Below are 72,089 nucleotides of genomic sequence, written 5' to 3'. Positions count from 1 at the left end.
GTGTGCAGCCCTGGCCATGCCTCCTTGCAGCCTGGGGCAGGGGCTCCAGGTCCTTTCTGGCCCTGGGCTGGCATCCACGGCAGGGGTGACATTGCCACAAGTTCTTTTCATGGTCCTGGTGCTCAGTGGTGGTCCTGGGCTCCTCCTCACTTGGCTCATAGCCCTACTCCATGTGGTGCCTCTGGGAGTGGATTGGGGACCCTAGGCTTGACCGTTGGGAGCATCAGGCTCAGCAGTCACCCTGATATGGGGCAGACCCTGGTGACATTGCCCCATGCAGTGCCTCCTCCCAAGGCGCAGGAACCCAGCATCATCGGCGGGGTGGGTGTCCCTGACTTGTTTTACTTACCTGTGTCTATAGTGTACATATAGGACAAATGAAACCTAATTTACAAATCCAGTGCTTGTAGATGTTAAAGAGATTGCCAGTGTATGTCCAAAGTAGTTAGTAAACTAATATATTTTGTACATTTGGTTTTAAAAGTCCTAGGAAAGATTGTCTTCTGAAAATGTGAGCATTCTTGCTCACTGGGTTGATGAAGATAGGAAGGGTTCTAGACCAGAATGTTCATATTTGGAAGACTTTCAAATTATAACTGTTGTTACATGTTTGCAGTTTATTCAAGACTGCTGTGTGGAGTGGACGAATTAACTCCTTACTTGAAACATCTAGTCTGTCTAGATGTTTAGAGGTGCCCAATGTATGTTAAATGTAGAGGCAGTAAAATACCACTTTGTAAATATATTTTTGCTAAAATTCATAGGAAATGTTGTCTTTTGGAAACTGAATTGTGAAGCCACCTTTGTGAGCAGTATAGTACTGTCTATACTTGTTCAATGGTTCAGAGGAGGTGGTAGAGAAGAAATTGCCAAAAGTAATATGCTAGTGTGTTCATAATTGGACATTTTCAGACACCATTTTTCTGTATGTTTCATGCATTTTGTTTTGCTCTGTATATAGTGTATATAATGGACAAATGAGTCCTAATTTTGTGACATTTAGTCTCTAGATGTTAAAGAGGTTGCCAGCGTATGACAGAGTACTTAGTAAAATTAGCATATTTAGTAAAAAAAAAAAATAAAAACCTTGGGTATGGTGGCTCATGGCTTTAATCTTGACACTTCACAAGGCTGAGGCAGGAAGATTGCTTGAGCCCACAATTTGAGACCAACCTGGGCAACAAAGTGATATCCCATCACTACAAAAAATTTAAAAATTAGTTGGGTGTGGTGGTGCACACCTGTGGTCCCAGCTACACGGGAGGCTGAGTCAGGAGGATCACTGGAGCCCAGGAGGCTGAGTCTGCAATGAGCCATCTTTGTGTCACTGTACCCCAGCCTGAATGACAGAATGAGATCCTGTCTCAAAAAAAAAAAAGGAAAAACAAAACAAAACCTTGCTTCAATATAGCTCCATTTTTTTCCATTACTTCATACTGTTATTGTTACATTTATTACATCTCTGTATGTTATGAATTGAACCATACAATGTTATAATTCTTTTTAGAATAAAAATCACATATTTTGTCAAGGAATTTAAACAAAGAAATGAGGAAAATATATTAATAATCTTTCATGTTAACTGATATACTTACCATATTCAATGCACTTCATTTCTTCTTATGGATTTAAGTTATTGTTTTGTGTCATTTTCTATCAGGATGAAGAACTTTAGAATGTCTGGTAAGGCAGGTTTCTAGCAATAACTTTTCTGTGTTTGTTTCTTGGGAATGTCTTTATCTTGCCTCCATTTTTGAGATAGTTTTGCTGAGTATAGAATCCTCAGTTGACAATTTTTTCTTTTCTTCAGCATATGGACTATTCCCCTGTTTTTGGCTCCCATTGTTTCAGATGAGAAGTCAGCTCATATTAATGGTCCCTTGTACACGATGAATTATTTTTGTCTTTCTCTTTAAATGAATTATTTTTCTCTCTTTTTGGCTCTCAATGATTTGAGTATGATGAGATAGGTTTAGGCATCTAAATTTATCCTACTTGAGATTGGTTTAGATCCTCAGATGTGTAGATACATTTCTTAAAAAAAAAATTTCCCACAAAATTTCTAAAAATATTTTTCTGCCCCTTTCTCTTTCTCTCCTTTCTTCCTGAGATTCCCATTAAATGTATGCTGATATACTTGATATTGTCCCACAGGTGTTGAAAGCTCTATTCATTTTTCTTTAATCTTTTTTTCTCTGCTCTTCAGATTAGATAATTTCTATTGATTTATTTTCAGTCACTAACATACCATTGAGCTATTCTAGTCAGTTTTTTATTTCAGTTGTTATTCTTTTCAACTGCTAAATTTTCATTTAGTTCTTGAAAAATTACGTCTCTTTATTGAGATTTTCTACTTATTGTTTTATTTTTAAACAATAGGTAGTTTAATTTCTTTATAACAGTCATCACTCACTAAAAATATCTTACTGAATTAGTTATCTCTTTCCTTCTCTACTGTCTGTACCCCCCACCCCACCCCCATTTCAATAGAATGAAAGCTAGGTATCTTATTTGTCCTGTACATCCCTCTTTCCCTAGCACCTACGTAATGCCTGGACCATAGTAGGTGCCCATAAGATAGTTATTAAATGAACATATGAGAACTTCACAAGGTAGAGATTTTTAAAAACCCTGTGTTATACATGAGAAAATTCAGAGAGGTTAGGAAACTTGCTCAAAGTCTCATAGCAAATAAATGGAAAAAACTGGTAATTTGCCCACAGAGTGCCTTTGCCAAAACCATTTGCAAGGCTGCTGCTGGAAAGGAAGGCAAGTCACACTGAAGCTAACAGGTGTGCTACATAAAAAGTTTGCTATTTGTACTAGTATTTACTGATACTGTACTGATATAAGATGCAATGAGATACGTAAAACAAGCAAAGAAGCCAATTTCTGGTCTCACTGCAAAAGGAAAAGCAAAGCAAAACAAAATAAAACAGAAGCAAAGGAACCAATCTCTGGTCTTACTGCAATTGTCCTGGGTAAATTATAGCATACCCAGGAAACTTACCTCTGTCAGTCAGATACTGCCAACTGCATGGAAAGTCAGAAGACCTGTAGAATTCTTATATATATATAGACCTTAGTGTGTGTGAACACAAAAAAGTTTAATTCCTTAAATATGCTTCCTTTCATTTATTTAACATATTTATAATAGCTGCTTTGCTGTCTTTGTCCACTAAATCCAACATCTGGAGATATTCAGAGACAGTTTCTATTGATTACTTTTTTCCCTCAGTATAGGTTGCACTTGGCCATATCATTGTATGTCTCATAATTTTCTGTTGAAAACTGGACATTTTAGGTAATATGTGGTAACAATTATAAATTCTGATTTTCTGCTCTCTCATGTCCCCTAAAGTTGTGTTGCTGTTGGTTTAATAATTGCCTGGGATTTGAAAAACTTGTCTCCCCCACTGTGTGTAGCCACTGATGTTTTTGTTCATTTTTTTTAAGTTCTCATTTTTATTTTTAAGCATGGCTTCCTAGGGGTCGTGTGTGTCTCTATGCATAGCTTAGTGGCTAGCCACTGATAGAACGGAATTTATACTAAGACTGTGACCCGAGACACTGAGTAACAACCACGTGAAGACACGTACAAGCCAAGGAGAGAGGCCTCAGAAGAAACCACTCTTGCTGACACCTTCATCTCAGACTTCTAGCCTCCAGAGCTGTAAGAAAATAAATGTCTATTTTTAAAGAAAAAAAGCCTTCTGTCATCTGCTGGAGTGAGTGTGTGTGTGCGTGTGTGTGTGTATGTGTGCATATTAGAGCACGATCAAAGTTAAGGCTGTTTTCAAATCTGCCTTGCTTTTACTTTCTGCTGGGTCATTTTGTATCTCCTTGCTGCATACATACAGTGTCAGGATTGACCAGGAATGTGTTGCTAGCTTGGGCTGTCTTTGGTCAGTGCTCACAGGTACACAGCTTCAGCCAAGAGTAGGTTTGTCCTGATGACAACTGCAACTTTAGCCAGTGGAACCATTGGCCCTTCCAGATGGCCTACTGCCAACACTGTCACTTTCACTGCCACCGCCACTAGATGTAGACCTCTCTCACCACTCCTCTTTGATGATGCTGCGTGTCCTCACAGCCAGCCCCACCTAGACAGAAATTCCTCGCTGATCTAGTTGTAATGAGGATGGGAGCAGCTTTCTGGCTTCAGGGTTTTGCTTAAAGGACTGTAGATTTACATATATCTTTAAGAGGGGGGAAAATAAATTTGTCTTTGTGGTAGGGTTACCAGATTTAACAAATAAAAATAAAGTTAAATTTAAATTTTAGATTAACAGTAATTTTTTGATATAAGTATGTCCCAAGTATTGCATAGAAAAATCAGATAAAAATTGTTTTTTAAAAATTTGAAATGTAAGTTTTCTGAGTGTCCTGTGTTTTGTCTGGCAGTCCTACTTTGAGGAGTTCCAAGGTTTATTACAGAGAAAGTAATATTTCAGCTGAGTCTTAACAAATGTGCAGGTGGTGACCAGGGATGGGTCACCTTGCTGTTTTGGAAAGGCCAGGTCTGGTCCAATGCACTGGAGAGACCCATTTCATTTTATGGCATATAGCTGGTTGGGGACTGGGAGCTATAAAACTTTAGGCTTTTTTCTCTCCCAAAAGGCACAGTACAAGTAATGTAGCAATTATAGACTTACAGGCACATCATTTTACAAGGAGGCTAAGAAGAATTATATTGAGAGTTGGGAAAAAACAGACTCCTTTGGAAAGTTTGGTGTCTTGTCTGAGTTCACTGAATTATTTTCTAGGTTCCTGGGACAGGAAAGTCAGAAATGACTATTCTCATTTGAAGTATCAGGATTAAATGTATTACCATGTGTCTCAGGGCCAAGTAAAGGACCTGGATAAGAATGTACATGTTCGTGGATTAATAATGAATGTGTAAAGGAATGAATGAGTTTCTCCTGTGGAATAACTGATTTCCAGTGGATATTTTCTCTCAATCCCATTAAAGATTCTTAACTAGAGTCTAGAATTCCTTAGGAATCCATAGGTGGGTTTCACAGAGCCTGAGCCCCCCAAAATTATATTTGAAATTTTCTGTGTGTGGATATATGTGAAATTTGTCTGGTTAGAGCTGTGCTATCCAATATAGTATCCATTAGCTATGTGTGTTACATATACACACATATGTGTATATATGTGTGTGTGTGTGTGTGTGTGTGTGTATGTATAGGGAGAGAGAGAGAGAGAGAGAGAAAGGGAGAGCGACAGGATCTTGCTCTGGCACCCAGGCTGGAGTGCAGTGGTGCTATCATAGCTCACTGCAGCCTCAATTGCCCAGTCTCAAGTGATCCTCCTGCCTCACCCTGCCATAGTGTTGGGATTACAGGCATGAGCCACTGCACCTGGCCTATGTATGCTATTGAGCACTTGAAATGTATCTAATGTGAATGCAATAGACACCAGATGTCAAAGATTCACTACAAAAAGGGAATAAAATATCTCCTTAATAATATTTTATACTGATTACATGTTGAAATAACTTAGGTATATACAATATAGTATTAATATTAATTTAGCTTTTTAAATGTGGCTTCTTGAAAATTTACCATGATATACAACCCACGTTATATTTTTATTGTATAGCACTGCTGTTTTAGTCTGCTCTGCTATAACAAAATACCTGTGACTGGGTAATTTACATGTAATGGAAACTTATTTATCACAGTTCTAGAGGCTGGAAGTCTAAGATCAAGGTGCTGGCAGTTTCAGTGTCTGGGACGGCCTCACATCTTATTACTATCATACTGGCGATTAAGTTTCAACATGAATTTTGGAGGAGACGCAAACATTCAAACATAGCAACTATATTAGAAGGTTTATCTCTTTCCTAAGTCTCAAAGGAATCTGTGACCAGATATGATTAAGAGTCATTCTAGGTGGTTTACATCTGACTTAGGATCAAGCCACATCACTAGATGTTCATATAACAGGATCACATTATCTTATCCACTGGAATTACTTCACCATGGGAAACGATTGCATTTGTCATAATAATATTGCTTAAACTATTGTCCGTTTATCCATTCATTCGATAAACTTGCAGATACTGGTATAGGCCCTGGGATATAGTAGTGAACAAAACAGAGGAAAATTCTGGTCTGGGGGAACCTACATTGTAGCTGGTGGTAAGCCAATAAACAAAATAAATATGTGGTATGTTAAAATGATGGTAGATGCTACGCAGAAAAATAAACCAGAAAAAAGGGGCCGGGAGTGCAGGGATGAGAATGGAGTTTAGCAATTTTAAGTGGGATTGTTGGGAAAGGTCCCATTGAAACAAGGACGTTTGAGCTAAGACTTGAGGCAGTGAGGGAGTGAGTTGTGTGAATTACAGGGAACAGAACATTCCAGGCAACAGAACAGTAGCTACAAATGTCGGAGGCAGGAGCAGTCCAGACATATTCGTGTAACATCAGGACAAGGCATCCCCTTTGTAAAACCACACGTAAAATTTTTTTGAATACCAGTGCTAACTTAGAACTTGTTTTTTCTGTGGAACTGCGATGTTGTATCCTCTCTGGTAACACACATGCATGTGTTGCTGAATAAAGTTTTCTCTTTCTTTTGACTCTCAGGAAACTTGGAAGAAACTCGATGGGTCCTTATGGACTGAATCCAATGTATCTGTATTTTTGTCTTCGCCTTGCTTTATCTTTCTGCTTTAGTTTGTATTTCCCTTGAATTTCATGCTTTGCCCTCGTTTATAGTTTACCATGAATTTTGGTGTATGCATCATAGGAAGCCATTCCAACTGCTTGAAAGAGAGAGGCAGTGAACATTTTGGGAAGCAAAACCCTGTCAGTGGCAAGATCCATAATTTATCACTGTTAATTCACCCATTCATTCCATAAATTTAGCAAATGCCAGTTAGGTGTTACTGACTGTGGAGTGAAAGAAGCTGCCACATGTAAAAACAAATCCACTTTTTGATCATTGTGACTTTAAAAATGTTCAGTTGCTGGCTGGCTCACTCACACATTTGTGGCTTTATATTGTAATGCTATTGTGGGTCTGTTGAAGGTTGAAATCTGATTGTAAATCCCCATGTGAAAAAGCTTGGTAAAGTCAGTTTTCTCTCTTGATGTGTTCTCTGATGGCTGCCTGTAGAGCTTCCATAGGTTGCATTGAGCCCTGGGGTTTGGGGCCAGCCATCCTTTCAAATGACCGTCAAATTAATACAATCCACGTTTCTCTCTCCAAAGATGTTTGTACATCTTTCATGGAGACACTAGGGACTCCCTATCACATGCTAACACTTCTTAGCATTTTTGAATTTGGTGGCTTTTCTTTGGTAAGTGTAGCAGATGGATTGCTAAGGAGTAAGGCATATTTGTCACAGTGGGTGGATATTTTCTGTGTGGACATTCTGCATTTGAGATTAGTTTGTTTCTTTTACTGTTGTCATCCATGCATTCCCTTCTCCTCTTCCTCAGTAACTTGGGCATATTTTTGCAGATGAAAAGAGAAAAAATGATGACAGTTTTGGGTTTGCAGAATCTCTGAGGTCATTTGTACCCAAAGAGATAAAAAAGTTTATTGAGTGTGCACCTGCTGAGGTACTAAAGGGAAGCAGAAAGTGCTTGTCCTTCATCTTTATTCATGAAGCCCTTGAGGGTGATGGGAAAGGAGACTGGCGATTAGGAGGCCAAGCACACTTGTAGACAGTCAGACTGTGCAGACACATTTGGGTTGGCGAGTCCTGGCTGCTTCTGTTCATGTGCATTCAGTGCTGTGCCAAGCCGTCTACCTTGGTGTGTTCTGCATTATTAATCTTTCATAAGGGCACTTATTTGTATGCTGCAGAGGAGGCCAGGTTGGCACAGTCTCATCTCCACTGAACCCTGCCTATTCACTGCTGTGACACCAGGGCTCCCAGAATGATACAGAATTGAGCAAGCACAGCTGGAAGACAGCAGATTGTCTGAAAGTAGGAAAAACATGCGTTTAGTCAATTTTAAATTAAGAGGCTTTGTTTACGTTTTCTCAGCTCCTTTTACAGAGTTAGTCAAAGTTTAGATTCCCTCCAAAATTAAACAAGTGTCAGGAACAGATGGTGGGTTTATTTTACTTCATTCAACCTGCTCAAAGAGTGTGAACTCAGGGACAAATCAGTGTGACACAGCTTTTCATGTTAAATTGTCAAAAGAAAGCTTGATGTATGACTCCCTCAAAGAGAATAATTTATATGCATGTGAGGTGATAGCCTACGGGTTAGATTGGTCCTGACCAGACCTGGCATTATCCTCTTGTCCTGAGAAGACAGGCTGCTGCCAAAGTCTACTAAATAGGAAGGTAGAAAGTCAGGTCTGGGCTTGTATTAATAGTTCTAGCTTATATTCTATCAGCTTTCACGTTGGGGAAAAGATTTAGTAAATCTCTATATTATGGCTAAAATGAAATGCTTTGATGGTGTCAGTGATCTCTGAATTAATGATTCCAAGTTTACTTCCCCTTTCAAGCCAATTTCTGGTGGTCTTTTGGAGTTAACTTTTGTGTATCTTTTACAACTGCTATGATCTCATTGGCGGGAGCAAGGGAGGGAAAGCCAGTCTACTAGAATTTCAAGCATATTGAAAATCTTGTTTTATTGCTTCTTATTTGAGTTTGCATTTGAATTTGGGCAAGGCTGCCACTGTGGGAAAACATAAATAATTTGGACAAAGTTTCACTTGTGATTCTATAGACATAGTTCCTCTCTTTTTATAGATATGAGTAATTGTTTTTCAATTACATAATCACATAATCACGTTGGAATATTTTCTTTGTTTTGGGGATTCTTGTCATCTAAATGAGGCATTCCATTTGGAAACTAATAGTGGTTAAAATAGAGGTAATGATTTTTAAATGGGTAATTTGAGTCTCCATTCTGTACTTCCCACCCTTTCCCCTTGATAGCATATCATGAGATTTTTAATTATCCAGATAATTACTTCAGTGCTCCACTTAATATTGCATTTGCAGAAACAGCATATTACATCAGGTTTTTAGGTAAATGTCTGAATACTCCAAATCTTCCCCGCTTGTTTTACTCTGTCACTAATGTAAAATGACTGTGGAAGTCAGTTTCTAATTAAAAACAGAAAAACAGCCAGATCAATAGATGCTCAGTTGCTTGGTGTTTAGTTCAGACTTTTCCCAAACTTTCCCATTTCTCATGGAACCTAATTAGCTGATGTTCTTTAGCTATGCAGCAAGCCTTCAGTAATAATTTAACTTAATAAATTGCCAGATAATTCTTATGTGAGGTGAGTGACTGGTCAGATGTTCAACGCTTTTCTTAATCTTGTTGTTAGTGTCGATAAGCCTGTACAAGCCTCAAAAATGTAAAGTTGGGATGGGCACAGTGGCTCATGCCTGTAATCCCATCACTTTGGGAGGCCAAGGCGGGTGGATCACCTGAAGTCAGGAGCTCAAGACCAGCCTGGCCAACAGGGTGAAACCTTATCTTTACTGAAAATACAAAAATTAGGTGGGTGTGGTGGCATGCGCCTGTAATCCCAGCAACTTGGGAGGCTGAGGCAGAAGAATCGCTTGAACCTGGGTGGTGGAGGTTGCAGTGAGCTGGATCGTTGCACTGTACTCCAGCCTGGGAAACAGAGTGATACTCTGTCTTAAAAAAAAAAAAAAAAAAGCAAAGTCGATATTAAAGAAATATCTTCATTAATAATAATAAAAAGAAAATATTTACTGATGTTTTAAAGCATGTATCCAGAGAAATATTATCATCATGGATTTGCTGGGCAATGTATGCATTTTTAGTACTTTGTAGCATGCTAAAGTAAAAAGATGTAAGATAAATGGCTAGTGGAGGATATTCCTCTATGGAAAAGACTCACCTGAACATATTAATAAAGTAATTTATCATGGAATGATTATGTGTATTTCTAATTACAACCAGTTGTGTATGGCCTGTCCTCAGTTTGATATTTGTTAAGAGTAAAAGAAAATGAATTTCTTAATTCTTTTAAAAAGAAAAAAATAAAGAGCATCAAAAATAATTAGCTGGCTTGTACTTAACTTTGAGGTGAGCCCAAGACATGATATACAAAAGAAGTAGGTGTTTCCTAATTACAGTGGTCCCCCTTATTGGAAGGAAATATGGTCCAAGACCCCCAGTGGATGCCTGGAACTGTGTATACTACTAAATCCTGTATATACAGTATGGACTATGTATTTTCAATCTGATAGCTGGCATGGCTACTAAGTGGCCAATGGGCAGGTAGCATACACAGTGTGGATAGGTTGGGCAAAGGATAATTCATGCCTGGTGGAGGGTGGGGTGGAAGACAGAACAGGATGGTGAGAGATTTTATTATGCTACTCAGAACAGCACAATTTTAAGCATGCAAATTGTTTACATCTGGAATTTTCCATTTATTATTTTAGGACTGCAGTTGAACATGGGTAATTGAAACCTTAGAAAGTAAAACGCTGGATAAAGGGGGATTACTGCATTTGCTTGCCTAATTATGAATCTGGAATCCATCATGATTAAACAAAACTTGATGTTCAATTCATGGATGTAAATATACTACATTGTGTGTGTTCATAATTGACATTTCATGTATTTTAAGCATTTACCCTAAACAAAAGTTAGTAATAATTGCTATTTTCTGAGTTGCTTACTCTGTACAAGATACTGTCTTACGTGTCCATTGAATCCTCATGGTGGCTGTAGAGACTGTCATTTTATAGGTGAGGAAATCAAGGCTCAGAGCAGCAAAGACACTTGTCCCAAGTCACACTGCTAGTCAGCACATTGAACTCAGTCTGTCTGGTTGTATTATGCTGCCTCATTGGGAGTATAATCCATGATAGAAAACTTACTTTAAATTTGTTTACATAGTAATATAGAGTTTTACTTTTCTTATGGTTAGAAATAGATAGGATATTATTATTGAGTTCTGCTTGTCCCCATTTAAGTTTTTCTGAAGGTGTCAGCCTATTTTGTCAAAGCTGCTAAGGCATCCAGTAACTTTTCTCAGCTGGTGGAGAAGAGTCAAGGGAGAAGCTAAAACTTCTAACAGGATACTGAAAAATCTAATTAATTATCACAAATACCTAAAAATCCTTAGAAAAAATGGTAAACTAGAATTAAAAAGTGGAAAAACAATAGATGTTGGTGTGGACGTGGCAGAAGGGAACACTTACACTGCTGGTGGGAATGTAAATTAGTACAACCTCTATGGAGAACAGTATGTAGATTCCTTAAAGAACTAAAAGTAGATCTACCATTTGATCCAGCAATCTCACTATTGGGTATCTACCCAAAGGAAAATAAGTCAGTATATGAAAAAGACACAGATACATGCACATGTAAGTCTATAACAGCACAATTCACATTTGCAAATATATGGAAGCAACCTAAGTGCCCACTGGCCATCAAGTGGATAAAGAAAATGTGATATATATAGACCATGGAATACTACTCAGCCATAAAAAAGAATGAAATGTCTTAGACACATAGAGTAATATAAAGGACTTTGGGAACTCAGGATTGGGCGAGGTTGGGAGGCTGTGAGTGACAACAGACTACATATTGGGTACAGTGTACACTGCTCAGGTAATGGGTACACTAGAAGTTCAGAATTCACCACTATAGAATTCATCGATGTAACCATAAACTACGTGTACCCCAAAAGCTATTGAAATTTTTTAAAAAATTGGCAAACTGAGTTATAAATTTAAAAAATCCAGTAAATTTAAGTTAAGTAAAAGGAATTAAATAATATTTAATTAAAACAGAATTCTTTTTAGACAGTTTTCAGTTTAAAGATGATTTCCCCTAGCAAATGAAATCTCAAGCATTTTAAAGGGGTTTTAAAATGGCGACTTATAAAAATTACTCCACATACTTAAAAATCTCAGTTTCCTTCTGCAGTTGAGCAGTCCTCATACGACAATTTGCAAATGGGCTCAGATTTTTCCCTATGGATCTTGCTATACAGTTGTAGCAGGTTTGTTAGGGAAAGAACAGGATAGAATATTATACAGGCAGATAACTTTTCACATTATTCTCATGTAGACATTTTTTTAAACTACTTTAAACTTATTTGATGTTTTGGAAATGTGAAAGATAAGTAGACAAATTAAGCGTGGATATTCAGAACTTTGGAGGAAGTTTAGTGATGACAATGATGACAATGTTAAAATTATGTATGTTCTCATCGATAAGATTCAAGATAGAGAGAAGATTGCTTTCGGCATTGTAGAGGTAGCCATGAGGAAAGGAATGATGATTTAGGCAAAATAAAAATGTATCAACAAATTTAAGAAAAATTTGGGCAGTTCTTTCACCAGAGATTAACACAAGGAAGGACGTGGTCATGTACAATTGGCTCCGGATTGCAGCAAGCCCTGGAGGTCAGATTGAATCCCATTTTGACTCTGGAAAGTGATTTATTGAACATCTACCATGTGAGTCTGTTTTATTTTAGCAGATACTGAGATAAAACAGTAAGGAAAATGTGGAAGTTATGCCCTCAAGGATATTTTAACCCAAAAGCATATGTCAGGATAAATGTTGAGAAACTGGTATATACATATACTTCCTTCATATGCATGGAAAGGAAGAACAGAAATATGTGGAAGTTCACACATATAGACAAAAAGAAAGAGGAAGAACCAAAATGACGTATCTAGACACTAGGCTTCTGTGGGGACAGAAGCTCTGTCTGGAGTTTTCAGCTCTGGTTGGAGCTTTTAGCTCTGTCTGGAGATAAGCTCAGCTGAAGAAAACTGCCTCCCTCAAAATCATGTTTACTCAGTTACTGACCTCTGTCCGGTAGCTGAGTAACACTTGAGTATAAAGACCTGGCTCCCTTGCTCCAACTTAGGACAACTTAGAAAAGCCATCCCAGCTCCAGAACTACTTGAGGGGTAGGTAGAAGCCTTTGTTGGTCCTGCATTGAAGCTTAACTTCTCTCTCTGCCCAAATCCGCCTCCTTTCCTATGTTTCTACAAGTGTTAATCCCAAGAGCTCTTTTTAGTAAACATACAGGTTGCCGGTCCCCATCTCACCATCTTCTTTGTGAGAAACCCAACCTGTGATAACTTCTTGGGTCTATTAGTGACCCTGCCCTTCTTTTCAGCTCCTCTGCTTCTCTGTGACTCTCTTTCATTTGCCGTTCTCTTTGTTTATTTGTCTTTCCCTTGTCTAGTCACTCTTCTCTTTTTCTCGTGCTCCTGTCTTTCACCAAAATATATGCCTAAAATGTTTGTTTTAATTATGTAGTAGTGTTTATTGTACTGTATTTTTTTAAATAATTGTTTCCTATTTATTTCTTTCATAGTACACTCTCCTTTCATTCCTTCTAGTTTCTCTTCAAAACAATCTACAATCCAACACAGTCTTCATAAAAAATAAACAAAAAATTTGCCCAAATAAACGACTGAATCTCATTTTTGAAATTACCTATCTGGCCCTTAACTAGGGTGACAACATGAGTATATGCTGTTGTCTCAGTACTGTATATTTATTAATAGCACTCCTCTTCACCCGCAAAAGTGTCCTGTTTTAGATGAAAAACTGCTTAGATATTTTATTTACTTTTAATGTAGTTTTGTAGGTTTTTGCTGATTTGCAATTGGAAAAATGCTCCCCTCTTCTAGTTTAGGTGGCACATTTATTTAATAAAATCTTAAGAATGAAGTCAAGGTTTATGTGTCATTATCTCAACCCCCTCCCCCCTCCACCCCAGTACCTTTGAACTGATTCAGAAATAAGCCCTTTTGGAATTAAACACTTTAAATGTCGTGTAAAAATTTTGATTTAAAACAGTGACTCAAGAAAGGATGCCAACAGTCTTTTTATTAGTTTGGTACTTTCTCTGAAGATTCATTCCTGTTAACTGTACCCACAGATAGGTTCATTGAAGAACTGCTTCACACATTAAGTCCAAGAACAAAATTCATTCATTCAGAAAAAATCCATTGAGTGAGAACGATGGCCAGGTCCTGCTCTTTAGGCATATAGTGGTGCCCTTGCTCAAGCAAATAAATGCATGAGAGCATTTCAGATTATGAACAAAACTATTCATGGGATAGTGAACAGTTGGGATCCCATGGATGGGATGGATGTTAAGGGAGGGACTCGTGGAGGAGGGGGCATTTCAATTGTAACCTAAATGTCAAAGATCTAAATGTAGAGTGTTCCCAGGAGAGGGAAGAGTGGATACAAAGACCCAGAGGTGGAAATGAATGTTTGATTGGAAGACAGTGAATAGATGGCATAGTGCAACCAGTGGGCCTGGTAATGTGGAGCCCTTCTTGGATTTTATTTTGAGTAGTTTAGAAAGCCATTGGGATGCTTTAACCAGAGTGTGGCATAATGTACTTTACATGTTTAGAAGATCACTCTGGCCACTGGGTGGTAGATGGACTGTAGTGGGGCAAGAGTGAAAGCTGAGGGACCAGTTGGGCTCTTGCAGGAATCTCAGTGATGACGGTGGCTTGGATCTAGGTTGGCAATGGAGGACATGGAGCCAACATGACTTGCTGCTGGGTTGAAAGTAGGGAAGAAGAAAAACAGGCTGTGTTCTAGACTTCTGGTTCGAGCAGCTGGTAGGTTGGATAGTGTCATCATAATGAGTTGAGAAAGATTGGAAGAAAGACTAGGTTTTCTTTTCTTTTTTTTTTTTTTACAAGAGGGGATCTGGTGGAAAAAAAAAAAAAAGAACTATCTTTGGGCTGTTTAAAATGTTAGATGTTTCTAACCAGATTTTAAATGAGATTTGTCCTGTTGTTTTGGGATTTTTAACTGAAGCCCGAAGCTGAGGACAGTAGGTGACCATTGCCCCCATTTTAAAAAGAGATGTTATACCCACCCTCACATGGCATGTTAAAAGGTGGCTGAAACTAGGCCTGAGCTTGCCTCTAGTATCTGACAGAGAGAAGGATTCTTTAAAGGTGGTTCATGGAAGTAAGATGCCATTCTCTTTTATGCGTGTTTTTACCCCACAAGCTGAGAAAGGGACTTCAAGACCCCCTCAGAGAGACTGGAGATGTTTGCCAGAAGGAGAGCACTAGCTTGCTCTTTGACCATCAATAAATCAACATTGCAAGTACTGTATTCCTTCATCTGTACAAGTATTCTAGGCTGCAGAGTGAGAGGAAACTGGGGACTTGTGCTTGTTGTATGTTATGTTTATTATCCTACACTTACATATACCTGCATTGTAAGATATAGCTTTTACTGACCCTAACAGAAATTTCAGATTGAGTAGGTAAGACAGAAATGCAAATGGTAGGTATTCTTATGTAAAATCAATGGTGGAATCTTAGCATTGATAATTAAAACCAATGTCTCGTCTGTTAAATAAGATAACTGAGGGCTTCAAATGCGAATTGACATGTCCTAGGTTTCAGTCCGTTAAAAATGCAGCCAGGACCAGAACCCAGATATCCTGACTCTCGGTGATGGTTCTTGCATTAACTCTTTGTTAAAGTGGAAACAAAACAAATTTTCACTCTTTTGCGGGGGACTATTTAAATCAATTCTTTTAGAAGTAGGCCAGTAATGTGGGTAAGAACAAGTCTTTTATTTATTTATTTATTTATTTATTTTTATTTTTATTTTTGGTCTTTTGCCTTTTACTCATTGCTGAGAGACGCTTCTGCTTCTTTCAAATCTTTAAGTTCAGAAATTCTCTGAGATTTTGGTTTAAGTAGGAAAAAATAGTTAAAACACTACTGATTCCCCTTGCTCCTCATATCTCTCTATGTCCTCTCCCTTACATCCTCTTTTTTTTTTCTTTTGTTTTGCTGGCAAGCTGCAGAACCTCACTGTGTTAAATACCTTCTTCCTAAATTATGCCTTAGCTGCCCCTTTCATGGAGAAGAGAAGGAAATAGCATGTGTGTTTCACCATCACAGTGACATATTTCCCTTGGCATTGTATTTAATTAGATTATAGTGAGTGTCATGCTGTGTGGTGCTGTGTTTTATTAAGGCCAAAACGTGGTTCCATGATAGAACATGCTGTAAGTCCTGCAGTGCAGTACAACATGAAATTTGTAAAACACCTGTGTCTGCTACATCATAGAGGGTAAATACAGGCCAAAATGTCTATGTAAGGGAGGAAAAAGCCAGAGAAGGTGCTATTATCCACATAAAAAACATTCTCAGCTTGAAGCATAAAATCTAAGTTTATGATAGAAAATTTCAAACTTTATAATAGTATCGGAATGGAGCATTTCATTTTAAGCATGATCGTCTAGTGCAGGCAGTGCCGGAAGACTGAGGTCACTGAAGGATTCGAGTATTCATTTGTTCACTTGTCCATTTGTTCAATACCTATTTGTTGATCATCTGCCTTTTACATAGCACTGAGGTGATACAAAGCTTGTTTCCTTCCTCAATGAGCTTGCCCTGCGGATCCACTTGTGAGCCTTATTTTCCTTATCATTGAATTGAACCCTGGCTACAACGATACAGCTTTCAAAAAAGGCTCCATTGCAACAAATGTTTGTTGAACACTGGCTGGCTATATGGAAAGAATTAGGCTGGATTCTATCTATGTTCTAGTCAGAGCCTTAGCTGTTTCTTAAAATGGATATTTGCTCCTCCCCCTCTGCTTATTTTCACATTTTCTTCTTTTGCCAAATATAGGAACTTCTCTGTGTGTGCCATGGTTCAAACTAAAGAATATGTGGACATTTTAAATCTGAGGTTACTTTATCCATTGCCTCTGCTTTATCTCCTTCCTCCAGGCCTAATTTGGTACTCATATGGAAATATGCCAAGAGATAATAAAATGGCATAGGAATAAGCCACTTGTTGGAAATGTATTACGCCCTTCATCCAAGAACATCATACCGATTGCTGGTGTCTATGGAGCATACTCTGATTTTATGTAGCTCCTGTTCAGTCCTGGGCTGAGCCTGCCATTCACAAGCCAGATTTGTTTTGCATCTGATGCTATTAAGAAGTCAGGGTGAATGATGCTTATTGCTGTGTGTAAGTTCTCAGTCCAGAGGACAGACTTTCCAGGAGATTTAAAATGAAGCACTGAAAGGCACACAATGTAACCACTATTTCAAGTCTTCTCTCTCTGAAACCTTGAAACACATGAAATGGGGTTGGGTTGCTAGGTAGCACCTGTCCTGACAAAAACTTTAATGGGCTGAGGATTTTTCCAAATGAGATAAAATCTCGTTTCCCTAAAGGGCTGGTTCTGCTCTCCTAGAATGTTTCTGGAGAGGCACCTGGTAGCTCTCTTCAGTGGAAATTATAGAAACTAGACAGTTATCACGACTGTGTAGTGGATAAGATGTCATTGCTTAGTTAGTAGGATGACAGAGTTTGAGTTAGCCAAGCAGTGAGTCCCGTTGAGGTTAACTTTGGTAGATAAAGAGTAGCAGTTCTTATATTCATGAGAAGTTCAGACCAGAAGATGATCTATTACTGCAAGCAGATACCACGAGAAAGAGGAGTTACTGACAGAATATGATAAATAACAGCTAGATTATACATGAGAAGAGGCTTAAATCTTTCAAAAACTAATGAATAGATGACAATGATAGCTCAGTCAATGCCGATAAATAATAAAAAGTTGCTGGATAGTGGAATATGGGACTAATTTGTGCACCACTCAGCATATGAGATTAAAAAAGTCAAAGAGTCAAGTATATGTAACATTAAATATGAATGATTAAAATGAGGATGGAATGAAGTGAAAGTCAAGTCTTTATGTGCCATAAAATATGAACTTACAGCACCCACAGGCATTTTTTTTTTCAATCTCTAGGAGGATCAAAGTGTACCTGCCTCTGAAAACAAATGTGTGTATATTTCTTACATGTGAAAAGTCAGTATAAATAAAGAAACTTTAAAAATGGACAGCATATTCAGAAAGAATTGGTAATGTGACTTTTGATTCTGAACATTTGGAACATTGTGAGCAGTATTGATATTTGGCTCTGAGAATGAAAGGCAAAGAACCAAAGAACAAAGGGCAGCCTGAGCTGGCAATGGACAAGAGTGGAATAGCAGATAATGAGGAGAGAAGTACAGCTAGTCACACAGGGCCTTAGATGTCTGGGAGGATAACGGATGAGAAAGGACACAGTCGGGGCAAAAAAATGTGAAATCATGGCGTCTTTGATGAATCTTTTCCCCATCAGTCTAGGTACGCTGTAAAGCAGACCTGAAGAAATAAAGAAGCATCATCCAAAGGCCTGTCTTTGAGTTCCATTAATGATGACATGACAGAAGACAAAACATCCACATCCATATGCAGACTCTTTGAAAACACTGATGAGTGAGATGTCATTGAATCTTTTAGTGCTTATTAAATTGTATGGAATAGAGTTTTTCTGTTAGAGGGAAAAATGTATATCCAGCTAGTTAAGAAATAAAGAGAAACTAATTTGTATTAATCCAAGGAAAACCACTTGTCTGCAACTAAATGACATGGTGGTTAGAATGGGTCTTTCTAATTAGTCAAATAAGAGCAGCATCGCTCATGTCTGGATACCTTAGCCTTTCTTCATATGTGTAAATTCCATCACCTAAAGACAGATGTGAATAAATTTTGTCTTACAAGGATGATCAGAGAAGGCCCTCAGGAGAAAAAAAATGTTTAAGTATGGACAGATAGGATGCTATTACTGCTACTGCTTAAAAAGTAAAATTCTAGCTAATCAATCATTTCTGTTCCTTGGTTTATCATTAAGTAACCAGTTTGGAAGAGTTTCTTTCTTTTGCCACAAGAAATTGGGTAGTCAGAAGTAATGATGATTTCTGTATACAGTTGACCCTGGAACAATACAGGTATTAGGGGCATTGACCCCCTGCACAGTCTAAAATCTGTGTTTAACTTTTGATGTCCCCCCCAAAACTTAACTACTAATAAGCACTGTTGACCTTAACAATGACTTATAGTTGATTATGTGATCTATTTTGTATTTTATATGTATTATATGCTGTATTTTTACAATAAAGTGTGCTAGATAAATGAAAATGTTATTAAGAAAATTATAAGAAAGATAATATATTTGCTATTCATTAACTGGAAGTGGATCATAATAAAGGTCTTTATTTTTATCATCTTCACATTGAGTAGGCTGAAGAGGATGACAAAGAGGAGCGTTGGTCTTGCTGTTTCAGGAGTGGCAGAGGCAAAACAAGTGGAGGAGGTAGAAGGGGAGGCAGGAGAGGCAGGCACACTCTGTGTAACTTTATGGAAATACACCATAATTTCTGTCTGACTTTTTGCTTTTTCATTTCTCTAAAAAACGTTTCTATAAGGTACTAATCGTTCTTCAGTCATTTGCTTTAGTTTTAGTGCCTGTATCGTAGAAAGGTCCATGTTGTACAAGAAGTTAAAATCAGTCTTGAATAATCAGAACCCTTCTGTCAGGTTGTCTGATGTCATCTTCTTTTCTGGCACTACTTTTACGTCTTTTTCCTCATTGTCTGGCACTGATTCAAAAACACTCATCTCCATCAAGTCCTGTTCTGTTAATTTCTCTTGTGTAGTGTATATTTGCTCTTCAATTTCTCCAACCTCCATATCTTCAAACCTTTTATCCCCCACTTTTTTTTTTTGCCATTTCCGGTTTCTTTTATGATTTTCTTCATAGGCACTGTCAGAAGGCCTGTGAAGTAATGAACAACATCTGTATATAGTTTTGTCCAGCAGAAATTTATGGTTTTGAGCTTGAAGGATTTAACTTTTTTTTTCTATAACAACAATGGCATCAAAAATCCTGGAATCTTTCCAGATTTTTATGGTGTTCTCTCCTTCAGGTTTCTCTTCCACATGCAGAAAACTGAAACTGGACCCCTTCCTTACACCTTATACAAAAGTTAACTCAAGATGGATTAAAATTTAAATGTAAGACCTAAAACCATAAAAACCCTAGAAGAAAACCTAGGCAATATCATTCAGTACATAGGCATGGGCAAAGACTTCACAACTAAAACACCAAAAGCAATTGCAGCAAAAGCCAAAATTGACAAATGGGATCTAATTAAATTAAAAAGCTTCTGCACAGCAAAAGAAACTGTCATCAGAGTGAACAGGCAACCTACAGAATGGGAGAAAAGTTTTTCAATCTATCCATTTGACAAAGGGCTACTATCCAGAATATACAAGGAACTTAAACAAATTTACCAGAAAAAACAAACAACCCCATCAAAAAGTGGGCAAAGGGTATGAACAGACACGAACATCTATGCAGCCAACAGACACATGAAAAAATGCTCATCATCACTGGTCATCAGAGAAAAGCAAATCAAAACCACAATGAGATACCATCTCATACCAGTTAGAATGGCAATCATTAAAATGTCAGGAAACAACAGATGCTGGAGAGGATGTGGAGAAATAGGACCGCTTTTACACTGTTCGTGGGAGTATAATTAGTTCAACCATTGTGGAAGACAGTGTGGCGATTCCTTAAGGATCTAGAACCAGAAATACCACTTGACCTAGCAATCCCATTACTGGGTATATACCCAAAGGATTATAAATCATTCTACTATAAAGACACAAGCACATGTATGTTTACTGAAGCGCTATTCACAATAGCAAAGACTTCGAACCAAGTCAAATACCCATCAATGATCGACTGGATTGAGAAAATGTGGCACATATACACCATGAAATACTATGCAGCCATAAAAAAGAATGAGTTAATGCCCTTTGCAGGGACATGGATGAAACTGGAAACCATCATTCTCAGCAAACTAACACAGGAACAAAAAACCAAACACTGCATGTTCTCACTCATAAGTGGGAGTTGAACAATGAGAACATATGGGCACAGGGAGGGGAACATCACACACTGGGTCCTGTCATGGGGTCATGGGCAAGGGGAGGGATAGCATTAGGAGAAATACCTAATGTAGATGATGGGTTGATGGGTGCAGCAGACCACCATAGCGCATGTATACCTATGTAACAAACTTGCACATTTTGCACATGTATCCCAGAACTTGAAGTACAGTAAAAAAAAAATTTTTTTTAAGAAAAAAAATGAATCATTTTCATGCAGTACTGTGTGTAATGAGCCTTAAAGTCCTTATGAGCCCCCAACCTGAATTAGAGATGTGTTTGGGGGCAAGTGTACCACATTTTTTCAGTGTTAAACTCATGGAGTTCTGGGTAGCTGGGGGCATTGTCCAATATCAAAAGAAGGTTAAAAAACAGTCCCTTACTGGCAAGGTACTTCCTGACTTCAGGAACAAAGCATTGATGGAACCTATCCAGAGAAAGGGTTCTCACTGTATAGCCCTTCTTTTTGTACAACCAAAGACTAGAAGCTGGTGTTTATCTTTGCCTTTCAAGTCTCAGGGGTTAGCAGCTTTATAGATAAGGGCAGTCCTGTTTTATACTCAACTGCATTTGCACATAACAGTAGAGTTAGCCAATCTCTTCCTGCCTTTAATCCTGGTGTTTGATTCTCTCTCTCTCTCTTTTTTCCAGAGTAGAACACTTTTGTCTGCATTAAAAACCTGATCAGGCAAATATCCTTTCTCCTCAATGATTTTCTTAATGGCATCTGGGAACTTGTCTGCTGACTCTCGTTCAGTAGAAGCTGCTTCTGCTATTATCTTGACATTTTTAAAGCCAAACCTCTTTCAAAAATTATCAAACCATCCTTTGCTGGTGTTAAATTCTCCAACTTTAGATCCTTCATCTTCCTTCTGCTTTAAGTTGTAATACAATGACTTCATTTTCTTCTCAAATAATATTAGAGTCCATAGGCATGCCTTTCTTATAGCAATCCTGCAATTATATAAAAGCTGAATTTTTAATATGAGATAAAAATGTATGTTGCTAAAAGTACAAGGTTTTCATGTGTGCTGGTATAGCTGCAGTGAAGGTGTCAAAAATTTCCTTTTTGTTTTTTACATCAGTCATTATACTGGATTCATTTATCTCCAATTTGTGAGCAACCACAGCTACAGACCTCAATCTATGGTACATATCAAGCAATTTAACTTTTTCTCGTAATGTCATGACTTTTCTTCCTGGGAGCACTTCCAGCATTACTAGTGGTACTACTTCGTGCAATAGCAAGAGAAGGCCAGGCACTGTGGCTTACACCTGTAATCCCAGCACTTTGCGAGGCCTAGGTGGGTGGATCATGAGGTCAGGAGTTCGAGACCAGCCTGGCCAACATGGTAAAACCCCATCTCTATTAAAGATACAAAAAAATTAGCTGGGCATGGCAGTGTGTGCCTGTAATCCCAGCTACTTGGGAGGCTGGGGCAGGAGAATCCCTTACCCAGGAGAACAGAGGTTGCAGTGAGCTGAGATCACGCCACTGCACTCCAGCCTGGGTGACAGGGCAAGACTCCGTCTCAAACAAAAAAAAAAAATAGCAAGAGAAGTGGCTAGGAAATAGTCGCAATAATATGAATTGTACTACATTCATGCAGTTATGATTTAATACTACACCTTTATGTTTGTTTAAATTTCTCTTGACTGCAAATGGCACCATGTATGGTCTGAAGTGTTTGTGTGCATATGTTTTGATAAATTTTAACTTTTTATAATAGATTTATGTATATTTATTATAGTAAATGATAGACTAATATCTACATATATTTTATGAATTTATAACATACCTAACTTTTTCTCAAAATTTTTAAATATTTCTAGGCTACAAGATTCATCTGCACGTTTTCTCAAATGGTGGTAAATCTCCAAAAATTTTTCAGTATTTATTGAACAAATCTGTGTCTAAGTGGTCCTGTGCAGTTCAAACCTGTGTTGTTCAAGGGTCAACTGCACATGATAAAGCATCCAGCTGAAAAGTGATTCAGTCCTCCATCATTTCCCACCTTCTGAGAGAGGATTTGAGTTCAGAATGCCGACTTCTGTCCCCTAGTATTCTTTCAGTCGTTAGTATCTCCCTTTTCTCAGAGGCAGAGATCTAGAATGATGGGAAGGTGAAAGGAAATCCTGGCTGAGGGAATACAAATACCTCTTTCACTGCTCTTGATAAACCTTAACAACCCATCCTCCTTAGAAAACAAAACAAAATTTCTAGCACTGAGTATACACAAAAATACCAATATGATGTGTACAGGATAATGCCTCATCCCAATCAGAGGTCCACTTCTTATTGTGTTTGTTAACAACCCTTTATCTCTTAGTGTTATAAACTCTACTTATAACTGATTAAAGTCTCATTCTTGTCAAAAAAAAAAAAGAAGAAAACAAAGCAAAACAAAGAAACAATCAAATAAACTATTTTTATCATTTGTGCAGGCAGGGGAATCTTTGAAAGAGTGTGTTGGCTGCTATTACCAAGATTTGATTCATCTGGTGTCCCTGGGGAAGCTGGAAGCTTAGATTCTTAGGAATGACAAGAACCACAAAGGGTAGTCTGGTTGCTCTCAGAGAATGTATTAAACCATGTATCAGGAACTTAGATTGTCTGTTCATGAATTTGTTTATTCGTTCAATTATCTGTTCTTATAGGTGTTAGGGCAATAGTGTTGAGTGAAATCAGATGTGATTCCTGTCCTCATGGAACACTAATTGTAGTTGGGGAGATAACATATACTAAATAACTAATCACAGATATGAAGTATACGACTATGGTAATAATGAAATGCTCTGAAGGAGGCCACCAAGTTTTGTAAGCACATGCAACAAAGAAGACAAACCTAGACTTGTAGCTTAGGAAAGACTTGATGGAAGGATGAATGGAAGTTAATTTGGTGAGGTGGAATGGAGGAGAGTGTTCCAGATGGGAGGAGTCTCGTGGGCATCACCCTATGGAGGGGAAAAGATTTTCTTAAAATTCTCCAGACACAATACTTGAAAGAGTAGGTTCTGGGGTTCCCTACTCCGTGAAATCCTGGCTTTATTATTCACTAAGTGAATGTTGCCAGTTAGTTTCTCTAAGCCTCAATTCCTGAGGGAAAGATTAAAAATGGTAAGAGATAAAAGTATCGACGTCATAGGGTTGCTTTGCATTAAATAAGTGAATGCATGTAAACCAGAAGAGTTTGTGGCTCATTCTAACTAATTGACTGTTATTTTTATTAGGTGACAGCATTCTAAATTTGCACAGTTTTTAGAGTCGGGAAATTCTTTTTTTGTGAAGTTTAAAATCTTATCAAAGTAATACATATACATGTTTAAAGAGTCAGAGTGTTACATAGCTTGTAATGAGAAAGAGCTGACCGGTCATCTTTACAGCCTGATATTTTGCATTCCCAGGAGGCAACTGTTTTTCACCTCCATGTTTCTAAATAAAATGCTGGTACTGTGACTTCTTGAATTTTTAGTTTTTGACATTAGCTACTAACTTTTTTTCATGTAAGACAAGGATTTAACCTACCACATATGCTGGAAGTAATGACTATTTCTACATATAAGATACGTAGAAACTTCTCTCCTCTTGCTGTGTTTACAATCTTAAACCTATGTTAATGTAAATTCAGTGAGCCAGGTAGTATACTATTATTAATTTTGCTCCCTTTATAAGATTTTGTTTTTCTCAAAGTTAATAATATGTTTTAAACTTATATATTTGCTTATTTTTCTATGTATTAATTGCTGATTCAACCCAAAGCCCTCCTCAGTTGTGCATAGCTTATCTCAATACATTTAAACATATTAGGCTATCTACCAATTTTGTTTTTTTGAAAAAAATCTCCCCTAGAATTTTGGGTCTGCACTGATCTGTACTGCTTTCTCTTTAGACCTAGGGCACAGCTGTTATGTTGCATCTCCCTTTACCATCGTGCCGAGGCTCCCTGTCACTTTCACTATTCTCTGGCTTTCGTTTGATTATGTTTATCATCCATTCTTATTTTTCTCTTTAATTTTCATTTAATTTCATATTCCAGTACATTCCTGAGAAAAGGTATGTGAGAATAAAAAATTTTGAAATGTTGAATATCTGAACATGTCTTTATTCTGTCTTCACACTGAATCGATAATTTGGCTGGGTATAGAATTTTAGGTTGGAAATTTTTTTCCCATAGGTATTTTAATGGCATTCCTTCATTATCTTTTACATCTAGGAGATGATGTTAAGAAGTCACTGCCATACTGATTTATTTTATTTTTATTTATTTATTTATTTATTTATTTTTTTAGAAAGAGTCTTGCTCCATTGCTGAGACTGGAGTGCAGTGGCAGGATATTAGATCACTGCAACCTTCACCTCCTGGGTTCAAGTGATTCTCATGCTTCAGCCTCTTGAGTAGCTGGGAATAAAGTCACATGCTACCATGCCTGGCTAATTTTTGGTATTTTAATAGAGACAGGGGTTTCACCATGTTGCCCAGGCTGGTCTCGAACTCCTGAGCTCAGGCAATCTGCCTGCCTCAGCCTCTCAAAGTGCTAGGATTACAGGTGTGAGCCACTGTGCCCAGCCTGATTTTTGATCTTGTGTATGAAAATTGTTTTCTTTTCCCTTCTCTGAAGACTTGTAGTATTTTCTCTTTGTCTTCCAGAATTTTCATGATGATATATGTCTGGATGTGTGATAATTTTTATCCCTTTTACTGGATACTTTCAGTCTAGAAAATTCTGTCTTTTAGTCTTGAGGGATTTTCTTGAATTATATTTTTGATTTTCTCTCCTCTGTTTCTCTCTCCTTTCTTTCTAGAATTCTTATTATTTGAAAGCTAAAAATCCTGGATTGATATACAAATTTTTATTTATTTTTCTTCCTATTTTCCATCTCTGTTGTATTTCTCTCTTTTGTAACATTTCCTCAAAATTACTTTGCATCCTGTCTGTGAATTTTTCATTTTTGTTATACTTTTAATTTCTAAGAGCTATTTTTTTGTTTTTGATTGCTCATTTTAAAAGTGGAACAATACCTTTCTTGTTTTACAGAGGCAACATATTCTTTTATCTCTCTAATGGTTAATGATAACATTTTTTGAAGTTTTCTTCTTCTTCTTCATAGCACCCAACCTGCTTTTTTGTTTATTATAGTCTCTTGTCTTTCATGCAGAGCATTCCTCAAATATCTGTTAATTCTTGACTGTCTGCTTATATTTAAGTGTGAGGGTGTAGAGAAGACTGGAAACTATGAGCAGATGGAGCTTATCTGCTCTGGCCGTCAGTATAGGGAGATCTGGCTGGGCTCCCAGATCTTAACTTGGGAAGTCTTTGATACCAGTTATCAGTTTTATTAGGTCTGTTCTCTTGGACTAGTCAGATTTCTGAAGAAAGGTCTTCCTATGTCCTCTGTGTCTGTGTTTATGTTTGTATATGTATCTGGCTGGGAGCATTCTGGCAACCAAGCAGAGGAAAAAGTCTGAGGGCCTTAACATTGGTATGTATATATTCACCTAATTTCCCTTATTTTAGTACAGTACCCTTTCCCTTAGTGAGCATGGTGTCTCCTGGTCCAGAAGTCCTCTATTTTACATTCTCAAGAGAATAAAACTTTAGTCCTCTACCAGAGCTGGGGAAGGGCAATCACCAGTTGTATAGAGTGAAGGAGAGAAATCTTAGGTGTCATCTTATTTTTTCTGAAACACTTTTTCATCCAGGCATCCTATTTTTATCCTCATTTTCACCCTTATATCCAAAGATACATGGCACTACTACTGTCTGAGCCTTTTGGGAGTTTGTGGTATAAATTGATTTGTTTTGTTCTTTTCCTACTGACTTAAATTCAGCTTACTTAGGACCTAGTCAACTATATAACTAACTTACTTGATTTTCTGGACTTCCAATTTATAAAAGTATTCTCTTCTTTCTCATTGTTATTTTGAATTTACTCAAACTTAAAATTGTCCTTTATTGTAATTTTATAGAGCTTAAAGGAAAGAGGAGAATTAAATGCTTGTGTGCAATCTGCCATCTTTTGCTGAAAGTGAAAAAGTTATTTGATCTAAATCTTTTCTTAGGTACAGAGCACTTTACATATTTCGAAGTTATTTTTTTCTGCCCTTCTCCTCATTAATTTGCCTATATTTTCATTTAAAAAGATTGTAATATTTCAATATTACTTATTTTTAATACCATCAACACCAATAACATCTTCTGCTTTATGGAATCAATGTGTTGAGATTCATGAAAAGGCAAGTTCAAATAATATTCTGTATGTTCTTGCTCAATAGTGATTATTGGTTTTAATAAGGCTGTAATTATAGTTAAAAGAATGATGGTTAATTCTCTATTTCTCAGGGACCGATTGCCCAGTTTGGGGATTATTTAGATTCCTTGATTTCTATTTTCTTTTTTTACTGCTGCTTTGCTTCTGAGCCCTTCAGTTCTCATTAAGAAGTCTGCTTCCATTAAATTAAAAACAAAAGATAAGAAGTAGAATAAGTTGTACAATTACCATCTTTGGTTCAGCTTAACACACATTTCTCAAATGTTTATAAGAGTTGTGCTAGACGTTGGAGTTATAAAAATACGGAATGATCTCTACCCAGCCTGGCTCCATTATTTGCAGTTAGATATTGAGGAAGTTGAAACTAAAATGGACAAGTATTTGTTTTTGATTATCTGTATATTTTATTTGATCTAATCTTCCTACTCATTTTAAAATGTATTACAATTTTTTGGTTTAACCTTTTAAACAATGTTCTGATACATGAAGAAAAACTTAGTACTGCCTGCTCCACCAAACCTTCCCTATTTAATTAACAAATGACCAAAATTCACCATGGAAATGCATATCTTTTGTTCAAGAGTCTGAACGTCATTAAATGTAAAAACACATTGTCTGTATTAACATTTCAGTACCTGCAGAGTGTCTCCTGTCAGGAGGTTTGGCAGGCTTGGACATGGAGAGAAAATGATGCTCTTGCTCATCAGTAAGAGATGGTAAAGGAAGTGTTGAATGGGATTAAGGGAGAACACCTGAAAAGGAAGGCTGGTGATACAGATACCAGAGCAGATCACGGGTTTCTTGATGTTTTTATTCACTTTTTGATTCTTTAAAAAATATGGCATCTATTTTGTTTTATTCTAATTCTAGGAAATTAACAATCCTTGAATGATCTATGCGGCAATGCCAAACTAACTAGCATATTTTATTGACCAAAACATCTTTCCTGCCAACTACCCTGGACCATTGAGGTTTATTGTGGATCATTAGTTCATGGAGGGAGGAGACCATGTGTATCTTTTATCCCTTTTATATCCCTTCTCATTACTAACACCTGTCCTCTAGGCAGGAGTGCTGGGGCCTCAGTTAAGCCTGTTGATTGACTGACTGAAGATGTCCTGACATACTGCTTCATCATTCATGTTTCTTCTTGGCTTGAATTATTTTAATGCTATTTTTACCTACTGAGTTCTCCAATATGCCCCCTCTCCCATACCAGCTGATTCATCAGGCCTTTATTACAGAGAATCTTGCAGTTGGAATTGCTCCCTGGAAGCTGAAAATAGCTCCAATTAATGGTTCATGGGTTACTGGGTAGTTAGACCCTGCCACCTGCACTTACTTACATTTTTGGGAGCCTGGATGTCAAAGGCCCTGGGAGGTTTTCTGCACATTATGTTCGGGAAGATGAAGATCTAATGGTCCCTCACCTTTGCAGAGAAGCAGAACCCCTGAGAAGAATTTTCGGGAGTTGATCCTTTAGTGGAGTTTTGTTGAGGGGTGATAGGCTCAGACAAGCTGCCCTTTCAAATAACCCGTTCTCCCACCTTCCCTTCTTAATTAAAGAAATTATTGCACCAGAGTGGTTAATATCCAGCCTCCAGAGTCATTCTGCTTGGGGTCAAATTTAAATTTTAGTATTCACTAACTGGTTTTTGCAAAAGTAGCCTTAGCCTTTCTGTACCTCAGTTTTCCCTTTTGCTTACTTGTAAAATAGGGATAATAATATCTATCTTACAAGGTCATTAGGTGGGGATTAAATGAATTAATACAAGTTAAATGTGTAGAAAATAAGTGTCCAATGGATGTTTAGCCATTATTATTATCATCCAGATAATATTATCAAAATGTCTTGAAGAATCCAGGGGATTTGGAGAACCCCTGACCTTCAAGTCCCTCTGAATTGCTTTCCACTGGGAAGAAAATAATGATCTGCTCTATGTAAACCCTCATTGTCACTAGCTCACTAATTAGTTTCCAACTAATCATAGCCCAGAGGGTGACAGATAAAACTGGAGTATGGAAGAAGGAGTTGTACCTAAAAATAATGAGAAATTTGCTAAAATGTATTGTTGCTATGGAGGCAGCAGTGTATGCAGAAGCAGCAATGGGCATGGGAATCAATGGCCTCTGCTTCTGGGCAAAGCATTTAACCTCTCTTATCCTCTGATTTCTCACCTGTAAAATGAAGATAAGAATATCTGCCTGCTTTAGAATGAATGTTTGTGTCGCTCTAAAATTCATATGTTGTAGCCTCAATCCCCAGTATGATGGTATTTGGAGGTGGGGACTTTTGGGGTCCAATTGGGGTTAGATGAGACCATGAGACCATAAGAGTGGGCCCCTCATTATAGGATGAATGCCCTTATAAAAAAAGGTGGAGGTGCAGGATCTCACTCTGTGTGCATGCAACGAAGAAATGCCACATGTGGATATAACCAGAAGACAGGCATTTGCAAGCCAGGAAGAGAACCCTCACAGTTCTGGGGCATGGGAAGGCCAAGATCAAACAGCTTGGAGAAGCATGCCTCATAGAACATTTTGATAATTAATTACATACAAACATTAATTATATAGGCACACATGCACACGTGCACATGCACATACAAACACAGAGCTAATATTCATTGAGAGGGTAGCATGGTGCCTGGCATGTAATACATGTTTAATAAATGTTAGTTATTTTTCTTACTATGCTGCACTATGAATAGGTGCTTGGCTTTCTTCCTGAGTCTGGTCTAATCATCTCTTCTATGAAGATCAGTGTATTTGTGCTCCTGAAACCATGAGAATTCAAAGAGCAATTAAGGTAAAGCCATGAAGAATGCACCAGAATTGTGTAGCTATGGCCTGTGAGCAAAAGTAGGCATGGAGGCCTTATCTGATATGTTAATATGGCAGAATAGCCCCTTTGGGCCATCTATTCCATAGATGGAATGTATGTAACTATTGATTTTAGGGTGATCCTGAGTACCCGGACAGAGTGTAACAAAAGAAATAGTCCCCGAAGTTTTGCTTTCCAATTGTCTATTTTCTTTGGGCAATTGAATGATCTCTAATGATCATTTTTTTCTGGCTTTATCCTAGGCTATTAGCCATTCCCCTAGCTTAAAAACCTTCCCCCTTGCCCTTCTTGACACCTTATCTTCCACAATGTCTTCTCTTTCTATAATGGCATCTTCTCAGTCCCTCCATGGGTTCCTTGTCTGTTGCTTATCTCTCAAATGTTGATGACCATCAAGGATCTGCTGTCACTCCTCTTCTCTTCTCTCCTTATACATCTGTGTCAGAGAGAGCTACTTGTTTACCTCTACATCTAATTGCTCCTTTATTCTTAGTAACAGAACCTCATGTTAGATGGGCACATGCCTACTTGGGATAAAGATGATAATTCCCAGACTCCCTTGCAGCCACGTAATAAGGAAAAGGTTATTTTGTATGGGACTTCAAGGAATAATTTTCTTCTGCCTGTCATCTTCCTTTTGATCTGCAATGAGGATACGATGGTGAAGCTCAAGCAGCTCCCTTGGGCCATGAGCTGCCTTTGAGAGTGAAAGCCATGTTCTAGGGTGGTGGGGTAGAAAGAGAAGGTCCTTTTCAGAAGATGTCATATCAGCTCTAGGTTGCTCACCTACAGACTTGTTTTTTATGAGAGAGATAGATCCCCATGTTGTTTAAGCTACTGCTATTTTGGGTTTTCCTGTTCCATGCTTGGCACAGGTGAACTTCAAGGAGGATGCAGGCATGGACAATGATTGGTGGAGAGGATGATGGGCTGAAGAGTAGAGGTCATACTTTGTTTTGTGTGTACCATTTAAAGTTCTGAAATTACTGTGCAGCTGTAGGGATGTGAAAGACTCTCTTATTGACTGACATAAAACTTTCTGCCAAATTGGAGGCTCAAAGTTAGATCCAACTTGTGAAGAAATGAGGTATTTATTGCGTACGTGGGTTAGTGGAGTAGAGTTCATCTTGCTATACACATAGATGATATTTTGTATAAAACATTCTTTAACCTTCTTTATTTTTCCCTTAATATATTGAGGACCCTTTCCATGTTGATAAACACATATGTATATCATCATTTAAAATGCGCACATCATAGTCTGCTGGAATATATTTGACCATCCCCTTTCCTTCTTTACCAGCTCTTGCCAGCCAGTATCTCAGAAGGTATATTGGACACTGATGCTTGCTATCACTTGTACATATATTGTGTGACTTTTTCTCAAACTTAGCTCCTCCCTAGTGGTTTTCAGACTAGTTTGGCGACTTACTTATGATCTTTGACTAGCTTTTAGTAGGCATTCTTCTGATCCTCATTTAAGCTTTGCTGGTCTCATGCTGGTATAGGCTCTCTGAAAGGACCCTACCCTCTTTGTGGTTCAAGGCCTCAATATCCCTGTATGACCTCTATTTTATCAATCTCTGAAGGCCCAGCTCTTATACCATCAACTGCTTAAAGTCTCTTCTTACCCACTCTACCAAATGGAAGTCATCTCTCCCTTATCTTTATTTTTGAGACAGGGTTTTGCTCTTGTTGCCCAGGCTGGAGTGCAATGGCGCCATTTTGACTAACTGTAACCTCCGCCCCCCGGGTTCAAGCGATTCTCCTGCCTCAGCCTCCTGAGTACCTGGGATTACAGGCACACGACACCATGCCTGGCTAATTTTTGGATTTTTAGTAGAGACAGAGTTTCACCATGTTGGCCAGGCTGGTCTTGAACTCCTGACCTCAGGTGATCCACCCACCTCTGCCTCCCAAAGTGCTGAGATTACAGGTGTGAGCCTGGCCCCTCTCCCTTATCATAACAGTTTAGCCACTTACCTGTGCTTCCTGTGTGACCTTGACGTTTCTAACTATCTCCTTAGGCTCATAGCTCACCCTATCACCTCTCACCAGGCCTTTATCCTTAATGAAAGTGTTGATGTCTGACTTACCTAGCAACTCCAGTGATTTTTTCATAGCCAGGGCTTGGGAGTTGTTTGTCGGATGAGTGCCATCTCTGTTGATTTTCCTCATAATAATGTACTGTTCATGATATCCTGGAATGTCAATACCATTTAGAGATTTGTCATTGTAGTAAATCTCAAGGCCTTAGAGGTAAATTTTGAGTCTGAAAACCCACCTACTATGCTGCAGAAGCAGGTAGCAGGAAAGCAGAGTTCTACAAATGACCTGGCTGGATTGTTCGGTGTTGTTTTGACCCTTCAAAAGACACAATGAAAGCAAGAAAAGTGGCTTTCCCAGTGTCTCAGCAGTTGGAGACTGTCTCAGGTTGCTCTTGTCCTGACCTCATTTACCTGTTGAGATTGTTAGCCCTAAAATTCTTAATCAAAAGTGTAATGTCTTAAAATTATCAGGCAGGTCAGACTGACCCCGGCCAAATCCTTTCAACTGGCAGACACACTAGGAATCTATGGCACCGATTTCAGATATATTCACTGGCATGTGGGGCTTCAAAGAGATCGAGGAGAAATGGATTGTTTCTTTGCTGGGTGGGGATGTCTACAATGCTTAACGAGGCCAGTTCTGGGCTTTGCAGCCTGCTGGTGGGAGGCCTGGTGTGACAGGCAGTTAACGTTTAAGGACAATGAACTGTCTTGCTGTGTGATCACTGAAAGATGGTCTTTTATAGTCTCATTGATGAGTCATCCTCTCTGGGCAATCAATTTTTAGCTTGCTATACTTTCTGCTTTCCCTATGAATAAGTTTATTTATAATCTTCAAATCCTCTATTCCTGCTCGGTCTCTTGTTTTGAACTTTGGCTGGGCACTGGCTGGGAAACTTCAGGCTGTTCAGGCTCAGGGTATGTATTTCAAAGTCAAATTGTCTAGACATCTGTTACAGAAGTTGGTGCGGCTCTGCTGAGCTTGTCACTTGGGAGATGAATTTCTTTATGGCTGGCCTGGCATCGTTAATTTTAGTAAAAAGTTTTTGCATTGTAGTTTTATACACTAATAGTCTGGAAGTGCTCTGCATTACTAATCCCACAGGCCTGGGAAAATGAAAGCCTCTGACAGAGTCTGTGACAGGAAAATATCACCAGCTCCAACACCTGATTACTCCTTGATGTTTCCAATGAATCTGCCAATGCCTGAGCCATCTGCTCCACCTAGGCAATTTTTCTCACTTAATATGAGAATGTAAATATGCCAATAATGCTGAAAAGCATAACAACAACAGTGATGATGGTGATAGGGTGATGGCCACCATTTATCAAATACCAACTACAGACCAGCTGCTGGGCCAGGTGCTCTGTGTACGTCTGTGGTCCCACCCCCCACTGCATGTCAGAATCACCTGGGGAATATATACAGCAGTCCCACCCCATAGCAATTAAATCAGAATTTTTTTTTCCAATATTACTTCCCAGAGCTCCTTTTCATAAACTCTTTTCAAAATTACCATGTATTTCCCATGATTATTAAAGTAATGAATAATCCTGTTAGAGTACGTTGATAATAAAGAGAATAACAAAATTAAAATCATGCATGATTCCAACACACAGAAATGCTCTGTTAACATTTTTTAACAACTTCATTGAGTTCTAATTGACATGCAGTTAGCTGCACATATTTGAAATGGACAGATTGAAACGTTTTGACATTCTATTAGCACTTTAATATATTTCTTCTGATCTCTTTTTTTGTTTGTTTGTCTTTTGAGACAGAGTCTTGCTCTGTCACCCAGGCTAGAGTGCAGTGGCACAATCCCAGTTCACTGCAACCTCCACCTCCCAGGTTCAAGTGATTCTCCTGCCTCAGCCTACTGAGTAACTGGGATTACAGGTGCCTGCCACTGCGCCTGGCAAATTTTTGTATTTTTAGTAGAGACAGTGTTTCACCATTTGGCCAGGCTGGTCTCGAACTCCTGACCTCGTGATGCACCCGCCTCAGCCTCCCAAAGTGCTGGGATTACAGGCGTGAGTCACCGTGTCCGGCCTCTTCTGATCTCTTTTCCTCCTTCCCTCCTTTTGTCTGTCCCTCCTCCTTCTCTCCCTGTCCCTCCCTCTTTCTCTGTCTAATACACATTTTGTATTCTATTCTTTTTAAGTTAGCATTTATGATAAAAATTTTTCTGTACAATTTTATTTTTTTAATACATGAGTGTAATGGCTATACAATATTCTGTTGCATGGCTGTCATAGTTAATTTAACATTCATTTAATTTTGGACAGTTATATAATTTCTACCTTTTTACTATCAGAAACAAAAGTATAATGAACTGTTATAAATTGTCCTTGTCAGTTTAGACTATTATATATAGAATTTTGGTTGAGTAAAAAAAAAAAACTTTGTGCCTCAGTTTTCCCATCTGCAAATGGGGTGCATGTTGATACCTACCATATAAGGATGTTTGATGAATAAATGAAATATTACTTTTGCATAGCAATATTTAGTGCAGCACTCAGCATTTTATTTTATTATTTTTGAGATGGAGTCTTGCTCTTGTCACCCAGGCGGGAGTGCAGTGGCACGATCTTGGCTCACTGCAACCTCTGCTTCCCAGGTTCAGGCGATTCTCCTGCCTCAGCCTCCCAAATAGCTGGGACTACAGGTGACCACCACCACGCCTGGCTAAGTTTTTGTATTTTTAGTAGAGATGGGGTTTCACTATGTTGGCCAGGCTGGTCTTGAACTGCTGACCTCAGGTGATCCACCTGCCTCGGCCTCCCAAAGTGCTAGGATTACAGGCATGAGCCACCATGCCCGGCCTCACCACTCAGCATTTTATAAGTGTTCAATTTATATTAGCTGTTGTCTTTATTATTTTTGGCTTTTAGCTATATGTGTGTATAGCCTTTCTCCCATATTAAGTGGAACCCCTTTGAAGACTAAAAACTTGTGTTATGCTTTTTGTCTCCTTCAGAGGCGACCCCACAGTGATAAGCACATGGCCAAACTTATACAATTTTTGAATAAAGTCACTGAATCTATCCATTAGTCAATCAACCAATTCAACCTTTTGAAATGGGTTTTCGACTACGGTAGGCTCTCACAGCTCTCCTCCAGCCTGGAAATTTGGCATGGGCTTTGCCCATATTTGCTCCTTGCCTCCTGTCATGCTCATTCTCTTTTAAAGCATTCTGCACACAGGGAACGGGGGTTACAAGTGCCTGCAGTAGGGGCGCTCAGGAGGATTCCATGGCCACTCACACTGAACATCTCATATAGTTGCCCAGGGAGGACTGAGACTCATCAGAAGTGGGCGGGGCTGGAGATTGGAAGGAAAAAGAATGGATGCTTTTTCTCGTGAGAGATGAGATGCAGGAAAATAAGGCAAGGGAAGAGCTGAGATGTGGGTAGGGTTCAGGTCATGGTGAGCTCTGGCCCGATAGGAGTAGGAGTGAAGTTATTTTGCTGGCAGGGGTGGTGTTGGGGGACAATGGCTGGATGATGTGTTTCCCTCCTCATGTGGCTAATCTATGTAAGTTACAGAAGCATTCCCACAGTTCCATGTTATTGCATGACTCTGGATCTACTGACGGATGGGAGGCAGCCACAAGCAGCAGGCAGCCCCCACTTGCCACTGGATTTGGGGTGTGTGCCAGGGCCAGGACTGGAGGAGAAGCTCAAGGTGATGAATGTTACCTCTTCCGGCATTTTGGTTTTTTCATCACTGTGGCAGGATAATTAATTTGACTGCCAATTAATGTTTGTTCTCTATTTTTTCTTCTCCCTTGAAAGCAGGTTACTAGGGCCTTAGTGAGCCTTGGAATCAGAGATTCCGAGGTTTTTAAGTATGTGGAAAATAGAAGCTTCTGGAAGCCAATTTCTCCTCCTTCTTTTGGAACAACTAAACTGAAAAACAAGATTATACTTGTCTTTTTTTTTTTTTCTTGAAAAGGGAGGGAGAGGGGAGAGGGAGGCTTCCAGCAATTATGATGCCTCACTTTAATCATGAATCCACACCTGGCTTCAGAGCAGCACCCTAGACGGTTGCAGTAGCTCAGAGGGGATGGCCAGGTAGTCAGCCTGTGAAGGTGAGAATCTAGGTGCCAGGGGTCCCACCCTAAGCAAAGATTCTTGGGCCCCATGTGTGGCATGGACACAGAAGGCCACCATATCTCAAGGGATCACAATGGGCTTGATAGAAGAGGATAGCATCAGCAGTCACAATGGACTAATAGTCCCTGCTGCCATTCCTGGTACCACATAAGGCTTCTCAATTCTGGTGCATCTTTAGGAGGAGACCCATTGCGAGGATGTCTGACTGAAATTCCCTCCGGCCTGGTGAGATGGAGATTTGGAGTTGGAGTTAAGTTTGCTACAACAAATTAGAGAAATGTGTATTTCTTGCAAGCATACGTTTTCATGCCCACTGAGATTTCATTCACTCTGCATCTCAAAACTGAAGATGGCATTTCCCCTTCTTACATGGAGGAGTTATAGTCAGCATGAAAGTAAAAGTGGGGCAATTGTAAGTGTTGTAAATTCTGTGAGGGCAGGGATATACCCGGCATCTACGTGGAAAGCCTTCAATAAGTGTTTGTTGAGTAAATGATGAATAAATAAGTAAGCAAAATGTAAGCGGTTATTTTCACTTGATGGGTTTAGGAAGAGAGACTTCTTTGGACCCTCTAATCTTGAGTATTACATTCAACTCACTCATTTGACAAAGGCAAGCACGTGGCAGCACCAGAGGCCAGTAAATATCCTCTGAGGTCCCCATAATAACTGGCTGCCCTGAACATCGGAGAATAGGAGTCGAGAAAGGCAGACATGTTCCATTAATTTTCTCTAGGCTCACTGACTTGTCATTAGGTCTTTTGCCTAATTTTCTTTGACCTGCTCCAGGTTCTTCTAGATGCACAATCTAGGAGATGTGCCTGCCTGATATCCTCCGGTGGCAGAAAAGGTCACATCTGTGTCCTGAACCTATCACAGGGGACCTGGTGTGTCTTGGACCCAGAACTCTGTGGCTGGCACAAAAGCAGGCTTCTGTTTCTTGTTGACCTCTCTCATTTTCCAAACTGCATGGTACATAAAGCCCTGACTCAAGCCATTTTCCCCATTAGCTCTACCTGTGCCTGAATGCTTCATTGCATTTCAAATGTCAAACTCTAATGGAATAATAGGCCTTAACCTAGAGCAGACAGTGAGGCTGATCAGGTGTTAAAAAAGCATTACTAATGAAAATGAGAAAAATGACATATTTAAGAGAGTGTCAAACGAAGAGAACAGTGGGCCGGGATAATGGCTTTGCTGTTCATGGGAAGAAGCTGCAAAGGCACAGGTCTGCTTCAAAACAGACACAGGGACACTGTGTCCCAGGGAGTGATGGAGATTGCACCTTTCATCACAGGAGGGCAGCACATTGCCTGAACATTAGCTCCTTGCTTCTCACTGCGTCCCTGGGACAGATGTCACAGAGGGTGGGAAGAGATCGGCAGCAAGCTGTGTTTTGAAACCAACAGGAGTGGGGGCTGCAAGGCGAAGTGGAAAATGAGGGTGATGCAAGTTGCTTTGGGACCAGAAAAGGCCCAGGATAGACTTAAACGCGTGAGAGTTGAGTTGAGCAGAAAAAGCCCCAGTGAAGCACCAGAAGCAGGAAGTGAGTTTCTTTATCCGCCTGCGCTTCCAGGGTGATGTAAGGAAAGTTCCTTGACCTTTCTGGCCCCAGTTTTACAGAGACAATAATATCTGTTCTGCCTCCTTCTGGTAATTGTTGTGCTGCGGTAATAGAAGTGAAAGTGATCTCAAAATATATTAAAGTATATTTTAAATATATTATATTCAAAATATAAGTATATAAGTGTATTTCAGCCAGCAAGTATTTCTTTAACAACTTATCTAACAATTTTACATCCATAATACAGGAGGCACTGTGTTACATGCAAAGATAAACATGTGAAAAAACATGACTTTTGAATCTAGATGACCACAAGGTAAGGCAAGTGATGATAAATCCCGAAAGTACAATGTAAATTAAGAGCTATGAGAGTTTACAGGAACAAGAAATGGCTCATTTCTGGCTTGAGGCCCAATGGAAAGCTGCCTGTGGATTCAGGTGGCAGTAAAGTGAAGACCATATTCTGGGCAGATAAGGCGAGGCAGCGTTCTAAGTGTGGGGAATAGAGAAAGACATGGAATGGAAAGGCCTAGTGGTGTTCACAGACTGCAGCGTAATTGGTTGTTAGGAATGAAGGGTGCCCATGGAAGTTACTGAAAGATGAAGCTCAAATATGAAGAAGCAGCAGGATTATGAGGGTCATGAAAGCTGGGATGAAAAGCGGGAACTGTATTCGTTGCTAATACGGACTTCTCTAGGAAGAATCTTTTTTTTCTCTTTTTAAAGTTTTTTTAATCCAGATAAATGCCGTTTGCCTTTTTTTTTTTTTTTTTTAAAGACAGGGTCTTGCCCTGTTGCCCAGGCTGGAGTGCAGTGGTGCGATCACAGCTCAACCTCCTAGGCTCAAGTGATCCTCCTGCCTCAGCCTCCCGAGTAGCAAGGACTACAGGTGCATGCCACTACACCCAGCTAATTTTTTGTAGAGATGGGGTTTCACCCTGTTGCCCAGGCTAGTCTCAAAGTCCTGGGCTCCAGTGATCCGCCCACCTTGGCCTCCCAAAGTGCCGCGATTACAGGCGTGAGTCACTGAACTTGGCTGGGATTTTTCAAGTAATTTAATTCAGTTGGACAGTATAGTGTGGACTAAAGAAAGATGGGAAGCCCCTGTTAGGAGGCCCTTGGAATAGTCTGGATGTAATTTACTAAAGGCTGGACTGGGATAATGATAAGAGAACAAAAAGGAAGGAATAAAGGCAAGAAACGGGACAAAGGAAAAATCTTCAAGTGCCCATTGGACATAAGGATCCAGGGAGAGAAGGTTGAGATTAGGAAGGGAAGGGCCAGGAATGAGCCTGAGGAGATAAGGTGCAGTTGGACTCAGAAGAACCTTTTGGGCCACTCTAAGGTGTCTGACTCCTGTCAGTAGCTACATGGAATCCACGAAGCTTCTAACTGACACAAGGACGCCGTCCAAGTTTTCTTTTTGAAGGATCCCATCTAGACTGGAGTCACCAAAAGCGGTGGCTGAGAGAACCGTCAGAAAACGTTATTATCTATTGTTTAGATTTTAAAAAGTTGATGAGGGCCGGGCACAGTGGCCCATGCCTGTAATCCCAGCATTTTGGGAAGCTGAGGCGGGCAGATTGCTTGAGCCCAGTACTTTGAGACTAGCTTGGGCAACATAATGAGACCACCATCTCTACAAAAAATACAAAAATTAGCTGGGTGTTGTGGCATGCTTCTGTGGTCCCAGATACTCTGGAGGCAGAGGTGGGAGCATGGCTTGAACTCGGGAGGTCAAGGCTGTAGTGAGCTGTGATTGCTCCACTGCACTCCAGCCTGGGTGACAGAACAAAACTGTCACAAAAAGAGAGAGAGAGAAAGAAAAAGGCTGATGGAATGTGATGATCATGTGATGAAAGGCAAAAGAGGCAAAATTATTTTTGAGTTGGATCTTAGAAGGGAAAAAAAGGAGTTGCAGATGACTCAGTTTTCTACCTGTGGAAAGTAGGTGTATGGTGACGTCTATTACTGGGAATCAGGAACACAGGCAGAGGAATGACTTTGTAGAGAACAGAAATTAATTCAGTTTTGGACATGCTGAGTTTTAAGTGCTTTTAAAGATCCAGGTGAACACGTTCAGGAAGTAGCTAGAAATAAAGACCAAGAGCTCTTTGGAGACACAGGGGATGAAAACAGCAATGAGATTCAGCAGCACAGAGGTATAAATAGAAACAGATCTTGAACAGCACCAAGCATAGGCTCCTGAGTAACTCAGCCTTTACAAGGCATTTTATAGTCTATACAGAGTTTTAACAACCATTATGTCTTTTGATCCTTAGAACCCTGTAGGGCAGGTAGTGAAGGCTTCCTTATAGGCTAGGTCTCTTGGCAAGACAAATGTATGAACATGGGGAGATCCAGTGGCCTGATATCATAGTGATATTCGAACTTACTTTGCAGAGGAAATTCACCCATTTTTCTTGATAATTTCTTTATTGCTTTGGGCCTTTGGAGGAGAAAATTTCCTCCTTACTCTTTGAGTTAAACTCTTCATAAAGATCACTAGGAGAGAAATTTCTATGAGAAGACAAAGGGCCATAAAATGGATAGGATATTGTTATATCAGTCAGGATATTGTTATATCAGTTAGGAATGCTTTTAGCTGCAGGTAACTAACAAAAGTTGAACATAGGGGTTTGTTTTCTTATATGAGAACCAGTCTGGAGATAGATAGGGAACTGAAGATGTTGATTCAGCCGTTCAGTGAGAACTTTCTTGGCCTTTAATTTAAAGTTATTAGATGACTTCCATGCTCTAAGCATCATGTCCTTCAGTGCAGGAAAAAGAGAGGATGCCATCTACATTGATTTTTTTTCATTAGCAAATAATAAATCTGATCAGAAATGCTACAGAAGACTCTTTCTTACTTATTGGTCAGAACTGTGTCACGTGGTTACCCCTAGCTGTCTGTGTGTTTAGGAAGGTGAGACTATAGCTTTTCCATTCTCTATAATGAAGCCAGACAAGGAAGAATAAAGAGTTTGGGAATGGAGGTTTGGTTGGCCAACCAGCAGTGCTTGCTATGCAGATCACCTGATCATGCCACATTGTCTCAGTCACATGTACTGTTATTGTTAAAAATTGCAACCATAAACATAAGAAGGCAATGGAAATAATTCCTCATCATTATCACAGATTGTTTTACTTTCTGAAGGTTTGTTTTTTTTTTCACATTTACAAAAAGCTGCTTTCTTTCCTTCCTGCAATCTTTTGAGGCAGAGGTTCTCTGATAGATGAGGAAACTGTGTACAGGAGTGGCTGAGTGATTTGTCTAAAGTTGTGAAGTTGGTTAGTAGCAGAGCTGGAATGACCCGATTCTAATAACTGCTCCTGTGTGGCCGGGGCATGAGTACGTCATGATAAAGCTCTCAGCCCAGACCTCTTTCTACTGGACCACAACGCTTTTTGTCCAAATGCTAAAATGGTTACTCTTCCAAGACCTGGGGCCTTGGCATCTTGACAGATGAGTTAGAATGTGTGATCTGGGTCTAGCATGTTCTTCAGGCTACCCATACTGCCTCTGGTCATAGGTGAGTAGGGACAGTAAGGTGCTGGAGAAGGACAAGCCCCCTGCAGAGGTCCTTTCCCCATTTTTAGAATTCTTCCCCCACCACCTCTCCTTACAACTGGATAGATGTGGTAGACTGAGAGACAAAAATAACTTTATTGCTCCATACATGTAATAAGGCATCTAGGAAACTTGCTAAATAGAAAGGAGGTACTCATTTGTGAGCAAACAACAACAACATCAGTGTAACGAAGCCACACATGGAACTGTGGCCCAATTGCTGAGATTCTCCGGGTGACCAGGCTCAACCTGTTAACATTTGTCTGTAATCCCCAGACTACAAGTAGTGGGACACCTAGTGTCCCGCTTCACATCTCTGGGAATTCCTGGGGATGGGGCATATATTTTCCCAGTGATTTTTTGTTCTGGCTTTTCTTTCTTTGTTTAATTATTTCAGTTTATGATTCATATCACCAAAGTAAATATATACCAAACAGTATATAATCCTATTATAAATCTTATCACTTGGTGCTGGTTACTGCTCTAATTCTTTCACTCTCTCAAAATATTGCCTCCACAGGGCTGTGTGTATTTCAGATGTTACCTCAAAAGAGGTTACCTAAGCTTAGAGGCCCTGCAGGGGATGACCCAGCTAGGACCAGGGTGAGGCAAGTACCGTACAACCTTAAGAGTGAGCACCTCCTAAAATTTTGCAGCCTAGGTACCACTCTTTTTTTTTTTTTTTTTTGAGACATAGTTTCGCTCTTGTTGCCCATGCTGGCATGCATTGGTGTGATCTTGGGTCACTGCAACCTCCACCTCCCAGGTTCACGCAATTCTCCTGCCTCAGCCTCCCAAGTAGCTGAGATTATAGGCGCCTACCACCACGCCCGGATACTTTTTGTATTTTTTTTTGTAGGGACAGGGTTTCGTCATGTTGGCCAGGCTGGTCTCCAACTCCTGACCTCAAGTGATCCACCTGTCTCGGCCTCCCAAAGCGCTGGGATTACAGGCATGAGCCACCGTGCCCGGCCCCTAGGCACCACTCTTATCTTACCGTAGTCTGGTTCTGGGGATAGTATCCTATCACAGAAAAGCAAACAACTTAAAACTGATAAATATCTGTTCTTTAAATCTCTAAGCTATTCTCACCCCAAAAGCGTTTATTTATCCTCTGCTGCACGGAGGCTGAACTATCTTTCTCTCAGCTCTTCTCTCTGGGGCTCGTTTTGTATTACGTGTTCGGATACTGAATCCTACCTCTCTTCTCTTCTCCTTTCCTCTTAGTTCCTTTCAGCTCAGCCAGAGCATGCTCCTTGGGCATCCTTCATTTGTGAGAGTCCATCAAGATTTTTAGCTAAACAAAAATGAGCTCTTTGTTCTACCTATGAAGAACATTGGTGCAGTCCCATAATTGCAGGCTATATCAATCTCAAGAGAAGTGGCAGATCAATGTATCTGGACCGTGTCTCTAAAGATGCTCAAAATCTGGAGACAGCTGACTGTACTCAGCAGGGGGCCTTTTTGCTGGGAAGCCGTGCAATGAGGTGAATAGAGCAGTGGCCTTGAAGCTGGCCAGCCTGGGGCTGTGGAGCTGGCTGGGTGCATGCTGGCAAGTAACAAGTTGTGTGGGTTTGGGCCAGTCTCTTCCCCATCCTGAATCTCAGTTTACTCATCTGTAAAATGGTGTTGAAATTATATGAGATCATATGTATGAAGTTCTTTTTAAACTGTATAGTACTTTAAATGCTCTTGTTATTATAATATAACAACAATAACAACAACAAACCCAAGGACAGACTCCAGAGTATTTATTAAAGCAAGTTTCTTATTGTGTAGGCATGGCTTGTGTGGCCGGGGTAGGATGACCTGGACTAAGGTAAGAGTACTGGAGATGCAGCCGCAGGGAAACAGACGCCATGTTTTCTACTGAATGACCCACTGCAGGAAGTCACCTGCTTCCCCCACTTGTCCCCACAGAGCTTCTCTCTCAGGAGTAGCAATTAAGAAGGGTCTGAAGTGGCAAGTCCAATTAATGAGTAATTGCTAAAAGTGCTAGAGGAATTTTAACCAGGCTCCTAATGATCACTTAAGAGACCATTAGGTGCATGCCTGAGGCAGTGGTGTGGCCTGAGGAAAACAAACAAAAACCTCTGATCTCTTGGTGGGGGGTCTCTCCTTCAAGGGCATTTTGAAAGCATCTCTCAATTGGAAGTCCGCTGAGATGTGGCTGCAGAAATAATGCCTAGGACTCCCTCTGTTTGTGTTCTGTCTGTGGATTTCATTTTCAGTGTCAGCAAAAGGAACAAACTGGAATTCCGTGCAATATTAAGTGCAAATTTAGAGCTGGGAAATTGATTGACACTTGGCTTTGTTATTTCTCTTCTATTTATATGTGACTATCAATATATTTTAAAACAATGCTTTGACTACTGCAGCATGTCTTCCTTACTGGCCGATGGGAAACATGGAAAATTCTAGTTAAAAAATTATCTCCCTTGTATTTTCAATTAGAAGTGCTGTATTATAAGAGGCCAGGCGCGGTGGCTCACGCCTGTAATCCCAGCACTTTGAGAGGCCGAGGCGGGCGGATCACGACGTCAGGAGATCGAGACCATCCTGGCTAACACGGTGAAACCCCGTCTCTACTAAACAAAAAATACAAAAATATTAGCCGGGCGTGGTGGTAGGCGCCTACTGTAGTCCCAGCTACTCGGGAGGCTGAGGCAGGAGAATGGCGTGAACCCGGGAGGCGGAGCTTGCAGTGAGCCGAGATCACGCCACTGCACTCCAGCCAGGGCTACAGAGCGAGACTCCATCTCGAAAAAAAAAAAAAAAAAGTACTGTATTACAAGAAATTAATCCTAATGAATGAAGCAAACATTTGCTATCTTTGTTGGGAGTAGGGTGGGAATAAGGCTTCTTGGGTATGGGGATATTCTTTAGAGCAGCACATTTTAGGATCTTTGGTGATATGGCTTGGCTCTGTATCCTCACCTAAATGTCATCTCGAGTTGTAATCCCCTCCGAGTCGAGGGAGGAAAGTGATTGGATTATGGGGGCGGTTTCCCCCATGCTATTCTCGTGATAGTGAGTCTCACGAGATCTGATGGGTTTAAAAGTGGCAGTTTTTCCTGTGCTCACATTTATTCTCTTTTTGTTGCCGCCTTGTGAAGAAGGTGCCTGCTTCCCTTTCTGCCATGATTTTAAGTTTCTTGAGGCCTTCCTGGCCGTGCTTCCTGTTAAGCGTGTGGAACTGTGAGTCAGCGAAACCTCTTTCCTTTCTAATGACCCAGTCTCACCACAGGGGAGTCTCAGTGAGCAGTGGCTTGCTGAAATAAGGAGGAGACTTTCCCACTGTTCTCATTTTACTTTGGAGGCTTCTAATTAGAAATGACTGGGAATATTGTTTCTGGAATTTTTTAAAAAGCCACATATTTAGTTCATGGTGAATGGGAAAAGTGAAATTAATAAAATTCCGAGATAAGAAAGTGAGACTTAGAATATTAACCTTCTTGTTTTAATTCAATGTTTCTTAATAGTGATATGTAAGAATTAACTTCTTTATTTTGTTTTTATTAATGCAGAAATTTTTTTTTCCTGCCCTTCGGAAAACCTACTGGCCTATTTGCAAAGAAAAGTACTTACTTATACTTGCTCTAAATATTCCCTGGTTGAAATGTAATAAAGAGGCATATTCCTGTTTGTGGTTCAGGACTTAATACATGAGGCAAATTCCTTTATCATCCATGGGGGATTGAAGTGTATTTATTTTTGAGACAGAGTCTCATTCTGTCACCCAGGCTGGAGTGAAGTGGCGCAATCTTGGCTCACTGCAACCTCCACCTCCTGGGTTCGAGCTTCTTATGTCTCAGCCTCTCAAGTAGCTGGGACTACAGGCACATGCTACCACGCCTGGCTAATTTTTGTATTTTTAGTAGAGACAGGGTTTCACCATGTTGGCCAGGCTGGTCTTGAACTCCTGGGATTCCAGGCATGAGCCACCATGCCTGGCCTGAAGTGTAAATTTGTTTAAAACTACAGTAGCAAAAGAGTCCAATGCATTTTCCATGGTCAGGCCTGCTTTATCATTAGGGATGCTGTGCGTTAGTTACATTACATTTTCAGTAAGTGGGACTGAATTTTAGAGAACTGATAGAAGCTATCAGAAGGTATTTGAAGCTGTGATTCAGTAAAATGCCTGCACATAGAGGAATTACAAATGTGGCTAGAACCAAGTCCTGGTGACTTGAGAATATTATAACATGTTTTACTGTAAATGTTGATGTCAGTGTGTTACAGTGTCTGTAATTCACTTTACATATTTCAGTGTAGATTGGATAACAGTAAGAATGTGTGTGTTTAAGCTGTATGTTTGGGGAAACCAGTGGCCCTAATCAGAATTTCATGCTCCAGGAGTGTCCAGCTAACAATTAATCAGAAAAAGCCATACTCCAGATGGGGCTACTGGGGACTTCTGCTATACTTATTTTTGATCAACCCTAGAGGATTTGCCGATTAGAATAATAGACATTAGGAATGAGGTATAACAGGTGAAATTTGTGACTTGTTTATTAGCTTAACTGACGTTTGTAAAGGGCTCTTTTTGGCGAAATTAGTTATTAAAGAAGTATGAATCAGTTAAAATTCTTTAAAGATACTCTCTACCCTTTTACAAATGAGGTATAACAATCTAGCGAGCCCTCTAGGGAGATCTCATTATCTGATGCCTCATCACCTGTGACCAGAGACCGTGTGGGAAGCCTGAAGGACATGCGGCACCCAGATCACACATTCTAACTCATCTGTCAAGATGCCAAGGCCCCAGGACTTGGAAGAGTAACCATTTTAGCATTTGGACAAAAAGCTTTGTGGTCCAATAGAAAGAGGTCTGGGCTGAGAGCTTTGTCATGACGTACTCATGTCCCGGCCACACAGGAGCAGTTATTAGAATCGGGTCATTCCAGCTCTGCTACTAACCAACTTCACAACTTTAGGCAAGTCACTCAGCCACTCCTGCCCTCAGTTCCCTCATCTATCAGAGAACACCAGCCTCAAAAGATTGCAGTAAGGAAAGAAAGCAGATTTTTGTAATGGAAAAAAAACCCTTTTGAAAACTAAAACCATGCTGTGTAATGATCAGGGATTCTTTCCATTGCCTTATTATGTTTATGGTTGCAGCTTTTAACAGTAACAATAAATGTGATTGAGACAAGGTGGCGTGATTAGGTGATCTGTGTAGCAAGCATTGCTGGTTGGCCAACCAAATGTCCATTCCCAGTCCCTTCTTTTACTAGAAAGTACAAGATTGCAGTCTTTTTCAATAAGGGATAGGATAGTTAATACTTTATGCTTTGCCAGTCAAATGGTCTCTTTTCCAATTCCTCAATTCTGCCTTGTCCCATGAAAGCAGCCATGGACAATATCTACAGGCAGGGCTGGTCTTTGGTTCATGGATAGAAGTTTGTCAACCCCTGCAGATGAGTGTTTCATTTATAACAGGTGAATCTTTGAAGCCACATTGGATTACCTAAAATGATGAACCTATGGGATGTCAGTGAGCAGATAGAGCAGACTGTGTGGAAGATTTTGCGATTACTTGATGCTAAATGTTAGTATGCATGTGGCCAAATTTATCCAGAGACTTGCTTCCATCATATGTTTGTAACAGAAAATAAGCCTCATATATCTGAAAAATGTTGCTGAATACTTACCTAACGACTTCATGGTTGTATGTACTGAATTGATGTAGGCCGTGACCTTGAACACCTTGGTCACGATCAGGATGCTTCTCTTAGATGGCGGCCCCACTCTTGCAGTGATTCATGATTATGCTGGTACATGGTAGGTGCTAAATGCAGATTTGCTGAATTAATGAATGGATTGACCTTTTTCCCTTGGCAATTCAGTTTGAGGTGGATGTATGGCAGATGCACCTGACAGCAATGATTTAACTTAAGGTCATGGCCTACGCCAATTTTGTATATAACTTAAGCCTACTCTGAGAATGACCCTGTATGGCAGACACACTGAAATGTGTGTTTAGAGTTTTGAGCTGAGGAATCCAGGAGTGGCTAACCCAGAGGGTCATTCTTTATTGATGAGGAACACCTAAGCCTTTGGACAGTCCTGTGGAATGTGGGCTGTACAGGGGATTGAGGCCTTTTGTTTTTGGGTAAATGAAAATTGCCAGGTGGAGGTTGTTAGGGGAAGGTGTTAAGTAAAAGTGCTATATCATCTGCGTGTTTTCTGCAGAATGGCAGTTCTCCTGTCCAACCCACCACCTCTGGGCCGTTCCCATATCTAAGTTTCCCTCAATAAACCCCATGCCTTGTCTGCTGGCTCTTGGTCTCCTATTTGTCCTCTTGAAACTGGTGCCATCCCTACTGAAGTTAGTAGGGATCCAGCACAACTGTGGGCTATTTCCTGGGGTCCTGATGTACTTAGTATTTAACGATCACTGTGAGCATGAGAATTAGGTAAACATACGGATTAAAATTGTGCAGATTTACGGTATTGACTCAGACATGTACACTCATAAACATCATCTGATGGTTCAAGTCCTGCTTAATATCGGGTTGCATGGAGTAGGACAATGAGCTTTGTACACAAAACAAAAAAATGAACTTTGTAAACAGGTTATTTATATGCCTCATATGTCTTAATTTGGTTAACATGATTTGGAGATGAAATTTTAATTTTTGAAATGAGTGAATCCTCATTGTACATAATCTAGAGATAATTGAGGTAATTGCTGACTATAACTGGGAGAATGGGGGTGGCACCCTCTTTTTTTCTTATTTAGCTTTTTTTCTCTCTTCCTCTATAGCTGCCTCCCATTGCAATGAGACTTTTCTTGTTTTAATATGTCTCATAATTTGCAAACTGAGCAAATCATTATTAAGCAACTCTCATGTGCATATCACTATGCTAGTTGCCCCAAAGGCACAAAGATTAAAAAAGGTAGTCCTCGATCTTAAGCTCAAGTGGATAAAAGGAGGGAACACTTTTTCCACTGGGGGGAAAAGCCTTAGAAGGCTTCATTTAATCTGGACCTTCAAGGACAGGTAGGGTTTTGACAGATGGTAAGGGCTTGCTGGTAGAGAGAACTGGATGGGAAGACTTAGAGTTGGGAAAGTGTTTGCATGAAGGTAAATAGTCCAAAGTCAGGCCTGGAGATGGGAGTTCTTTTTCATGTATATCTTGGGAACCTGGGGGTTGTGAGGGAGGATAAGAAAGCTTGGCAGGGAGAATACTATTGTGCTAAAGGAAGTGTTTGATGCAGCTTGAGCTTTAACATCTGCTGGTTTATTCTAAGTGGACGAGAGCCAGGATATGCATGGTGCTGAGTGGTTTACCCAGAGTGAAGAGAAAGCTGTATCTGTAAAGGTGGCCCTCTCTAGAATTGAGGGGCTTGAGAGAGCCTGAGGAGACAGTGAGCTGGGATGCTGGTAGGCTGCTGGGACTTGGTCTCTGTTCCCTGCCTCCCTCCCATTCCTCACCATCTGAGGCTGATGAGGTGTAGCCAGCTTCCTTGGCAATGTTTTTTTTTTTTTGGCTGCATAAGAATTGTCTGGGGTTCTTTTAAAAACTCAAGACTGCGCAGGTGCACTCTAAATCTAAATCAGTGACCGTCTGAAGTCCACTGAGTTTAGGTGTACGCAATTTCATCCTTTGCTGAGTTTGAGTGTATGCAGTTTAATCCTTGCAGTGATATTGTGGCAGAGCTACGTTATATGACTTCAGGGGGCTCAAAATAAATAAGTGGTCTGAGAAAAAGGCAAAGCCTAGCACTAAGATAATTAGCTCCCAGGCTCCTGCTTTTTCTATTACACCACTGCTGTCTCAACAAAAAGACCGGCGCTCCTCAAAGCCAGCTGTAAATGTTTTCAAATCATGGCATGTTCTGGCCTTGTTTTGTATGAACACATTAGTAGTCCCTGGGGAATATTTCAAAGCAAAGTCTTCTTTTCAGCATGCGTAGATGGGCACTTGTCATTTAAGTTTCAAGAGAGAGGAGAGGGTGTCTGTATTAAGTCTTCCCTGGCTTCTGTTAAAATTACCTTGGGTTTTGGAAGATTTTGTTCATGTTTTAAACCTTTTGTTCCTGAGGTGCTATTCTGGATGGTCAGGTGATGAGCAGGAGGTTTCAAAAGAAAGAATGATACATTTCAGGTTGTTTGCTTAATGATGTTCAAAAGAAACCGGTGTAGGTGATTGGAGTGTGAACCCACGGGCAGGGTATGTTTTAATTTCCATTTAAAGTGGGGCGCAAGCCTGTGGGGAGCCAGCCTGACCTCATTTAACTGGCAAAAGGTAGACATGTGCATAGCTAATAAGAAAGCATTTTATATTTGTAAAAGGCTTTATGCTTTGAAAGTTCTGTGACACATTTTATTTTACTTTTGATTCCTTTAATAGTCCCAAGAGGAGGTCAGTATTATTATAACCTCTTTGGCTATATGGAAAAAGAGATGTAAAAAAATGTAGCAATGTGCCCAATGTCACCTATAATCCCACAATGACATTGGCACAATTACACTTCTAGAGATCATGTCTGATGCTGTTTCTGTTACACTAAAAACAACCACGAGACAGGGTACACTCTCCCCTTTTAAATCAAAGTGAGATCACTATGTTACTAGGTTATCACTTCTGACTGCACTGGATTCATTAACCAATCAGGCAAAAAACTTCATTCCTTTGGACTCTCAAATCCTCTTTTGAAAAATGAGGATGACAAAGGAGCCCTAAGTCTCCTTTATATCTTAAAATTGTATTATTCTTCTAGTGGTTTACTTTCCATGGAACATTACATGCTTCCTTACCCAACTTCCAGGGAAGGTCAAGTGTATTTTAGCCTGCTTCCCAGGATTGGATTGGATATTTTGGATTTTGTAAGCATATCTAAAAACCCTTAAGACTGCTTTTTCTTACCGCAAGAATCGAAGTGGGGGAGGGAGGGAATCAATTCAACTCATGAGGTCCATCTTTTCCCTTAATGTGCATAAAGTATAGCTATGCTATGATGTCATTAAAAATTCTTTCAGAGCTATTTGGTAGAGATACTTGTAGAAAAAAATAGAAAGATGGAAGGAAGATAGAAGAAACACCCAGACTGTTCTGACAGAAGGCTCTTCTGATAATTCTAAAATGCAAAACATAGGTGTTCAAAAAGAAAAGGCATCAACAGGGTGAAGAAGCAGAGAGCATTTGTTGAGGCCTTTAGAATCCATAATGCCAGCCTCCTCATTTTATAGGTATGGACCTTATGCTTGAGAGAGGTAAATACCTTACCCAAAGTCATATGGCAGGCAATGGCAAGGCCAGGCTGGAAAGAAGAGTGCCAATTTTTGAATGTCTATTTTGTCAGGGGCTTTAAAAATCTCCCGATTTTGATAAGTTCATGTCCTTTGTAGGGACATGGATGAAGCTGGAAACCATCATTCTCAGCAAACTATTGCAAGGACAAAAAACCAAACACCGCATATTCTCACTCATAGGTGGGAATTGAACAATGAGAACACATGGACACAGGAAGGGGAACATCACACACTGGGGCCTGTTGTGGGGTGGGGAGAAGGGGGAGGGATAGCATTAGGAGATATACCTAATGCAAATGACGAGTTAATGGGTGCAGCACACCAACATGGCACATGTATACATATGTAACAAACCTGCAAGTTGTATACATGTACCCTAAAACTTAAAGTATTAAAAAAAAAACTCCTGATTTCATGGGTTGAAGTATGTTTCTCTCAGTTTCCCATTTTCCCAGTCTCAATTCATATGTTGACATCCTTACCCCAGTACCTTGGAATGTGACTTTATTTGGAGATAGTCTTCACGAGGTTAAGAGTTAAGTCAAGTTAAAAAGAGGTCATTGGGTGGACTCTAATCCAATGTGACTGGTGTCCTTATAAAATGGGGAGATTTAGATACACATGAGCTTACAGAAAGAACACCATGTGGACCGGGCACAGTGACTCACGTCTGTAATCCCAGCACTTTGAGAGGCCGAGGTGGGTGGATCACGAGGTCAGGAGTTCAAGACCAGCCTGGCCAACATGGTGAAACCCCGTCTCTACTAAAAATACAAAAATTAGCTGGGCATGGTGGCACACATCTGTAGTCCCTGCTACTTGGGTGGCTGAGGCCAGAGAATCACTTGAACCTGGGAGGCGGAGGTTGCAGTGAGCTGAGATTGCACCACTGCATTCCAGCCTGGGCGACAGAGCGAGACTCCATCACACACACACACACACACACACACACACACACACACACACACACAAAAGAACACCATGTGAACATGAAGATGGACATTTACAAACCAAAGAGAAAGACCCGGAACAGAGCCTCTTCGAATAGCCCACAGGAATAACCAACCTGTCCACATCTGGATCTCAGACTTTCAGCCTCCAGAACTGGGAGACAATAAATCTGTTGTTTAAGTCACCCAGTTTGTGGTACTTTGTTATGGCGGCTGTAGGAGATGGTTACCCCCAACAACTTCTTTGGTGGGTATTCTTTTTCTTATAATATTTAATAGTTGAGGAGGCCCAAAGCTTGTTAAGCAGGGGAGTTATGTTAGATTTCAAAGTCCATGCAGCTTTTGCCATGTGATGTGGCTCTGCTGGGAGGAAGAGCTATGAGTTAAATAGGCCTTCCCTCTCCTCCTTTACCCTACATTATTTAGGTGTGAAACTGTCATGGAAGGCCTCAGTGCATTTAGTGACCACCCAGCTTTACAGTTGAATCATGAAGTTTTTTTTTTTTTTTTTTTTTTTCTCTCAAGGGAGGGTTTTTCCTCAAGTGTTTTCAACTGTGAGAATTGGTAGGCCTCAGGTCTAGGTGGATAAGCTCTTAGCTTTAGCAGTTGGAGAATTTAAACTCTTCAGTTTGGTTTGTTTCACTTTAAACTCAAACATCTACAGCTGCAAGTAGAAATAGTATAACCAGTCAAATGTCAGGTCACAATTATGCAGAAATTAAGATGCAGTGTTTCTTTTCAACACCAGGAAGCCCACTGTGAACGGGGCTAAAATGTGAGGTCAGGCAGCCCACTGGAATGATTGCTGTTAAGCAGTCTTAAAAGCTACTTAGGTTGAGAAGATGTGTGGTTGTTTAATTTCTTTAAACAGAGTTCCAAAAAAATGGTTTCTCTCAGTGTTGGCCTGTAAACTCTAACAGTTTGTTTTCCAAATCAAGGTAACTGTTTTATAGAAAAATTATGTTTTGTAGAAAAAGCATATTTAAGTACTTTTTTTTTGTCTTGAAAAATCTCTAAACTTTAGCTTCCTTAGCTATGAAATGTGGTAAAATCTGCCTCATGAGATTTTGGTGGGGGTGAAATGAAATGTGTGTTAGGAATTTTGGGAAAGTAGAAAGTCGTACACCAAAGTAAATAGTAGTTTTAATTAGACTATCAGTTTACCCAGATAAACATTAAAATAGCCTTAGAATCCATTCATTCAGAAGTGAAAGCCAAGGCTCCCTTCTCCTATTTTTGAAGACCAGAGTGAGTATATTTGTGTATGGCATACGACAATACTTTGGGGAAAAACGTAAGTGAATTCAAGGTCTTGATATTATTAACTGACATGTTCCTCCTCTCACTCTTGATAAATGGCTTACAGCTACATCTAAAGGTTTTCACTCTATTTGTTCTTGTATTTCTGGCTCTACTGAGTCAGGCATGGTTTGCACTGGCCACGGTCCAAGGTTTGAGTTTTTGAAAAAGTGAAGAAGACAAGCAGCTGTGTTGTACCCACAGCACCAAACCCAGTCACATAACACAACCTCACTCTTCCCTCTTATAGCCATCTGGGTGGGTTTATGGCAATCAGGGGCAAAGAAAAGGAAAAAGATATATGCAGTTCTGGGAGATTTGCTGGGAGGAGGTGGCAGAAGGTGCATGCAGAAGTGGGGAGTGTGGGATTGGAGCACAAGGTGGCCATGTAGAAGCATGCCTCTGGAGACTTCCTTGGTTTGAATTCCAGCAGTTTCCCATCTATGCCAAAGTTTTCTCATTTATAAAATGGGAATGATGAAAGTCTGGTGATAAAACGAGTTATATATGTAGGCCAGCACATGGCAGCACTCGATGCTGGCCATTGTTACTCTCATATTTTGATGATCTGTTTGTGTGTCCTCTTCCCCTGTTAGACTGGGAGCTCCTTGAGGATGTCTTGTTCATCTTTCTGTCTGCTAATATGAATATTGTTGAAGGAATGAACTAAAAGGACTACAGGAGTCTTGTTTACCTTCAACGTCTCTCTTAGCCCCATCTATCATTATTCTTGAAGATAACATGAAAGTAAGTTGGAGGGGTTTGGTTACCCAGGAGTTGGCAGGGATGGGGTGAGTAATCCCTCCATTTTTTTTGAAACCATTTGGTTCCAGATGTAGACAAGACATATGAATACTATGGCTCACTGATAGTCCCTCAGTGTCTATAGCAGCAATTTTAAAAGTTAAGGGTCAAAAGAGGCATTGGAGGTTTGTTGTTATTTAGAATGTGCAAGCAAGTGTCTGCCTAGAACAAAGTGGCTGAATATAAAATTTGCCTTGAAGGAGCAGCATCAAGGATAAGGTCATTTCTTTACTGATGTTGAGTGGCTCATTTGTTATCACAGTCCTCTGCTGTCCTGTCTCTGCCTTTCTTTCTGGCTTTGCAGGGTCTTGCCTGCCCTTCCCTCCTGTCTTTGCTCTCCTCTGATGTCAGCGTTGTTTGCGTAGAGGCTAGTCTCCATCCTAAGAGAGCGGGTGACTCAAGGAAAGAACCGCATGTCCTTACATTTCCCACCTTTCACGGCTTCCTCATCCCACATTGATCAAGACAAAAGTAAGCAACAATAAATGTTGGTCGGATTCGGTTCCTGCCTCCCTCTCTTTTCCCCAAAGCCAAACAGGCCAAACTTGGCTACACACAGCTTTGAGGCGCATACAATTGAACACATTTTCTAGGGTCACAACTGAACGACTGTATCAGCTCACATGCTATTAGGAGTAGTAAGGAGCAGATAATTCAGTGGGTTTAACACCCAGAATGGATTTAACTTTTCCCAGCTCTCAGTTTTGAAGCCTTACTGATGTGTAGCAGGAAACATAGCAAGATTATTGTAAATCCAGTAGAATACAGGGTCCTGCAGGTCCTGTATAGTGGCCTTATCACTGTGAACACCAGCATAGTCATGGGGAAGTTGGCCTGGGTGGCAGAGGGATTTGGCCTGTTTAGTGGGGGCAGTCTCCTCTTCCGCTGTCACTGTTAGATCACATGTTGGGGTCCCTTGTGAAGCCCATGTTCTATGGATTCCATATCTGCCCCTTATTTTAGTCATACTGGATTTATGAAAATGGTTTTTTAGAGGTTAATAGTCTGGCTGTCTTTTAGAAATTATATATTTTAAGCGGATGGTTGCGAGAGACTTGGAGTTTTCTAGAAGATTTACTTCAATTAAATTGTGTGTGGGGTATGTGTTTTAGGGGTGTGTGTCAGGGAGTTCCCAGGAAAGCTTTAGAACCAGCTGGGCCATTTCAATGTTCAGACTGAAAACAGAAAAGTTTACCTTTGTATCCTGGAAGGGGTAGGTGGGAAACATGCATTCCATACTTTTGGAGTTTATTTTGGCAGCAGGACATAGCCTATTTCTTTGGCACACTGTGTCTAGTGGACTACATCATGGGCATTTGCTTATTCTGCCTTGTGGAAAAGATCTCTCAAAGGCATAGCTGTGTCCAGACAGAATCTAGTCAGCTGTGTGCATTCTTGCACAAACCAGGGGACTATGGATAGTCACTTTATATGACCCATGTATGAATGAATGCAACATTGATGAACAGTGTAGCTCCATGTAAGGCAGCAATCAGTTTCTAACTGTGGATGAGGGAAGATTTATTATGAGATGGAAAAAGTATTCATAAACCAGCATTTCCCCATGTGAGTTCCATGGAAGACTGGTCCCTAAATATGATCCACAGAACGATGGTGGAGTGGAGCTCTGTGGTTTAATATGTTTGGGAAACTCTGCGAACCATATACTCCTTAGAAATTCATGATGTAGATTAACTTGTTAATGACTCCGAGAAGTCCTCCAGTAAAAATACCCGAGTTTGTTTCGCCCAGTGTTTCCCAAACATATTTTAGTTTGGACCACTTTTTTGTGCATAATACCAATGAATATCCTGGATAGTGGTGTTGTAATATGCTTGGAAAGCTCTATAATAAAGCACAAGCCTTTGGACTAGTGGGGAGGGAATTGTTTTAAACTGTACTCATTCTGGAAAAGTTATTTTCTTCCCGTTGGAACCTAGAGAAACCTACACAGTGCCCTGTACTCAGTAATGTACAGAAGGTGTTATTTTCTAGTAGGCATTTTTGCAGAATGAGTGTTAGGGAAGAAATGCATCTCAGTATCTCTGCAGTGGTTCTGAATCTGTGTAGAAGTAAATAGAACAAGAACTATTAATAGCTAGAGGTGCTGAATGATAGTACAGGCTGAACACTGAGTTGCTGCATAAGTAGAAGACGAGGTTTCTCTCTATTCATTTGAGAGTATTTGTTACCCATTGGCTTCTAGCATCATGCTACACTTCAAGGATATAACTCTGAAAAAGACATAGCCCCTACTTTCAAGGACTAGTGAGGAAGACCTAAAAGTACACAGGCCATGATTCTTCAGTGTGAAGCATGCTATGATCAGGGAAGATCAGGGAGGACCCACCAAGGAGAAACACCTAATCAAGCCTTGTTGGATAACAGCAAAGTTTGTTAAAAGGAAGTGACAGCCAAGCAGAGGTATGAAGGGTGGAGAGGGCTGGGCAGAGTAACAGCCTGGGCAAAGGCTGGGAGGAGAGCAAGGGTGGCACGTTTGGAGGACTTAGAGATGAGTGGGCTGGAACACCATGTCTTAGGTGTGGGAGTGGCTGGAGAGGGGAGGTGCTGAACAGGGGTTACTGGATTGTGAAGAGCCCTGCCTACCATGCTGAAGGGTGTCTTTTCTCTCCTTGATAAGCATAAGGAACTGGTATAAAAAGGTGAGGAGCCTGGAATAGTGGATGAGCAGTCTGCTCAGGGACAGAAACTGGATTAGTGGATGACCTGGGATCAGATAATAAGAGAAAAAGTTCTGGGGAGAAGTGTCCTCCCAAAGCCGCCAGTCTATGCGTTCCACCAACACACCAGTGAGGAGAAATCAGCAATTAGGCCAGAAGCACACAGGAGTTGCACGTCTGTATGATTGGTGGTTTCCTTGAGTGGGTAGTATGTACACCTCTTTAGTGTCCATATTATTCCTTAGCCAACTGCATGTTATTTATTACAGAGTTTGCATTAATGAACTCTCAGCTACTCCTTGTTTATTCTCATTTATTCTACAAGTATTTATTGTGCTTTTGGCAGTGCCAGGTGCTAAAGAGATAATACATGACACAGTAGTTACAGTCTGCCCTACAGTCTGGAGTGGGAGACTGACATTATTCAACTAATCATACTAAGAAATGTAAAATTACAACTTTGATAAGGGCCATGAGGGAAAGTACATGGTGTTATGTGATCGTAGTCTTGAGGGGCAGGAAAAGCCTCCCCGAGAAGGTGGGCCTTAGGCTGACAGCAGAAGAATGAACAGGAGTTAACTAAGTAGGCTGAGGGCAGGGGACAGTGAATAGCACTTGCAGCAAATGAGGGCCTGGTTCATTTAAGGAACTGAAAGGAGCTGGTGTGACTGGAGCCCATGGAGCAAGGGGGAGTGGAGCAATAGGGATTGGGGAATTAAAAGATTCTAGACTCTACAGAGCCTTATAGATGTGTTGAATTTGCTTTTGTTCCAAGAGTGGGAAAACCAGTGGAGAGTTTTAAATAAGAGGTTACATCACCAGATTTGTCCTTTGAAAAGATTATGCTGGTCACATCATGGAGAGTATATCGGAGGGAGCCAGAGTGGGTGTGTAGACCTGGCTGCTGTGGGACTGTGGGTGGTGCCTTGGACTAGGGCGGTAGCAGTGGAGGTGGGGAGAAAATAATTCAAAAACCACTTAGGAAGTAAGCTTTACAGATATGTGATGCATTGTGTATGGAGCAGGGAGAGAGAAGTAGGTCTCCTAGACTGTGTGCAACCTAGATGGAGACTACTGGGTCAGATTTTAGGGGAAGGATAATGCAATGAGTGTTGGTCATATGGCTATGAAGCTGGGAGGAGGGTTATGGACTGAGACATAAGTTGGCAGAATTGGCATTTAGGGAGTGATTGATGCTATGGTGTGAGGAGTCTTAGGGAGACAGTAAAGACTGAGGAAAAATTGAGCTAAGGAAAGCCTGGAAGTGGTCCAGGCAGAGGAAGATGTGCCTTTAGAGAAGTAGGACAGAGACCAGCCAGAGAAGTTAGGAGAGAAAGTAGCAACATGAGATATGAAAGGCAAAGGGAGAAATTATTCCAAGAGGAAAGATGTGGTCATTAGTGATTGCTATGAAACCATCAAATAAGATGGGCAATGAAAAAATGAAAATTGGATTTAGTAACACGGAACTCATCACTGGCCTTCATGAGAATTGTTTCGTTAGAGAAAAGTAAGAGCCTGAATGGAATGCCTTTTATAGAGTTGTTAGTTAAGGACTCCTTCATGTAATGTAATGCAGAGGCAAGTAAACTGGGTGGGTTCAGCACCTGTGTGTATTCACAAGCCTGATGCTCAGAGTGAGAGATGTAAACTTTTTTTATAGAATTGTGTGGAAATAGCTCTTTCCTGTGGGCTACATGTTATAGACATACACACATAATTAATATACTAACACACATACATACACTAACACACATGCATACACTAATACACACACTCTGAATGTACTGTATTTTAAGTACCCTGAGGGTAGGTCATGTCTATCTTGTGTCTATTTCATTTTTGTAAATAGAGAGTAATCAATAAACAGTTGTTAAATCAGTATGCTTAAAAGTCTTTTAAAATACATTAAAAATTGAGAGTGCTTCACCAGTTTTTTTTTCTGTTGATGGAGCAAAATAAAAGAATTATATGACCTTATGTTAAAAAAATGTCTACTTGTATAGTCATCCCATGGCGAGCCTGAAAAAGAAATAGAAATGCTCAATTTTTTTCCCAGAAGGCTGTAGCTGACTAGCTTTGGTAGATATCGAATACCATCAAAATTCCGCTAAGGTCGAAATCCGCGAATGTAATTTATCCTTTGTTTATCGTCTTGGGCAATGAGAATAAGCATTTGTCTCAAACTTATATTATCCCCACTTTATTGAACCATTTTGCAAAAAACTGAAGCATGATTTACGGTAATGTTTCATAACAGCTGGTATTAATAAAACGGGTAAAGGTTTTGCAGGCTTTTCAGGATGACGCTCTAAATTTTTAGAGGGAAAAGGATATTATGAATTACAATTTACAAAGTGGCTTGGTTCAATTCAGAGCTTTCAGGTTGCTTATATTTCAGACAGTTGGTAAGGAACATTGTGTAAAAAAAATGTTGACTACTTCATGCTTATTTAAAGGCCATTTTAATCTTACGTGGTCATTGATAAGTTGCTTTGTAGGATGCTGTGGAATTTAAAAAGAAAGATCTATAGTGTCTCATTCTATAGGGCAATAATTCTCACACTGTGGTCCTGGAACCAGCAGCAGCAACGTCACCTGGGAACTTGGTAGGATGTACATTTTTCTGTGGCCCTGCCCTGAGATGCAGAATCAGAAGCTCTGGGGTTAGGGCCCAGTAATCTTGTTTGAACAAGCCCTGGAGGTGGTGCTGATACACATTCAAGTTTGAGTACCCCTGCTCTTAGGGTAGCATTATCTTGGAATGTGTATATGTATGCATGTATGTGCTCACACTGGGATATTACCCTCCCAAATAAACATCAAAAAGTCTTGAATGTAGAGCAAAATAATACTTTACCTACCCTGTAAATGTATGCCCGGCTCACTTCCGGCTCTGCACAGCTTCAGGGGCCTGGGCTTTCCGTAAACAGCTGGTCTGATCTGTCCCTTAAATTTGTTGGTAGTGTTCATGATTCAGTCTTTGCTACACTAGCTGTGAAGCTTTGAAGATCACTTATTTTAAGACACCAGTTAAAGAACAATTACCACAAGCTAGACACTGTGCTAAGAACTTTGCTTTCAATATCTTTTTTACCCTCAAAACAACTGTATGAGTAGGTATTTTAATCTTCATATCACATGAGGAAACTGTAGCTCAGAGAGGCTTAAAGAATTACTTACGGTCACTCAGATGATAAATAGCAGAGACAGGATTTAAACCCATGTTTTTTACCTATTATATGCTACCTATGGTTGCTGGTCACCATTAGCAAAAAGGCTTTCCCATTGGGTGTTCCTGTCACCTATGTCCTGGAAGCCTGGAGCTCCAGGTTTCTTTTTTTTTTTTTTTTTTTTTGAGACGGAGTCTCGCTCTGTCACCCAGGCTGGAGTGCAGTGGCGCAATCTCGGCTCACTGCAAGCTCCGCCTCCCGGGTTCACGCCATTCTCCTGCCTCAGCCTCTCCGAGTAGCTGGGACTACAGGCACCCGCCACCACGCCTGGCTAATTTTTTTGTATTTTTAGTAGAGACAGGGTTTCACCGTGGTCTCAATCTCCTGACCTCGTGATCCGCCCGCCTCGGCCTCCCAAAGTGCTGGGATTACAAGCGTGAGCCACCGCGCCCGGCCAGAGCTCCAGGTTTCTTTCCCCAACAATGATTTACTTGGAGTTTGGATTTGACAATTCCATATGCTCAGGTAAAGAAGCATTAGCGGATACAAAAAGGTGTTTTTGAGAATTCTGAAGAATCAGAAAAGGATGAACATGAGGAACATGTTATTGCAAAGTGGAGGAAAGGGAATCCTTGTTATATAGCAGCAAAAACTTAGATTATCCTACAGCTTTGGGGAAAGCAGATTTTGTAAGTGATAAAACTGTACATAGCTGAGTAGCTTTTGGAGCAAAATGTTGAAGATGTAGATTGGTTTCCTTCCTCTCTGCTTCTTTCCTCCCCTGCTCCATCTGTTCCTGTCTTAGTCTGCTCAGGCTGCTGTAATAGAATACCATAGACCTAGTGAGGAATAAACAATAGAAATTTATTTCTAACAATTATGGAGGCTGTGAAGTCTAAGATCAAGGTGCTGGTAGGTTTGGGGTCTGGTGAGGGCCTGCTTTCTGGTTTTTGCTGTAAACTCACATGGGAGAAGGGGCAAGGGAGCTCTCCGGAACCTCTTTTATAAGGGTACTAATCCTACTCATGAAGGCTCTACCCACATTCTGTAATCACCTCGCCAAAGCCCCACCTCCAAATACAATCACTTTGGAGGTTAGGATTTCAACACATGAATTTGGTGGGGCAGAGACACAATATTTAGTCTATGGCACTTCTCTCCTCCCCTCCCCTCTTGTTTATCCCCTGCCCTGACTCACTACTCTGGATTTGGACATATATTTCCTTATTTACAAGCAACTTGAAGTTCACAGTATTTTTCAATCATTTCAGCTTTTACTTTAGATTCAGGGGTGTATTATTCTGTTCTCACTGCTATGAAGAAATACCTGAGACTAGGTAATTTATAAAGGAAAGAGGTTTAATTGACTCCCAGTTCCACATTGCTAGGGGGAGCCTCAGGAGACTTACAATCATGGCAGAAGGCAAAGGAGAAGCAGGCACCTTCTTCACACGGTGGCAGGATGGAGTGAGTGCCAGTAGGGGAAATGCCAGACGCTTATAAGACCGTCAGATCTTACGAGAAGTCACTCACTATCACAAGAACAGCATGCGGGCGACTGCCCCCATTATCCAATTACCTCCACCTGGTCCCACCCTTGACCTGTGGGGATTTTGAGGATTATAATTCAAAGTGAGATTTGGGTGAGGACATAGAGCCAAACCATATCAAGGGGGTACATGTGCAGGTTTGTTACATGAGTATATTGCATGATGCTGAGATTAGGGGTATAGATCCCATCACCCAGATAGTGAGCATAGTACCCAATAGGTAGTTTTTCAATCTGTGCTCCCTCTACTTTCCCCCTTCTAGTAGTCTGCAGTGTCTGTTCACATCTTTATGTCCATGTGTATTCAATGTTTAGCTCCCATTTATAAGTGAGAACATGCAGTATTTGGTTTTCTCTTCCTGCATTAGTTAGCTTAGGATAATGGCCTCCAGCTCCATCCATATTGCTGCAAAGCACATGATTTCATTATTTTTATGGCTGTAATATTCCATGGTGTATGTGTACCACAGTTTATTTATGCACTCCACCATTGATGATCACCTAGGTTTGTTTATTCCTTATCTTTCTTTTGTAAATAGCACTATGATGAACATATGAGTGCATTTGTCTTTTTGGTAGAATTACTTATTTACCTTTGGGTATATACCCAGTAATGAGATTGCTAGGTTGAATGGTAGCTCTAAGTTATTTGAGAAATCTCTAAACAGCTTTCCACAGTGGCTGAGCTAATTTACATTCCCACTAACAATGTGTAAGCATTCCCTTTTCTTTGCAGCCTTGCTAGCATCTGTTATTTTTTGACTTTTTAATAATAGCCATTCTGACTGGTGTGAGATGATATGTCATTGTGATTTTGATTTGCATTTCTTTAATGATTAGTGAAATGGAACATTTTTTGTTTGGCTGCTTGTATGTCTTCTTTTGAGAAGGCTCATAGTATTTTTTTGTACTCTGATTTATGTTGTTGGTTTGTATTATGAGCAATTTTATTTATTCTCCTTGTTCATTTGTGAATATTTTTAGGAGGTGGGGAAATTCACATTTGGGTGGCTGCATTGTCTTATGATGAGACTTCTAATCCTTGGTATTCTTGACATTTTTGGCCAGATAATTTCTTTGTTGTGGGGGACTGCCCTGTACGTTGTAGAATGTTTAGCAGCACTCCTGGCCCCTACTCACTATAGAGGACGGACGGTAGTAGCTATTTATCCCTGGACCCCACATCTTGAATTGTGACAACCAAAAATGTCTTCAGAAATTGCTAAATGACTCCTGGGATGTAAAAATCACTCCTTAGTTGAGCACTGCTGTTTTATAGGAATCTTCCCGTCTCTTTTTGCTCTACTTCTACACTTTACTTGGGAATTTCCTCAGCTTTATCTTTCATTTCTGTCAGCATGATTTAATATATGTTGTTGTTCTCATACTGTTTCTTTAAAAAAATTAAAATAACATCCTTTTCTTTTTCCATAAATGCGGTGTTTTTTCTTTCCTTTGAATACATTATTTATAGTTGTTAGCTTATTGTTTTGATTTTTCCTCTATTACCTTTGTTTCCTTTAAGTAATTTTATCCCATTGGTTTGTTTTACACTTTGTCTTTGTAAGGAAAATGGATGTGCTTCAATCAAGACTAGGCTGAGGTAAATGTCTGGTGCAGCATTACACAGCGGGATTAGAGCGCAGGCACACAATCCCATGCATTATATAATCACAGTTGTGTAACCATGTCATGGGTGGGCTCATCACCTGGCTCTGACCCACTGTTGTCTATGAGTAATATAACTGCACTGCTAACTCTGTGAAAGGGAGCCAGCTGCTTTGCAGGCAGACAAAGGGGAGCCAGAAAGCGGTGAGTGCACCAGGGAGTGCAGCTGCAGGCGTGGGGGTGGCAGGAGCCGTGGAGCTTGTGCTGAGAGGGAGTGAGGCTGGAGTGGGCAGCTGAGGCAAAGACTGATGGAGAGTGAGAATAAAACCATATCCCACTGCCTATGATCCCTTGAGTGTTCTTTCAACTACCCATCACTCATCTACCAGCTCCCCTCGGACCCCAGCTTGGGCTGGAACCTGACATTCTTCATGTTAGATGGATTTTCTAAACTGATCACTATTGGTTAAAATTCATATTTATCAGCGAGACACTACAATACTGGTTGGAAACCCTTTGTATGCACATGGGACATATGTGATGGTCTTCAGTGTAGGGTAACTGGATAGTAATCCCATCATTTCATGGGGGAATCCCTAACGTCAGTATGTATGTGTCTTTTCTCTTGGCTTGATTAGTTCCACCAAAGAGGAAGCCTCTAATTTTCCACTTGTTAGTTGGCATTTTGGGAGAGGCTCAAGGAAAGAGGCCAGGGGAGCAAGATAGGGTAGAAGGACAGGTGAAACCCACACTTTCCTTGTCTGTTCTGTCTTTTTCATAAAAGCACTTCCTAAGCTTTTCCAGGTTCCTGTGCTACCAAATCCTTCATGTTTTAATCTCTTCAAATAATAAACATGTGGTTTTCTGCTAGGGCATAGAAGGAGATCATGGGCTTAGCTGTTTCCTTTAAAGACTTTGAACCAATTTTCCTACTTTCAGTTTTATGCCTTACTATTTTCTTATAGATACCTGATACCTGCAATTCTTGAGCATTTGCATATTGCTGTTTGATACCTCCTGTCCCCAAATAGCACTTAGCTTTTTGTGTTTATTTTTTAGGTCAGTTGCCTCTCATTGATTTGTTTTCCAGTTCCTAAAACTTGCTATATTATGGGACAGAGTTGAGATAAATGCAAATACTCAAAAGTATTTTGTGCAAATAAATTAATATATTCAGTCAATTGTATTCAACTGGAGCTCTAACATGGTCTTTATCTTAGCGTCTTGGTTCTCAGAGTCTTTTCAGACCAGCAGCCTCAGCATTACCGGGAATACAAGGTATTCTAACAAGGTAATACCTTGTTAGAAATACAAATTCTTGGCCAGGCACGGTGGCTCACGCCTGTAATCCCAGCACTTTGGGAGGCCGAGGCGGGTGGATCACAACGTCAGGAGATTGAGACCATCCTGGCTAACACGGTGAAACGCTGTCTCTACTAAAAATACAAAAATTAGCCGGGCACTGTGGCGGGTGCCTGTAGTCCCAGCTACTCGGGAGGCTGAGGCAGGAGAATGATGTGAACCCGGGAGGCAGAAGTTGCAGTGAGCCGAGATCGCACCACTGCACTCCATACTGGGCGACAGAACAAGACTCCATCTCAAAAAAAAAAAAAAATAGAAATACAAATTATTCCTGTGCTGGGCACAGTGGCTCATGTCTGTAATCCCAGCACTTTGGGATGCCCAGGATGGAGGACTGTTTGAAGCCAGGAGATTGAGATCAGCCTGGGCAACATAGTGAGACCCCATCACTAAAAAAAAGAAAAACAATTAGCTGGGCATGGTGGTATATACCTGTGGTCCCAGCTTTGTGGGAGTCTGAGGCAGGAGGATTGCTTGAGCCTAGGAAGTTGAGGCTGCAGTGAGCCATGATTGCACCACTGCACCCAGTCTGGATGCCAGAGCAGGAGGAACACCCTACCTCAAAAAACAAAAAAAAAGCAAATTCTGTTTTTTGTTGTTGTTTGTAGAGATGGAATCTTTCTTTATTGCTCAGGTTGGTCTTGAACTGGCCTCAATCGTCCCACCTTGGCCTTCCAGAGCACGGGGATTACAGACGTGAGCCACTATGCCCAGGTAGAAATGCAAATTTTTGAGCTTGATTCCAGACTTCAGGAATCAGAAAACCTGGGAGTGAGGCCTAGCAATTTGTGGTTAGCAGCCTTCAGGTAATTCTGATGCACACTAAAGTTTGCCAACTACTATAATAGAAGAAAACTAGAAGTTTCTAAAAATCAAGACATCTGCCTAATCATCTATTATAAGATTGAATGTTCTTTTGATCTTTGCCTTTTTTCCTATTTCAGGAAAACATTTTAGTGTTTCAGAATTTTAGCTCTCATGAGCTCATTGCTGAGACATCTGAGAACTAAAAGGGCATTTTAATTTAAAATATAATATTTAACTTCACAGGTGTACTATTTTTGTAATGTCTGCTTATTTTTTAATAAATATTTCAGTATTTCCTAAAAGGCTGCTTATATTTTTAGAATCATTTTTGTTTTTTTTTCTATACCCTATTTAACTACGCTGCCCTCTATAGCCCTTTAAATTGAATTCAAATGCATTTCAATTATTTCCATTTCAACTTTTTGGGGGAATACTTTTCATTTTTATAGTTATTTCCTCAGTACATTATAGAGCTCTAATTAAAATTCCTTGCTTACTCCTGTTTCCTATGAACTCATTTTCTGAATGTCAATGTCTTCAGCTTTTCTTTCCTCATTTTTAGCTGGCTAACAAGAATAAATATCGAGATTTTTTTTCCCAACCCAGAATACTTGTCATTACTTTTAGAGTTATGGAAAATAGAATGGGTTAGAGAATATTTTCTCTTACTCATACTTAATGTTTCTCTTTCCTTATCTTCAACTGTCAACAACTTGAGGCAATAAACACAAACAAATCAGGGGCTTGGGGATACACAGCTTTGTAGTGTAGCAGCTAGCAAACTCTGACTCTTAGTGACAATGGGGGACATTCAGTGCTCCCTGCCATCATATCTGGCTCAGATATAAAAGGGAAACATTTTTCATAATAAACTATCGTACTGATTAAATTTGTATAACCCTACAAAGGACACGAACTCACATGTACCCTAAAACCTAAAGTATAATTAAAAAAAAAAAAATTTGTATAAACCTTTGTAGTTTTCAAAAATATCACAATTTACCTCCACAACTCTGTGTAGGCAGGGTCAGTTGTTTCTGTTTTACAGGTGAGACAACAAGTGAATTAGGTAACCAGACCAGGGTAATTGGGTTAGTTTGCCAGGGCTACCCATAACAAAATACCACAGATCGGGCACTTAAACAACAGAAACTTGTTTATTCACAGTTCTGGAGGCTAGCAGTCCAAGACAAAAGCATTGGCAGGTCTGGTTTTTCTGAGGCCTCACCCTTTGGCTTGCAGAGGGCTTTCTACTGTGTCCCCACAGTCTCTTATCTCTGGGTGTGGCTCCCCGCGTCCAAATTTCCTCTTCTTGTAAGAACACCAGTCGGATTCAATTAGGATCCACCCTAAAGGCCTAGTTTTAACTTAGTTGCCTCTTAATAACCTTATATCCAAATACAGTAAATACAGTCATATTCTAAGGTACTGTGTCTGGAATTGGTGGGTTCTTGGTCTCACTGACTTCAAGAATGAAGCTGTGGACCCTCGCGGTGAGTGTTACAGCTCTTAAAGATGGTTTGTCCGGAGTTTGTTCCTTCAGATGTTCAGATATGTCTGGAGTTTCTTCCTTCTGGTGGGTTCGTGGTCTCGCTGACTTCAGGAGTGAAGCTGCAGACCTTCGCAGTGAGTGTTACAGCTCTTAAAGGCAGCGGGTCTGGAGTTGTTCGTTCTTTCCGGTGGGTTCACGGCCTCGCTGGCCTCAGGAGTGAAGCTGCAGACTTTTGTGGTGTGTGCTACAGCTCATACAGGCGGCCTGGACCCAAAGAGTGAGCAGCAGCAAGATTTATTGCAAAGAGCGAAAGAACAAAGCTTCCACAGCGTGGAAGGGGACCCGAGTGGGTTGTCGCTGCTGGCTTGGATGGCCTGCTTTTATTTCCTTATCTGGCCCCACCAGCATCCTACTAATTGGTCCGTTTTATAGAGAGCTGATTGGCCCATTTTACAAGGAGCTGATTGGTGCATTTACAATCCTTTAGCTAGACACAAAAGTTCTCCAAGTCCCCACCAGATTAGCTAGACACAGAGTGCTGATTGGTGCATTTACAATCCTTTAGCTAGACACAGAATGCTGATTGGTGCGTTTACAATCCTTTAGCCAGACACAGAGTGCTGATTGGTGCGTTTACAATCCTTTAGCTAGGCACAAAAGTTCTCCAAATCCCCACCAGATTAACTAGACACAGAGTGCTGATTGGTGCATTTACAAACCTTTAGCTAGACACAGAGTGCTGATTGGTGTGTTTACAAACCTCTAGCTAGACACAGAGTGCTGACTGGTGCATTTACAATTCTTTAGCTAGACACAGAAGTTCTCCAAGTCCCCACTAGGTTAGCTAGACACAGAGCACTGATTGGTGCGTTTACGAACCTTGTGCTAGATACAGAGTGCTGATTGGTGCATTTACCATCCTTTAGCTAGACACAAAAGTTTTCCAAGTCCCCACTAGATTAGTTAGACACAGCACTGATTGGTGCATTTACAAACCTTGAGCTAGGCACAGAGTGCTGATTGGTGCATTTACAAACCTGGAGCTAGACACAAAGTGCTGATTGGTGCATTTACAATCCTTTAGCTGCACAGAAAAGTTCCCCAGGTCCCCACCTGATTCAGAAGCCCAGCCGGCTTCACCTAGTGGATCCTGCACTGGGCCATGGGTGGAGCTGCCTGCCAGTCCCACGCTGTGTACCCACACTCCTTGGCCCTCAGGCGGTCGATGGGATGGGGCACCGTGGAGCAGGAGGTGGCACCCATGGTAGGGAGGAGGGGGGCTTGGGCATGGGGATGGAAGTCAACAACAGTACTGGCAGTGGAAGGGATCCCTGCAGCACCCAAAAAACCACAAGATGGACAAAATATTGGAACCAAGCACACTCCCGCAACCCAGTGTGGCATCTGGGTCCAAACCAGCAATGGAGGTCATTTTGCTTCACCTCTCGGTACTAGGGGTTAGGTTTTAACGTGATTTTTTTGAGAGGGACATATTTTAGCACACAACAATAATAGTAATCAGGTGTTCTTCTGGTCCCAGGTTCAGCTCTTTCTAGTTGACCAAAATGGAGAACAAAGTGCGAGATAAAGACAGATACAATGAAGAAGTAGGAAAATTAAAGATAAAAAATCCTTATTAGAGCAAGTGCCAACTAAGAAGGCTAAAGCTACTGTCCTAAGAAACTTACCTTTGTCTCAGTCTTTATGGATTTTTTCCACTTTAGTTTTTTTCTTCTTTTTTAAACCTTGTTCTCATCTAGGAGATATTTGTACTTCCTTTTTTAGCTTTATTGAAAAGCTTCCAGTACTGTTCTCTAGCTCAGCTTGGGCCTTTATAAGTGTAGACACAAAGTTACTCTTTCAAACTCAAGCAAATCCTCATTTATCTATTTTTAGGATGTCTGTTTCCTAAAAGCAACACAGAACTTGAAAAAATTTCATCCTGGCTTTCCGGTGCTGGAAAGGCGTGAATTCCACAAAAAAGAACACTCATCTCCCTGAAGTACTCCCTACCCTTGTGTTGGATTGCTAAAACACTTCAGGGCTTGTGAATTAGCTAGTATCAGTCACACTATCACTGCGAATTCCCAGCCAGTTTTCTTATTTTAATAAAATAAGGTCCTTCTCTCACTGGGGACAGTGAGAAATTGCCCTCCCTTTTTCCAAAGTGCATGATAGAATTTAAGAATGACAGATTCACTAAGCCTCTGTACAAATACACTTCTGAGTCACATTTTGCAGAATGAGGCATTTTTTAAACTTTGTGTGCTTTACTGAAGAAGAAGCACAGATGTGCCAAGAGGCTAGCGTTTATTCTTTGGAAATAACATTTTCGGAAACTATCTCCTTATATCTCTTTCCCTTGACTACAGGGTTCTCTGGAGAAATAGAATCAATAGGATATATATGAGATTTATTATGGGAATTGGCTCACAAGATTATGGAGGCTGAGAAGCCCCACAATCTGCCATCTGCAAACTGGAGAACCAGGAGGGCTGGTGGTGTAATTCAGTCCAAGTCTAAAAGCCTGAGAAACAGGGGAGCCAGTGCTGTAACTCCCAGTTTGAGGCCAAAGATCTGAGAATGAGGTGGGGGACATAGTACATGTTGGGGGAAAATGGAGGTGTTCGTAGAAGTCTGAGCCGAAAACCCTGAAAGCCTTGAGCTCTGATGTCCGGGGGCAGGAGAAGATGGATATCCTAGCTCCAGAAGAGTGTGCCCTCCCCCGCCATATTTTTGTTCTACTCAGGCCCTCACTGAATTGGATGATAGCTGTCCACATTGACGAGGGTGGGTCTTCTTTACTCTACTGATTCAGATGCTAATCTCTTCTGGGAATGCCTTCGCAGACACACCCAGAAATAATGTTTTACCAGCCATCTGGCCACTCGTTAATTTTGTCAAGGTGACACATAAAATTAACTGTAACACCCTTTCTTAAACTATGTCCATGAGTCATTTTGGGATCAAATTTAGTGTGTGGTACATAACAGCCCATGTTTCAATTCAGAGTTTCTAAGAGCGTTGGCCTAGCCACATCAGAATCCCTTGGTTCTTGCATTAAAGTAGTTGGAGATTGTTACAAATGTATGTATTTGGGGCCCACCCTAGACCTCCTGATTCAAACTGAGAATCTCCGTTTTAACAAGCACTCAGCCATTCTTCCACAATCTAAGTGTTAAGAATTACTGCTTCAAATGAAAGCCAATGAAAAAAATCCTTCACAATGTTATCGAAAAGTGGTCCTGATCCAGACCCCAAGAGAGGGTTCTTGGATCTTGTGCAAGAAAGAACTTTGGTTGAGTCCACAGAGTAGAGTGTAAGAAAGCTTATTAAGAAAGTTTATTAAGAAAGTAAGAAGCTGTCCCTCCCCCCTCCCCCCACCCAACAGTCCCCGGAGTGTGATGTTCCCCTTCCTGTATCCACGGGGAGGGACGGCATTAGGAGATATACCTAATGCTAAATGACGAGTTAATGGGTGCAGCAAACCAACATGGCACATGGATACATATGTAACAAATCTGCACATTGTGCACATGTACCCTAAAACCTAAAGTATAATAATAAAAGAAAAAAAAAAAGAAAGTAAGAAGCAAAAGAATGGCTACTCCATAGGCAGAGCAGCCTTGAGGGCTGCTAGTTAGCTATTTTTATGGTTATTTCTTGATTATATGCTAAACAAAGGGTTGATTATTCATGAGTTTTCTGGGGAAGGGGTGGAGGTTTCCCAGAACTGAGGGTTCTTCATCCTTTTAGACCATATAGGGTAACTTCTGGATGTTGCCTTGGCCTTCGTAAACTGTCATGGTGCTGGGGGGAGTGTCTTTTAGCATGCTAATGCATTATAATTAGTACATAATGAACAGTGAGGACACTAGAGGTCACTTTTGTCACCATCTTGGTTTTGGCAGATTTTAGCTCGCTTCTTTAATGCATCCTGTTTTATCAGCGGGGTCTTTATGACCTATATCTTGTGCTGACCTCATATCTCATCCCTTGACTAAGAATGCCTAACTTTGTGGATATCCAGCCCAGTAAGTCTCAGCTTCATTTTACCCAGCCCCTATTCCAGATGGAGTCATTCTGGTTCGAATGCCTCTGACAACAATGTCCCTTTCTGGTCTCAGATGAAAATCTGGTTTTTATTTTGGCACACAGATGTGTTAGAATTAATCCAGTCCGTTGTGTATCTAAAGTTTACACTGGAGCATGCAATTAATGTCTGCTTGACGTTCATTAAGTGCTAAGTGTATGCCTGATTGTGTATCCACATATGTGTAACCCAAGGAGTGTAATGGTTTAGTTTAATAGAAGGAAATTCAGGCTGTATCATATCTTGGTTTTTTCTTTTGAGAACCTGATTTTTCTTTGATAAACCTTCTGTGCCTAAATAAAGCTACAGACCAATGGCTCTTTGAAGGCTTATGGACATCTCTGAGGGCCAGTCAAAATGAGTAACTCTCCACTCAAGGATCTGCTGATCCAATAATGATAATGAAGCATATCCTACTTCTGCTTGTTCTAAGACCATTTGAGCCCACAATACATATTGGCATGTATTGGCAATTATATTAGCATGTAATTCAGCTATACCTTCTCAAATTAGAGGCCTACTTACAAAAGGCTGCTGATTCAGTTTTCCGAAATTTAATTGTCTTTATGATTTCTGCTTTTAAGAGGAAGAGCTGAAAGCCTACTTTTCTTTTCTTTCTTTCTTTCTGTAGGTGGAGTCTCACTCTGTCACCCAGGCTGGAGTACAGTGGCGCGATCTCGGCTCACTGCAACCTCTGCCTCCCGGGTTCAAGCAATTCTGCCTCAGCCTCCCGAGTAGCTGGGACTACAGGCACGTGCCACCAGGCCTGGCTAATTTTTTGTATTTTTAGTAGAGACGGGGTTTCACTGTGTTAGCCAGGATGGTCTGGATCTCCTGACCTCGTGATCTGCTTGCTTCGGGGTCCCAAAGTGCTGGGATTACAGGCGTGAGCCACTGTGCCAGGCAGAAAACTTACTTTTCTTTCCTACTCTGAAGTGCATAATAGGTCTCAGGAGCATCTGGACTGCAGAGATTCTATTGACAAAGGAAAAGGGAGCCCTTGGGGAATAGTAAACTGATTTTACCGGCCATCATAGGACAGATGATTGAAAGAACAGTAAAAGGTGAATCCCACCTAGATTGAGTCATGCTACAAGTGGAATGTGGGTAAGTTTTGTGGAGGAAACACCCAGGAGGAGCTATCCAACAGGCTGGTAGGAGAGGCGGGCACTGACACAGGATTTGGTGAAGATGGGCCTGCAAGAGATAGGAAAGGCTTGTAACGCCTGCGGAGAGGAATGGAACAGGAAGTTCCACGGACAAAATAAAATGACTAAAGAATTGTTAGCCCTATTGTGGGCTTCACTGGTTTTGGAGTGCAGGCAACAGAATAACCATAGAACTATCTCTTGGGATGCTACAGGGCCAGACATGTGAAATATGATTCTCAAAAAACTTTTACCTCTTGGTTATTGTCAAACTGAAGCTATTGATTCTAGTCATAGTGGTTCTAGGTTTTTAATCTATTATGAATAACAGTCTGTTGGAATAGCAGTGAATAGAGATGAACAAGCCTTGGATACGGTTGCTGATAAAAATTACTGTAGATTACTACTCTATATTTGTAGAGTAAGTGACCACATGAACCCAAATGGAATAAAATAATAAAAAAAGAAGAAAAAACATAAATAAAACAGTAAGTATTAGCATTTCCTAGCCTACTCAAAGAAACAAATAGTTCAAGTTTGGCCCCTTCTACAGTGAGAAAACAGGAAAGAATATATACTTTTTTCTAAGATCAAAAGATAATGACTAGTTGACAGATTTATTATATAGAAATATGTTT

Source organism: Nomascus leucogenys, chromosome 14 (assembly GCF_006542625.1).
Source record: "Nomascus leucogenys isolate Asia chromosome 14, Asia_NLE_v1, whole genome shotgun sequence".
Classification (NCBI taxonomy): domain Eukaryota; kingdom Metazoa; phylum Chordata; class Mammalia; order Primates; family Hylobatidae; genus Nomascus; species Nomascus leucogenys.
Note: the sequence above shows the minus strand (reverse complement) of the source record.